This window comes from Lactuca sativa, chromosome 3 (genome assembly GCF_002870075.4).
Source record: "Lactuca sativa cultivar Salinas chromosome 3, Lsat_Salinas_v11, whole genome shotgun sequence".
NCBI classification, from domain to species: Eukaryota; Viridiplantae; Streptophyta; class Magnoliopsida; order Asterales; family Asteraceae; genus Lactuca; species Lactuca sativa.
This window is the reverse complement of record NC_056625.2, coordinates 57,651,975-57,708,669: the sequence shown is the minus strand read 5'-3', so window position 1 is coordinate 57,708,669 and position 56,695 is coordinate 57,651,975. Positions and strand designations below refer to the sequence as shown.

The 56,695-nt window shown below is 38.0% G+C and overlaps 4 protein-coding genes across 5 annotated transcripts; 3 read left to right on the top strand and 1 right to left on the bottom strand.

Moving 5' to 3' along the window:
• Positions 1 to 16,739: 16,739 nt before the first annotated feature.
• Positions 16,740 to 18,991, bottom strand: LOC111890103 (frataxin, mitochondrial). The gene is made up of 6 exons (XM_023886254.3): positions 18,765 to 18,991; positions 18,015 to 18,325; positions 17,635 to 17,707; positions 17,475 to 17,522; positions 17,285 to 17,379; positions 16,740 to 17,046 (listed from the first exon to the last, which is right to left on the bottom strand). Exons 2-6 carry the CDS (start codon positions 18,263 to 18,265, stop codon positions 16,917 to 16,919), a joined length of 597 nt encoding a protein of 198 aa, XP_023742022.1. The 5' UTR covers positions 18,266 to 18,325; positions 18,765 to 18,991; the 3' UTR covers positions 16,740 to 16,916.
• A 3,001-nt stretch (positions 18,992 to 21,992) lies between these two features.
• LOC111890062 (uncharacterized) lies at positions 21,993 to 26,141 on the top strand. The gene is made up of 5 exons (XM_023886222.1): positions 21,993 to 22,311; positions 22,883 to 23,368; positions 23,936 to 25,043; positions 25,122 to 25,268; positions 25,361 to 26,141. Exons 2-5 carry the CDS (start codon positions 23,318 to 23,320, stop codon positions 25,924 to 25,926), a joined length of 1,872 nt encoding a protein of 623 aa, XP_023741990.1. The 5' UTR covers positions 21,993 to 22,311; positions 22,883 to 23,317; the 3' UTR covers positions 25,927 to 26,141.
• Positions 26,142 to 53,260: 27,119 nt separating this feature from the next.
• On the top strand, positions 53,261 to 55,606 carry LOC111890096 (uncharacterized). 2 transcript variants are annotated; one of them, XM_023886250.3, is made up of 4 exons: positions 53,261 to 53,743; positions 54,275 to 54,483; positions 54,673 to 54,780; positions 54,872 to 55,606. In XM_023886250.3, the coding sequence occupies exons 1-4, from the start codon at positions 53,452 to 53,454 to the stop codon at positions 55,484 to 55,486; spliced, it is 1,224 nt and encodes a 407-aa protein (XP_023742018.1). In that variant the 5' UTR covers positions 53,261 to 53,451; the 3' UTR covers positions 55,487 to 55,606. The 2 variants fall into 2 exon arrangements, with proteins under 2 accessions (XP_023742018.1, XP_023742017.1); XM_023886249.3 differs by having other exon boundaries at positions 53,262 to 53,743; positions 54,863 to 55,606.
• Positions 55,607 to 55,693: 87 nt separating this feature from the next.
• On the top strand, positions 55,694 to 56,398 carry LOC111890085 (G-type lectin S-receptor-like serine/threonine-protein kinase At2g19130). Its single transcript, XM_023886241.1, has one exon. It carries the CDS (start codon positions 55,694 to 55,696, stop codon positions 56,396 to 56,398), a length of 705 nt encoding a protein of 234 aa, XP_023742009.1.
• The last annotated feature ends 297 nt before the right edge of the window (positions 56,399 to 56,695 follow it).

Genomic DNA, 56,695 nt, shown 5'->3' with positions numbered 1-56,695 from the left:
AGCTCTCGTTTGAGTCTAACCATTTTAGGGATGAGACTTTTACTTGAAGGATTATCCGAGCCTCATTGCATGTGATGGTATTCAGGTGGTGGCTAATTGGAATTACGAGGAGGCCTTCAGCAGCTGAGGATTGGTTTGGGTGGACTCAGAGGTTCCCTAGGGCAAGCCTAGGATGAGAGTAGCAGAGATCAATAGTAGAGAAAAGGGGACTTGGTGGAGTTGAGGTAACTCTTGAGGAAAGTACGGATAGATGTGGAAGGTAGTATGGGCCCGTACTACTGAAAGAAGAGGATCCGTACTCGATTCAAGAGGGGCCAAGGAAAAACCATGGAACTAGTAGAGTGTGTGTGAGATCCCTCAGCAGTAGTGTGTAAATTGATCAGGAATTGTTATATTTTCAGCATGGTGACGTTGTGCGAGATATCAGTTGGCAGTTCAGGTGCCAGGGAGGGATCTGGCTCAGGCTCTAGAGTCGGGCAGCTTGAGGATCAGATGAGGGATTTCATTTCCGCAGAGATCATGCGCAACATCATTGATCAGAATCCAGTGATTTTCGGTTCGGTTAGAGAGGCCATTGTGGAGCTCATGGACAGTCATCTTGAGGCCTTTAAGGCCGGGATAGTTTCAGGACAGATTGGGGCTCGTCTAGACCCCGATTCTTATGGAGTTCAGGGATCCATCGGGAGAGGAGATCCCATTTCTAGTTTTTGCCATCAGGGAACAGGAGTGAGTGGGGCACCCTGTCTCCAAGAGAGACCTTTGCATGATTGGATAGTTGAAGAGGTTACGCGAGCCATTCGCGAGGATCTGCCCGACATGGTTGTGAGGATCACTGATAGGTTGATTGCGAAGCTTCAGGATCAGACAGCTGTTGTTCAGTCGACGGGCGGTGTCGACAAGGGAACGCAGGAACGAGAGGCGGGCAGGGAATCGGAAAGGAAGAGGAAAACGGATGAGACTCAGGAAGCCGCAGGTTCGGGCAAGAGGCCCAAGGGGTCGGATTTAAGGACGAGGAACTATCAGAGCCGCAGTCGATGCGGGAAGTGTGGTAGGACCCACATGGGTACTGTTGGATTAGTGTCTAAGCCCGTAACCATATTTGGTAAGTACTTGACCCGGTTGTGCATGGTCCTTTTGGGTTGCCTTCACCAAAGCAACTTGACTGGAGAAATTAAATAGAGAGAGAGGTTATTGTGATTTATTAATATGTTATAAGAATAATATATTAAAGGAAAAATCATATTTGTTTAATTAATATTGGTCAATAATTAATTAGGAATTAATTTTGTGATCAAGTGTAATTAATTAAACTAGAGGGGCTGAATTGTAATTATAAGATAGTTGCAAGATAGGGCAATATTTATCCTTGTTAAAGGATGGACGAATTCAAGGATAAGGATATCCTTAAAACCGTCCAAGGATAAGAGGATAAGGGTTTTTCAAGGCTTATCTTATGGTTGCTTGGTGGGCAAGCAACTGGATAAGGATAAGGACTGAAACCCTAATCTAAACCCTATATAAAGACCCCTAGTCCTTTAGAATTCGTGTACATGCTCCTAAGAAGTCCCAAGGACGAATTTCATCTCCTCCCTCCTCTATCTTAAGCCTCTCCAATTGCTTGTGGTGTTTGTGAGCCATTAGAGGCACTACACTTGTGGTGCTTGCTTTCAAGACTTAGGATTTGAAGATTTAAGTTGTTATTGCAATATAACAACAAGAGGTATGTAATCTAACCTTGTATGTTAATTTTGAAAATATCAATGCACATTAGGGTTTTATTCTTGTGTTCATAATGTTGTGTATCTAATAGTGAAAACATAGATCCAAACTAGGGTTGCATGCACACTTAGGATTGTTTGTACAAAAACCCATCAGTAGTATCAGAGCCTTTGGTTAACTTGTTTTCAATTAGTTTTATTCAATTGTATGAACTTGACAAATTAGGGTTTATATCCAATAAACCCTAGGAGGCCATAGATTTTGAGATTAGGATTTCCTAACCCTAATTTGCGAAAATCTTGAAAGGGTTTTTGAATCCTTTCCTTTCAATCCAAGATTTCGAAATCTAGGGTTTGCAAACCCTTAGATTTCGAGATTTGCCTCCTTCCCCAAGATAAGATCCTAAATTTTATGGTTTTGGATAATCCCATATCTTGTAATTATCCTTTAATAGTTAAATATGGTAATTAAAGATCATGAATTATCCCATCCCTATTTTCGAAATTTATAGAGGGATTTAAGGGATTACGATAACTTAAATGTTTAAATGGTAATTATCTTTTAGATTTAGATAATCCCTTATGATTTGATAATTTAAATTAATAGTTTAATTTAAGATAATTATTAAATCAAGAGTTTTAATAATTAAAATTTTAATTTAAGTGACATTAAATTTCGAAAATTTTAATTGAAGATTAAAACCCTAGTATTTTTGAAATGTTTAAAATACACCCTATACTATTATATTATTACAAGCTTAATAAATATATATATATATATATATATATATATATATATATATATATATATATATATATGTATGTATGTATAATTAAAATGTTAGTCTTACCATTAGTAGGCCTCATTCACGAAGCCGGTCTATAAGGTGGGTATAAGGTTGCGGCCTATAAAATGGCGCTTAATGGGTGTACACTCACACCCACCGCTTGCTTGATCGGTGGAGGGTCGTTAGCCGAACGGGTAGGATAAGGCAACCTCATTCTCTCATTAAAAGTATAATAAGAAATACAAAGTAACTACATGTTTTCTAAAATTTCCCAATCTTAGTTACTTTAGGAAAAGTGAATTTGATGCAGTCCCATGAAATTACACTTTGCACCTTGCTAAGAAGTTAGTGGAGCGTGCGTGGTTTACCGGCACACTAATTGGTTTTAAGCGAAGGTGGCAAAGGGTGATTCGTTGTTTATCATAGTTCGATGGAGCGTGTGTGGTTTACCGGCACATCGAATAGGTGATCGTTACAACGAAGGCACCATGTGAATTTGCATGGTAATTCACACCCACTTTGTGATCCTCGGTATCCCAGTCACAAACGAGAGGGGCATATCGAGATTTAAACATGCCATTGAAAAGTTTCAATGAATCTCATCCGAACCTAGGAATTCTCAATACATTTAGAACTTAGAGTTAGGTTTTTCATGATGGAGAATTAGTGAATCGTCATTCACTTACCTTCAAATTATTTGCATTTAGATTACGGCATCCCTTTTCTAAGATGTAAATATTGTTGTTGGATCCTAGCCCTAATTTTTTCTAATTGGGTGATAACTAGGGATTCATATTCTAATCTATCTTTGTCCTTTCTATTTGTAGATGTCGAAGACAAACAACGCTGCTGATAGTTCTTTCACATTGATGAGCCTTTGTCAAAAGGTCACTTTCGATGGGACGAACTTTAGCGAATGGATAAGATACATTCGCACGATCGCTCGCTACAAGGACAAGGAGTATGTCCTTGATGAAAAGCTCGAGAAGATCAATCCAGAAATCGCTACTCCGGCTGAAATGAGTGCTTTTGAGACTCATGAACGTGATGCAATAAAGGTTCACTACATCATGATAGCCACAATGAATTCCGAATTCCAAAAGTCCTATGAGGACATGTATCCATACGAGATGCACCAAGACTTATTGGACAGATACCACCAAAACGCAAGACAGGAGCATTATGAGATTTTCACTAACATGATTTCCGCTAAGATGGGTCATGGAGAGTCTCTTACCGTGCACCTGCAAAAGATGCAAAGGTATGTCGATCGTCTTCGCAAGTTGAATGTTGACTTTGGGGAAGACTTGGCAATCGACATGGTGCTTCACTCTTTGCCTCCAAGCTACAATCAATTTAGGATGACCTACCACATGAACAAAGAGGAGGTCACACTAAGCAAACTCTAAGGTCTTTTGAGGGTCGATGAGAGCAACTTCAAAGACAAGTCTGTTGCAACAACTCCCAATCCACCCACTGCTCCTGTCTTGGCTATTGGTCAAGGGAAGGGAAAGAAGAGGAAGGCTTCATCCAAGAACCAACGCAAGGTGAAAGCCCGAGATGGTTCCTCTTCTAGTGGGACCAAAGTTGATCCCGCTAAGCCCTGCTCTAACCCTAAGGAGGCTGAATGTCACCACTGCCACAAGATAGGACATTAGAAGAGAAGCTGCCCAGAGTACCTGCAAGCCATCAAGGAAGGAAAGATCAAGCCATCTTTCGCAGGTATATACACAATTAAATCTAACGATTCTAATCATGCTATTTCTTGGGTTCTTGATACCGGTTGTGGTTACCACATTTGTTCTAATGTGCAGGGACTAAAAGGAAGTAGGGATGTGGAGCAAGGAAGGATAAATCTAATCATGGGGAACAGAAGATCGTCGCCTGTAACCAAGATTGGAGTATATTCTTTAGTGCTTAGGAATAGTTTATGTTTAGATTTAGAAAATTGTTGTTATTCGCCAGAAATGGCTAGAAACATCATTTCATTTCATGGTTTGTTTAGACAAGGTTTTAGATTTTCTTTTAATAATGATAATGGTTCTATTTTAGCTTATCTAAATGGTGTCTTTTACTTTGAAGCTATACCATGTAATGGAATTTATGAAACTGTTATGATTGTTGATAACTTAGGAAATGATGTTTTGAATATAGATTCTTCCAATAGTTTGGATAAAGCATCCTTGTGGCATAGTCATCTTGGACATGTCAACAAGAAACGCATAGCCCAACTCCAAAAGGATGGAGTGTTGGAGTCATTCGACCTTAGGGAAGATGACACGTGCGAGTCTTGTTTGCTTGGAAAGATGACTAAGTCACCCTTCGCCGGTACGTGCGAAAGGGGTGAAGGTTTATTGGACCTAATACATACCGATGTATGTGGACCGTTTAGATCAACCACGAAGGATGGGAACCGCTTCTACGTGACTTTTACCGATGAATATAGTAGATATGGGTATATCTATTTAATCAAGCAAAAGTCAGAAACTTTTGAAAAGTTCAAAGAGTTTAAGAATGAAGTGGAGAATCAATTGGGCAGGAAGATCAAGATGCTTCGATCCGATCGAGGAGGAGAGTACCTAAGTCTTGAATTCCACGAATATCTCAAGGAGTGTGGAATAGTTTCGCAATTGACGCCACCTAGGACACCACAATTGAATGGTGTGGCAGAAAGGCGTAATCGAACCTTATTGGATATGGTTCGCTCTATGATGAGTCGTGCTTCACTATCAATCTTTTTTTGGGGGTATGCCTTAGAGACTGCCGCCCATATCCTTAACCGAGTCCCTACTAAGAAGGTTGCCAAAACACCTCACGAGATGTGGACGGGGAAAGCTCCTTCATTGGCACATATCAAGGTTTGGGGTTGCGAGGCTTTCGTAAGACGAGACACTCACGACAAACTTGAACCTCGAAGTGAGCGATGTGTTTTCATCGGCTACCCACAGAAATCCTTTGGATATCTCTTCTATAGACCGAAGGACAATGTTGTCTTTGTTGCGAGGAGAGGAGTTTTCCGAGAGCGAGAACTCATAGGCCAAGAGGACAGTGGAAGGCAAATCGAGCTTGAAGAGATTCAAGAGTCGATAGATGAAGGAACCTCTACCGCTGACACTCAACCCGAGGAGGAAACTCCGGTTGAACCAATTGACGAGTCCTTACCTCTTAGACGTTCCGATAGAGTTAGAGTTCAACCCCAATTTTATGGTTTTCATATTACTACCGAAGGGGACACGTATATCAGTGATGGTACACTAGTAAATCTTAATGAACCTAATAGCTATAAGGAAGCCATGGCAGGCCCGGAGTCTGCGAAATGGAAAGAGGCGATGGATAGCGAGATCCAATCCGTGTATGATAACCAAGTTTGGAATTTGGTTGATCATGTACACGGACGTAAGACCGTTGGGTGTAAGTGGATCTTCAAGATGAAGATCGACGTGGATGGAAAGGTACACACATATAAAGCGCGATTGGTTGCGAAGGGCTTTACTCAAACTCCCGGAGTTGACTATGAAGAGACCTTCTCACCAGTTGCGAAGATAAAATCTATTAGAGTGATGCTAGCTATTGCCGCATTTCATGATTATGAGATTTGGCAAATGGATGTCAAGACCGCTTTCCTTAACGGAAAGTTGGCTGAGGATGTTTACATGGCTCTGTCAGAAGGGTTTGTGGATCTGAAGCGTCCGAATAGAGTGTGTAAGCTTGAGAAGTCCATTTATGGACTTAAGCAAGCATCTCGCAGATGGAATCTCTGCTTCGATGAGAAAGTCAAAGAGTTTGGATTTGTACGAAGCGAAGATGAGTCGTGTGTATATGTCAAAGCCAGTGGGAGTATAGTAAGCTTTCTAGTTTTATATGTCGATGACATATTACTCATAGGAAACGATATCCCGACTTTGCAGGAGGTTAAGTCCTGGCTCGGGAAGTGCTTCGCTATGAAGGACCTCGGAGAAGCTTCTTACATTTTGGGAATAAGGATAGTAAGAGAAATAAGTAAGAGACTAATTGGACTTAGTCAGAACACTTACTTAGAGAAAGTACAAAAACGTTTTAGTATGGAAAACTCGAAGAAGGGAGAATTACCGATACAAAGCAATGCCAAATTGAGTAAGACTCAAAGTCCGAGTACCGAAGCTGAGATAGTTGAAATGAGCCGAGTTCCATACGCTTCCGCAGTTGGCTCAATCATGTACGCTATGACTTGTACTCGCCCTGATGTAGCCTTTGCTTTGAGCATGGCTAGTAGATATCAAGGGAACCCTGGCAGAGCACATTGGATTGTTGTGAAGAATATCCTTAAGTAACTTCGGAGGACGAAGGAATGGTTTTTAGTCCTCGGAGGGAGTGATGACTTGAAGGTGCGAGGGTACAGTGACGCCAGCTTCCAAACCGATAGGGATAACTATCGTTCGCAATCGGGCTGGGTCTTTACCCTAAATGGAGGAGCAGTGACTTGGAAGAGTTCCAAACAGGAAACAATAGTTGATTCAACGTGTGAATCAGAGTACATAGCAGCGAGCGAAGCGTCGAAGGAGGCAATATGGCTGAAGAACTTCATTGGTGACCTTGGAGTTGTACCCGCCATAAAGGAGCTCATGGAGATTTTCTGTGATAATGAAGGAGCGGTTTCCTTGACCAAGGAACCGAGGGATCATGGTAGATCTCGACATATCGACAGAAAATATCACTTCATCAGACATCGTGTAGAAGAAGGACAACTCGTAGTGAAGAGGATATCAACAGAAGATAACCCATCAGATCCGCTTACGAAGGGACTAAGTAGGGTTAAGCACTTGCAGCATACTAGGAGTATTGGGCTGAAGGATGGTATTAGCATAGATTAGATAGTTTTAGAAACGTGTAATAGATAAATGTAATTGACATTTGATGATTAAATAAAGGAGTTTTATTTATAAGTAAAGCTACTGTCATATGTTAATTGTTTAACTATTGTTTCAGTTTTTGCATGTTTTGACTTCCAGAATAATTGAGTTTATTAGGAATAATCGAATTATTCAAATTGTCCACAATCGTTCATGTGTTGGAAGTAGATATGAATGAAGATTGTCATGAAATGGTGCGTAGATTGTCTAAATGGTATTAGACATAGCAAAGGGTTGCTGCGACGTTCATGAGTGCTTATGAACTGGTTTTGAGGGTTGGAATAAACCCACGCTTGCTGGAATCATCATATGGAATATGATATATAAGAGGTGATCGCAAGACGATAATATCATATAGTCTTAAAACCTAGATATATGGTTTATTATTTGCTAATTGATTGTACATTGGTAATGCGAAAACGCATTGGTAACTCATTGTTATAAAACGCATTGTTGTGTATAGTTGATTATTGAATAAGTAAATGCATATAAGTCGAAGTTTATCTGTAAATTTTATCCTAAGAGGGTAGAAGAGATATCTCGGCCGCTCGATGATTTGATTTGACTTATGTACCGGGCCCGGTCAGAACTAAATTGATGTGTTCGATTAAGTTCTATGTCAAATAAATCGGAGATCGAGAAACCTAAATGCTTTACTAATCATTCCATAGAATTGTCAACATGGTATCTAACAGAGGACTGTACGATCCCTTATCTAGAGGACAGGTTACTGATAAGATCAGAGTTTGACAGCATCTTTGAGAGCTACGATTGCTAATCGGGTTGCACGTTACATTTGTGGTTATTAGACTTATCCAAGTGGGAGACTGTTGGATTAGTGTCTAAGCCCGTAACCATATTTGGTAAGTAGTTGACCTGGTTGTGCATGGTCCTTTTGGGTTGCCTTCACCAAAGCAACTTGACTGGAGAAATTAAATAGAGAGAGAGGTTATTGTGATTTATTAATATGTTATAAGAATAATATATTAAAGGAAAAATAATATTTGTTTAATTAATATTGGTCAATAATTAATTAGGAATTAATTTTGTGATCAAGTGTAATTAATTAAACTAGAGGGGCTGAATTGTAATTATAAGATAGTTGCAAGATAGGGCAATATTTATCCTTGTTAAAGGATGGAAGAATTCAAGGATAAGGATATCCTTAAAATCGTCCAAGGATAAGAGGATAAGGGTTTTTCAAGGCTTATCTTATGGTTGCTTGGTGGGCAAGCAACTGGATAAGGATAAGGACTGAAAACCTAATCTAAACCCTATATAAAGACCCCTAGTCCTTTAGAATTCGTGTACATGCTCCTAAGAAGTCCCAAGGACGAATTTCATCTCCTCCCTCCTCTATCTTAAGCCTCTCCAATTGCTTGTGGTGTTTGTGAGCCATTAGAGGCACTACACTTGTGGTGCTTGCTTTCAAGACTTAGGATTTGAAGATTTAAGTTGTTATTGCAATATAACAACAAGAGGTATGTAATCTAACCTTGTATGTTAATTTCGAAAATAGCAATGCACATTAGGGTTTTATTCTTGTGTTCATAATGTTGTGTATGTAATAGTGAAAACATAGATCCAAACTAGGGTTGCATGCACACTTAGGATTGTTTGTACAAAACCCATCAGGTACATGCAGGCGTAGAAGTGGTGGTGATGCTGGATGTTTCAAGTGCGGCCAGATTGGCCATTTTAGCAGAGATTGTACTGTTACCATCGCCCATGGACTTGATCCGATATGTTTCCATTGCAGTTAGAGGGGCCACAAGAAGGCCCATTGTCCGAGTTTGTATACAGCAGGGCATATGCCAGCTCCTGCCCTTGGGACTTCAAGTACCGTCAGTGGTTGCCGAGGCCGGGCAAGGGCGCCCACGGCTCGGAGCCGAGTTTTCCGGTTGATTTCAGCAAGGATTCTAGTAGCGCTGAGTGATGGAGGTATGTATCTTTTACCTCCCTGTCAATTATTATTCATGTTATTATTTGTTATGTTGTTGCATTGATATCAATAAGTATATGTGTTGGGGGTATTATATTACCTACTTGTGACGGAGTGTTATGCCATCTGCATACCATGGGATTAGAATGGTGAATTGGAGGTCGTTCCCTCTAGATCAGGTTACTTCAGATGCGGTGACTGTAACATGTATGTGTAAGATTCAGTAGTGCCTTACTACTTGCGGAAGACATTAGTCGGGTAATGATCAGTTATATTCTCAGTAGTGATAATCCAGAGTTTTTAGTGGAGTAGCTAGCGGTCAGTAAGGAAGTGGGTTGGGGATGTGCACCCCAAACGCAGGTTCTCGGGATGTAGTCCCTAAAGCAAATATAGTTAATGATCGAAGGGTGCTCAGTCAGAAAGCAAGAAGGGTGCGGATCTGATAAGAGTTAGTTGGAGCGCTGGCAAGGGTAAACGTTGGCGGACAGCATATCGCCCTTTTAATGGAAGGAAGGTTGGGAATCCTTTCGACCAGTGAGCAGTAAGGAATTAACCGAATCCAAGTAGGGGAGAACCCTCCGGGTATACAAGGATAAGAGCCACGTAGACCCAGAATGAGTGCGCGGCCTCTGAGAAGAACAGATAGTAGCATAGTGATTGATGGATTGAGAAGTTCAGAATTGGGAGTTCGAGGACCTTCCCAACAGTTAGTTCATGTAATCGAGAGGGTTAGAAGCTGGTTGGGAATCCAGGATTGGAGGACCACCTGTAGGGCTCAAGTGAGTCGGAATGAGGATCCTGAGAACGGTTAGCAAGAGATGCTTTCGTATTAGTAGCCAGTGACAGAGTCAACATGCAGAATTGTATAGATTCAGGAGTTGGGAGCTTGGAAACTTCCCAACAATAGCTTCTTGTATCCGGATTAGTAGACGGTTGGTTTGGGAACCAAGCCGAAGAATTCCTCGACGAAGCGCTAAGTATATCAAGGATATAAGATGTCGAGGTTGATGCAGTATTCAAAGACTGAGGGCTGGTTTTGAGAAATCAGGATGAGGAATCCCTAATAGGACTAGGGATAGTCAGGATGTCATCAGATAGTAGTAGTAGTGTTGTAAGTCTGCGGGGGTAGCCGTAGCATTCACTAGCAGTCAGAAAGTAGTAGAGCGTTGTAAGTCTGCGGGGGTAGCCATAGCATTCACTAGCAGTCAGAAAGTAGTAGAGTGTTGTATGTCTGCGGGGGTAGCCGTAGCATTCACTAGCAGTCAGATAGTAGTAGTGGTGTTGTAAGTCTACGGGGGTAGCCGTAGCATTCACTAGCAGTCAGATAGTAGTAGTAGTGTTGCAAGCCTATGGGGGTAGCCGTAGCATTCACTAGCAGTCAGATAGTAGTGGAGTGTTGTAAGTCTACGGGGGTAGCCGTAGCATTCATTAGCAGCCATATAGTATTAGAGAGTTGTAAGTCTGCGGGTGTAGCCGTGGCCTTTATCAGATTGGTAGGCAGCATGAGCGCGTTGTTGGACGCGGGAAAGCAGTAGTTCCCACCCGTTTGGGTGCAGTAGTGAGGATATGGGAATCCACGGGTTAGATTTCGGATTTCCCAAATGGTTCAGTTATGGCTAAGTCAGCAATTTGGCTATAGATCGTCACATCAGTTATGAGATCAAAGTAGCAGTGGACCGTTGGGGTTTGGGTATGTTAAGGGCTACCGTCAGTCTGGGAGCCATCATGTTGTTAGTCGTGGAATTGATGATGTCAGGATGTGACGTATGGACCCAATCGGTTGGATCGGAAGGTTGTTAGAGCCACAGTGACAGGATAACTAGTGGAAACTAGTTCCAGAGAAAGATTTCGTTCAGAAGTCGTGGGAGCGACTAAGTGAGGAGTCCTTTGACTCCACAGTTGAGTTGGAACTTAGTGTTGCAAATAACTGACGAATGACTGGAGACCAGGAGGGTCTCGAGATATTTGGGAAGCAGCCATATGTCAGTTCAGTGTTTCAGGCAGTTTAGAGTTTCAAGCATGTTCAGTATTGCAGGCAGTTCAGTGTTTGGATAGTTTCATAGTTTTGGACAGTATTAGTATTTGTGTTGGAATGCAAGTGCTGACGGTATAGTTGGTTGATTTGGAAATGGCAAGTCCCTCTCAGCAGGATCAGTTGAGCCTTCTGCCAAGTATAAGTGATCTGTAAGGATAGCTAGGCAGGTAGCTTTTCTTTCAGGATGGAAGGCTCGAGTTAGTAGGAATTGAGTAGTCAAATGAGAGGTAAGTAGGCTGGTTCCAGCAGCATCGATTCAGTATGGATGGCAGAATGGATAGAACAGTTATAGATAGTCGAAGTATCTTCAGGAGTCGCTGGGAGCGACTAGGAGATTGCGATGGAGTGTAGTGACCAGTGGGAGTCCGGTAACTCAGATATCGGCAGTTTAGTTAGACCTGGGTAGTCTCAGTGCATCTGGTAGGCAGATGAGGGGCAACAAGATTTTCAGTCGGAGGAAGTCACGCTGAGGAAATTATGGAAAAGAGAAGGATTCAGTATGTACCAACAGTAGTGACCAGCACTATGAGTGGCTAGAGTGATGGACAAAAGGGTGTTAGTTTTCCCAGACAGAGAGTTGGTGGCAGTTCGCAGGACAGTTGGCCATAGCAAACTTCGAGGACGAAGTTTAGTTTAAGTGGGGGAGAGTTGTAACACCCGAAATTAGAAAGGTCAAGAAAGGAACAGAAAAACCCTAAGTTAAAGAGGGTTGACTCGTCGAGTCCAGGGAGGAACTCGGCGAGTCGGAGCGGGATCCGGGTGTAAAGCAAGTGACCGACTCGGCGAGTCGGCAAGTGGACTCGGCGAGTCAGGTCTGGGTTGGGAAACCCTAATTTTGGGACTTGGTACCCTATTTAAGCATCTTAATCTCTTCCCTAGGGCTCATTTGCGGCCCTATAGTCCAGAACCAGAAACCCTAAGCCTCCATTGTTGCTCAATCAAGCTTTCTTGCCAATTTGGGTGATTTGAAGGAAGAAGGAGGAAGGCACACATTGGGGATTCAAGAATTGGCAGTAGATCCAGAGTTTGTGAGGTCTTCCAGAGCTTTTGAAGGTAATGAGTCGCTACCTTTCCTCTTTTGCATATAGATCAACCTTTATCATGGGATTTGGGGCTTTTAGGACAAGTTTATGAACCATTTCGAGTTAGAAGCCCAGATCTGAAGTTGCTACTTCAGATCTATGTGTATCTTGGCCTAGAGAATCATAAAGCATCAGTCTATGGGTTGATTGTTGAGCCCCTTTGTCTCAAACCCTAGTTTATAGTGATTTGAGCCTAGATCTCGTTAGCTATACGTAAAGTTTGCCACTTTACGTAAGGAATAGACTTTAGAAGAGTGGATCTACAGTTTGGAGTTCATGCATGACTCAAAAGTCCTCTGCATGTATGGAGATCTGTATGGACTCGGCGAGTCCTTCGAGTGGACTCGGCGAGTAGCATGAAGATGAGGAGGAACTCGACGAGTGGGATGAACAACTCGTCGAGTCGGATGAAGTTAAGCATGAACTCGGCGAGTTGGAAGAACAACTCGACGAGTTGGTTGAAGATTGCCTTGGACTCGGCGAGTCTATTAGTGGACTCGGCGAGTCAGGTCGCGAAACCCCAATCCCTTCGAGTTGAGATTCGAATCAGTGAGTCGGGTGGAGATTCAGCGAGTTGGACAGGTCAGGACTCAGAAATAGTTGGACTCGGCGAGTCATGGACTGACTCGGCGAGTCGAGTCGCGAATAGAAAGACCCTGAGCATATGAACTCGGCGAGTCATTAGGTGGACTCGGCGAGTAGGGTTGACCTGGAATGTTGACTTTGACCAGGACTTTGACTTTGACCAGAGTTGACCTTGTTGACTTTTAGAGGACTGTCAGACTAAGTGTCATATTGTTATTGGTAGCTCGGAGAGCTGGAGGAGCAGCGGCTCAGGGGATTGTCGATCAGCAGCCAGAGGATTATCGGCGGAGCTCAGCAGTTCAGGTGAGTTTCCTTCCAGTAGGAACGGGTCTAAGGCCACAATGCCGGCCCGTTTAGCTAGCAGTAGTTTTCGGATTTTGATCTGATGCAGTAGTTAGCATGTTTGATGCCTTCGTGGCTCAGACAAGATTTATGTGTTATGTGTTCCGGGCTACGGCCCGATGCAGTATGCAGTATATGTGTGTTCATGCTAGTTGATATGTTTATGTTATGTGATGTTCAGTTAGTTCCGGACTTCGGCCCGATGCAGGGGGCAAGGCCCCAGTTAGTCCGGACTTCGGTCTGATGCAGGGGACAAGGTCCCAGTCAGTTAGTCCGGACTTCGGTCCGATGCAGGGGACAAGGTCCCAGTCAGTTTCGGGACTTCGGTCCGATGCAGGGGGCAAGGCCCCAGTTAGTCCAGACCTCGGTCCGATGCAGTGGGCAAGGCCCATTATGTTCTTTATATGTTATTGCATGGTATGTGGTAGATTGGGGGAGCTCACTAAGCTTCGTGCTTACGGTTTTCAGTTTTGGTTTCAGGTACTCATTTTTCAAAAGAGGAGCTTGGGAAGATTGCAGTGCACACACCATAGTCAGTTAGCCTGGGAATGTTTGACTCTGATAATGAGATTATGTTTTGAATTAATACTCTAAAAATTATGTTATGACTTATGATACAGTTTTGTAAATATGGTTTTAGTAATGTTTTAAAAGAAATTTTTAGTCGTGATTTTTGGGTCGTTACACAACAAGGATATGAACATGGATGAAAATATAAAAGATATGAGGATATTTTATCTCTTTGACATTTACATGTCATGTCATCATCGATATGTATTTTTTTACTACATTTATTTTCTAGCATTAACATCGAACAAGTTATCTCTTGGTTGCCGATTTTTGTCAAATGATGTTGGTGATTTGTTTCACTAATTGTTTTTAGTTGTAATTAATCGACTTGTTGACCAAAATAAATCTTGAAGAACATTGGAGTACACAACAGTTTAAGTTTATACAAGATTCAAAGTAAGGACAAAATAATTTCGGAATTGAAAATAATTTCAGAGCTGAATATGATTTCGTAATGGAGATAACTTCCAATTTTCAGAATGGATATGGATTCTGATTTTCGGAATAGAAATAACTCTGATGAGCTCTGATGAATCAGAAGTAGTTTGAACGGTAATGTTCACTTTCGATGAATCGAAACACATCAGAATACCACTGTTCATTTCCAACGAGTTGCGATGAACGAAACGTGTTGGAATAAGCTTGTATCGGAATGCGTACAGTTCGCTGTTTTACACGTCGGTTTGGTGTTTTATCCGGTAGTTAAAACGACTGTGTTTGTGTCAGGTTTGACTGTTGGTGACAATTTTGGGACACCCTTCGTTTATGCTTTTATCCGGTGATTAAATGCCCGATTTTTTTTGTGTCATTTATGAATGTAGCAACTGTCTTGTGACAGTTTTAGACATGAGGCATATTTAAGCTTTCTTTGGTAGAAATAAGGATACGAACGAAAAACATACTTCTCATTCACTTTTCTTGTTTTCAAATTTCAAAGTATTATCGAATTGAGTATTTAGGAGTATCATCCAAATACTTCGATTTAAAAATGTATAACACGATTCTCAAAGTTTTAAAGTGCTTTTAACCCCAAATACCTAAAAGATGATTGTCAAACCTACATCGTGGTAGGACATTTTGGATGCTACACATCTTGTAGCCATTCTTTTGTTTCGTCAGATGAGATACGTTGAGATTGACACATCTTTAATATGTTTCTATATATTGAGATTGACATGTCTTCTAGCGTGTCCTAACCAAGGAACTTCCTATTCTCAGGTTCGAATATATTCATGTAAAGTTGTGTGTCTATATCGTGTTCAACTTTAACGAAAAACGACAAGCTTGGTTTCTTCGATGGGGTTTTGGCTCACTCAGTCAGTTAGGATTCGCTTAATGTGAGTTGACATGATCCAATATTAATTACAAGATATTACCATAGACTAAATCATATATGTTCTTATTTGGTTACTAAAGTTATTAAAAAAAACATTGACATGAAAGGACTTGGGACTTTTTTGTAAAGAAGGAGAAGTAGAAAAGAAAAAGAAGAATGAGTGGAGAAAGATTGGTTAGATGTTTGTGTGGCCATAAAATCAACAGATTCTCTCACCTCTCAACAACTTCTATAAAGAAACAAAAAGAATTTAAGACTTTATTAATTGAAATTTTCCTTTCCTACATATAACGACAACTTGTGTTCAAACCCATCTACATCTTCCTCTTGATCCACAAATATATATTTTTTTAAAAAAACATGCAATATAATATTTTAATATTAACAGAATATATATTATTAAATTCTATATCAAAATCAAAGCTTGTCATTCTAAAATATATTTTATTTTTTTAGATAACCAATATTTTGCCAAAAAATGAATAATTAGCGATGACATATTAAAAAAAAAAGATAATTGGTTAAGGCGGATGGAGTCGTTCATTTTCCGTAGCAGATAAGGATGCTATCGTTGGTGCAACAACTCTGTGTCTCAGGAATTTACAGAGTTACATATCAACTTATCAACTTATCATTTTTTTAGTGATGTTTTTATTATTATTTTATAGGTATAATTAAAATTTATAAAACATAAGAAAACCAATTTATAAGTTTATTGAATTTTGATATTAAATAAGTTAATTCAAATATTTTTCTTTTAGTTTTTTGTGATGTTGCATAAGTTAAGAGCATAACTAATGATAATTTCTTTAAAATATTTGTACTATTTGAAAATCATTTTGTAGTTCTTGCCCATTCTGATTTTTATATTTCATAACAATTTATTTTACACCATAGTTATAATTATATATTATTTTAATCTATTTGACTAAATATACAAACTAGTTTGAATATTTTGTAGAAATTTTATCATAAAATCTAATTGTTATTTTTTTTTCAAAATGATAAAAAAAATAAAGATTAAAAAACATTATTACACATACTATTTAATCGTTTTCTTATATGTTATAATATTAATATTAGTACGACCTAACATTATTTTCAAAAAAAGTATGTCGTAGACTAAAAAATTAGAAAATCATACAAGGATAATTTAAATAACATATGAAAATGATAAAGATACGTTAATAAGCACCTTAATTTTTACCATTGGCACAAATTTACAACAAAAAGTTTTTGATTAGTAAAAGGTTGGTGCAAATCTGATGTGACAAAAATAAAGTTTTTGAAATGTTAACCATTGAAAATAACAAATTGTTTTAAATATGAAATTAAATTATTTAAACTATGTAACTATTTTGACATTTTTCAAATCTAAAACCAAATTTATTTTCTCTTCTTTGAATTGTCCACTCACTTCCAATTTTCAAAAAAATCCTTCTCGACCTAATGTCTCTTCAATGGTAGTAATACATTTCTTTCAAAGTATTTAACTTTAAGTATAAGTCAACAAATCCACAGCAATGTACAACTTTTATTGCATGCGATACAAATAGATACTAGGAACAATAGCAGAAGAAGATTGACTTCAAAACTGTAAACCTATAACATTAACATGCCACGTGGCATTCAAGAAAGTCTTATGGGCTCACCACATAATTGATGTATTTCATTTTCAAGTGTTTCTAGAAGTTTAGCCTTTGTCCTCCTGTATATCCAACCTTCACCATTTTGATCCCAGTCAAACCTGGAAGGACCACTGCATGCATATTAAGTCAACACATGTTAAAAGACAAAAAAGACCCTGCCCAAAAGTAACCCTCATCTTCACTACTAGATATTCAATTATAGTTATAGGAGAAACTCAAACATATATAATCTATGTAGTAGTATATGTTCCAACTTCCAACTAAATATTCAATTGTATACCGTTTTTTAAACCAAGGGTATTTTGGTCTTTTAATAAAACACAGAAGAATATGGGAGTTGGTAGGTACCTGACAGGTGAAGACATCCAAATCTGTCTATTTGGCGACTGTTTGTTCAGCACATATGTTCCCAAATCACCAAACTTTACAGTTAAAACTTGGTTCTGTAAATTAAAATTCAAAACAATTTTTTTTTTATCATAAATAATTGATCAACATATTAAAGAAAATTAACTTATTATCATAAGTCATAACTAACCCCATAGTCTATGTCAAAACCATCAATGTCAACAGAATCACCATACTCCTGTTATGTTAAATAAGGTTGAAAAACAGTCGATTATCAAAATGCATGATTTTTAATTCTTGCAAATTTGAACATGGGAATTTTTTTAATGACTTTACACCAAAAATATTACCTCTATCTTCTCTAATAAATCATGAATTGTTGCATCGGCTAGTTTGTGAAATTCATCCTCCTGTAGCAAAGAACTGCATGCATATAGGTATTATTATTAGCCTAATACTAATTTTTTAAAAGTATCAGGTTGCAAAATGCAAGTCATTTGATTGATTTGTTTATTATACCTTCCCTATTAATTAGATGCATATAAAAAAAGTAAATTTTAAATAAATGGTTTAAGATGTAGCAGTTTCATGAACTAAATATCACTTTTTTTTCTAGTATTACTCCATCCACACTAGGATTATATTAAGCAAGAAGTAGGATTACAATTACATTAAGAAGTTCAAATATATAGCTGATCACCCATATGTAAAATGAGCTAAAATTACGAACCTGTAATCAATGGCAGCAGGTCCTTGAGAAAGAACTTGGTTCAAATTAGAAGTCTGAGAGCAGAAATCTCTACTACCAATACGACTATGGTTATCATTATATGAAAGGGAAGAAGAAGGATGAAGAGCAAAACTCAAATGTTCAAGAACTATTCTAGAATTTGAAGAAGACGATAAGAAACGTGAGTGGTTCTGTATGGAATTGAGAGATGTGGATAACCTTCTCAGGAACTTTGAAGAAGAAGAAGCCATTTTTGCTTTTTGGTGGTTTTGAATTCAAGCCTCAAGGTGTATATGCACCAACACCTGATTCTGATAATGGAAGAAGATTAAACATATCAGAAGAGATGCATGTCTCATTAGAAAGAGGATTAAATTTGAGACACTATTGCGATAATGGGAACAGCTTAAGTCTATTAAACATAACAGAAGACTTTTCGGTTGTCTCCAGGGAGAAATTTGATGATATGAGAGTCACCTACAACAATAATTTTGAAAATCTAGATATTCTTTTCATAATCCAATCTACTCAACAGTGCAATATTGCTTAATAGAATCGAATGGCTTATCCAACTAATCGAAAGGAGAGAGTAACATAAGCCATGAGGAAATACCAAGTAATTTTTCTGAACCTAAAGTTACTCAATGATCTAATGTTATGAGCCTCAAGTTTGTAATAAATTTGTTAGATTGAGATTCCGATGGATTTGCAAAGATAAAATAGTAACTGCTGGGGTTGGAATGTGCATACCTTAAAAGTTAAACCGGTGAATCCAACGCCTCTCCAGTCGCTAGCGCCTTCCTGCCGACGCCTAATAACGGAGCTGGTTCGCCGGAGAGTGGAGAAGGGAGACAAGAGCTACAGAAAGGTATTCGATTGTTGACAGTAAAGATTAAAGAATTAGGGCTGAACAATTTAGTTTTGGGGATTTTACTCATTTTAGATATAAAATAGAAAATGAAATTAAAAGCTCCATAAGTTGGGCTTCTATTATGTAAAACTAAAGACAAAACAATCCGTTTTTATTTTATGTATTTTCACAACATTTTTCTTACATATTAATTCATTATTATTCTTTTATATCTCTTTATTAAGCAATACTGAAACGTATTCTTTTTTCTTTATTTCTTCTCTCTAGTTTCTGCACACTACTTTTTTAACTTTTGTTTTCTCTCCAAGAACTTTGTGTCGACGGATTACAATTTTAAAATTAAAAAAATAACATTTTTTAATTTTATTTTAGGTATTCATTAAAATGATCAAATTGAGTTAGTGTTAGTATACCAATATGACCAATTGATCTAATCCAATTAGTTATTACCAAATAATTATTACCGATTGTCTAACACATATTTAATTGGATTCATCCAACTACATCCATATATAAATCTAATTATAACTAACAAACATACCGTAAATATTTTAAAAACATACAAATTTCAAAATTTACTATTTAAAGATTCAAAATAAGCAAAAAGAAAAAAAATGCTAGAAAAAATAAATAAATTTGTTTGGCAATAAGAGTTTTTAACTTTTAGTTTAAACAAAAGGGTGTTAAATTCAAAAACTACTTGAGTGTTTAACAAACACATTTTTTATTGTTTTTGCAAATTGAATTGATTAACTTTTTTTTTTTTTAAATTATGTTTCTTTTTATATTTTACAAATATATTTTTGATAAAACTTCAAAAATGGTCCCTGTGGTTTCCGAAAATATCAAGTTTAGTCTCTAAGCTCAAAAAACCTCACAGATGGTCCCTGTGGTTTCAAAACTTTTAACAAATGGTCATTTTCGCTAACTTCGTTAGCTTTTGATCGTTAAGTGAAGGACATTTCTGTCTTTTCACTATTACAGGGACCATTTTTGAAGTTTTGCCCTTATTTAAAAAAAAGGAAAAAAATTATTATTTAATATAGAAAATCTCTCTCTCTCTCTCTCTCTCTCTCACTCACTCTCACTCTCATAAAACACACCTCCTCTGGTTCCTCTTTATTTGATCGTAACAAAGAAAATAAAATACTCTTTTGAAGAAAAGCCCTAAACCAATCTAGAACACCATTGTTGGACAGCTTCCAAAAACCATCGAATCGCCACCTCATCTCCAGCCTTCGCCACCAGAGAGCACGTTTTGACTCCCACCCCACATATTGATTCATCACAGGTTCATCATCAACAAATTCATTACCATTGTGATTAGAATCAACTGTTGTACAAGTGAAATTGATGCTTTTAAAAATAAAGAGTGATTGAATTGATGCTTTAAAGATAGAGAAGACAAGTTCTTAAGCTAGGTTAACTGATTTCAGGGACCAAAACTTCATGGATTTCGAGCTCCAAAGGTTGGTTGAATCCAAGACGAGTGAAATTGATGTATGTAAACAAGTTGAAGATCTACATGTATGCTTTTCTTTTCCCTGCAACAATATGTGATTTCTATTGGTTTAGAGTAAAACAATACAAAAATACCCCCTTTCCCCCTTTGATTTTGGGTTTCGGGTATAAATGAGAATAAAATTTGAACAAAATAGAACTTGAACAAGAAAAATGTGAGATTATAATAAGGAAGACGATCTGGTGGTGGATGTCACAGTGATTGTGGAAGCTTCGATGTTATGGAGTAGAGGAATAAGTGTGGTATGTGGTGGATGGATGGTGGGAATAGTGATGTAGAAAAACGATGAACGTGATAGGGGTCGGAGATGAGGAGATGCGATATGAGCATTTTTTTTCTAATCTCACCAAAACCAAAATCTCTGTGATTTGAGTTGTAGTTGTGTGATGTTGATTATCAGTTTGGGGTTTGATTTTGGTGGTAAAAGTGTGAGTTGAAGAATATGGGATGGTGTAGGTTCTGTGTTTGTTTTTATCCAAAACAGGTGATGATAATCAAGCGTTCTCCTTCTTTTTGTTGTAAACATTTGATAAGCTCCATTGTTCAACTTTCAAATGGTGAAGCTTCATCTGGATTATTTTATCATTATATGGAATTTTTTTGATTTATTGGTCTGTAATAAGATAAAATTTCATATGACAAAATTTAAAATGAACTTTCAGATGATGTTAATTGTGAGTGAGAGAGAGAGAGAGGAGAGAGAGAGAGAGAGGGAGAGAGAGAGAGACCTTTTCTATATTAAATAATAGTTTTTTTTCTTTTTTTTTAAATAAGGGCAAAACTTCAAAAATGGTCCCTGTAATAGTGAAAATACAGAAATGCCCTTCACTTAACGGTCAAAAGCTAACGGAGTTAGCGAAAAATGACCATTTGTTAAAAGTTTTGAAACCACAGGGACCATCTGTGAGGTTTTTTGAACTTAGAGACAAAACTTGATATTTTTGAAAACCACAGGGACCATTTTTGAAATTTTGTCTATATTTTTTTTACATGTTTTAAAAGTTTACAGTTATTTTTGTCCATCTATCAACTCCTTTTATCTTATATCCTTATTCATAGCATTTTTTTGGGATAAATATGGGTATGCAAAAATCAAATCCAAACTAAGGAAAGTATTATATGACCGAAAAAACAATCTAGAAAATATACATATAGAAAACAAATTAATGATTAAATGTATATAAAGAAAAAAAATTAGTAACTCAATATATACATAAAAACTTTCACTAGCTGATTATAATAATGTTTTTTGAACGAAGTCCAATGATAATTTTATCGATTATATTTTTATTTTCATTTTAAAATCTCAAACAAATTTTATTTTATCATTCATTTATTTAATTGTAAAAAGTAATAACATTCTTCAGTTATTTATAAATAATGAAATAAATATTTTATGAGATACACGAAGACCTTTAGATAAAAGTTATTCCAAAGTTTTTATTAATATGAAAAATAATAAACATGTTTTAAATATATTTAATCAACGATCTACAAGAAAATCGGCATGGAAGCATCCTAGATTTTTGACTTTGGTAACAAATTTAATGAATTTCTATCGTAATCACATTGCGTCGAATCTGATGCTCTTATTCTAACAAACTCACTCATCGCCGTACATCTTCCCTGCAAATCTCAGCCAACCATTGCCAAACCCTTTTTCCTCTCATAATCAAAACTCTATCTTTCCTTCAGCCTTCACCGCTGCTATTTATTTTTTCATATTCGTATTCCATTCTTTATCTGCAAAAAGCTTAATCACATATCTTCAAAATCATCGATCTAACACCCTTCTCCCATAATCTTTCACCTTTTTCTATCACCCAGCCTTTTTATAAGAACACCAGACCAACTTTAGAGGAAAAAAGAACTTGAGCTTTTACGACAAATCTGGCTATAAAGAGGTTAGATCTTCAAATATTATTTCTCGGTTTTCTTCAAATTCTAGATTGCTACATGCTTTTTTATTACGTTTATAATTGTATTCGAATTCGACGCGGTTTCCCCAAATTCTGGATTGTTCATGGATTTATTTCAATTGATTCAATTTCAAAATTGTGTGTTTAGGTCATGTTGTTATTGTATATATCCTGTGTTTTCTTTCATATCGTAGATTGTTTTTAAGTTTCCTTCAAATTTTGTAATCCAAAACTGTGTGCTCTGGTTACGTTGTTATCTTATATAAACATCATCTCCAAAATTCTATCTTTCTTTATTCCGATTATCAGGGTTTCTTACTTTTTAATCATACATGTGGATAACATATCCAAATTGTGTTTTTAATTACCAAAAAAAGATCGATAACATGTTGATGAATCATGTACCTAACATGATTTTGCTTGCATAGGGAGATTCTCTAATTTTTACGAAATGCATGTTTTGTTTCTATATGGTATGTTTCACATTTTGATTACATGGTTCATGTAATTAGATGGTTATGGTTCATATATCGGTATTAACCATCGTTTTTGTCAGGCATTTTTTGTCTCTTACGCATGTCAAAAAGTGGGATCCAATAGGACCCAAAGGAGTCGTTTCAGTCTGGCAGCTACAACAACTTCAAACAGTTCTCGCACCACTAAACAGGTGTGGGTTGAAAATAACAATGAAGGAGGAGTGATTCCACTTTGCGTTTTGAGAAGATCAAGATCATCACACATCTGGAGATTGAGGCGTGTTTCAGTTGGCTTATCACTTGACTACGGCTAACACCACTCACTACTTCTCAATCTCAACTCAACTACTTATATAAACCATCTTACCTTTGTTTCAATCTTTTCATTCCATCTTCATCTTCTAGATGTAGTTGATCACTGAGTTCGTTGTCTGTGGCTATACATTTGACATATAACTCAGTATAATCCAAATCAACCCAACCCAACCCAACCTTACCTAACCAGTTCCAACAAGATGTTTCGGTTTTCATGCTTTCATTCTCCCACTCATGCTCAGAAACCCAAGGTGAGCTTCCCAATCTTTTTGTAACTCTAATTACTTCAATTAGAGGCCCCATGACATAACATAACAAATTGTACTGGGTTGTGTTTGGCGTGCATTGGACTGGGACTGAAACTGACGTAGTAGGACAAAATTTGCAGACTTTTGTCCTACCCAAAAAAGTGGGACATGGACTTGCTTTCCATCTCTCGTCTATGCAAAAGACGAAAACACCCTCATCATCCTCATTATCAAAAATAGCCTTAGAAAGTTTGTCCAGTCCAGTAGCATCCTGTCTGGTCCTGTGTAACAAACGCAGCTTTCGGCTGCGTTTGTTACAATAGACAGGACCAGACAGTATGGGATAGGACATGACTTGACAAGCTTTTCAAGACTATTTTTGATAATGAGGACAATGAGGGCGTTTTCGTCTTTTGCACAGACGAGAGATGGAGAGCAGGTCCATGTCCCACCTTTTTGGGTAGGACAAAAAGCTGCAAATTTTTTCCTATTGACATCAGTCTCAATCTAATGCACGCCAAACATAGTATAGTCTGTACTGACCATTGTATCTTTCTATATATTATGTAGAAAACGGTTCAATTGCCTACGGAAGCAATGCAAAAAACATTGGAAGATTACCATGTAAAGCAACCGAAGAAAGATCCTGTCTCTTTAAAAGAATCTCCTGAAGGCAAAAATGCTACTTCATCTCCCTCTTCCATGGTTCAAGATTGGAAATCTGAAGGACTTAAAAGCACAAATGACAACTACAGTGAAGATGGACACCAAATAAAAACAATGAGGAAGAGTGTGTCTCTAGGAACCGGCCTAGCACACTATCAAGACATGCCACCTGGCGATGAGTCATCATCTTCTCATAACAATCATAGTGATTCCGGAGGTCAAAATGACGAAAAAGAAGAGTATCATAATGCTCAGTCTTCAATTTCTCCTCAGATAAGTTCAAATTTGGTTAACCACACATCGGAACTTTCGCCGGAAAATTCCGAGATTCGATTTTCTGGCGAAGGTACCGCCGGTTCTGGCAGCCAGACACCACCGTGTACTACTCCACATGCTATTGTGAAATCAAATTCATTGCCATATTTGCATTCGGATCACTCAAATGTTGTTCATCAATCTCGATCTTCTGAGGACTTGAAGGCATTCGATTCAAGACCAGACAATTCCGATAACAATTCCGGCGAAATCTCGCCGGAAAATGACAGTGAAGGTCATGATGATAAAATTGATGGTGATGATGGTTATGACTATGTGGGTTCTGCAAAAGACTGGATTGTCCCTGCGGTGGATGAACTAGGGAAGGGTAAAAGCGTCCAAGAAGATTATTCAGATTGTCGGTGGGAGGAATTGCCTAATGAGGATTTCAAGATTAAACGTATTGAGAAATGGGTTTTGGATCTTCAACATTGTTCTTCATTGGAAGAAACAAATGTTGTTTCGGACATTATTGATCAACATGGGCAAAATGGTAAAAGTGTTGTCTTGGATCCCATGGCAGCTTCGAAAAATGACGCAAAAGCCCTTTTGGGTATGGATGCTGCTAAGAGATATATTTCTAGTTTGGGTGCTTCGGCCACATCAGCACAGCTTTCAAACCATGGATTAGTTGTTATCCCTTTTCTCAGTGCTTTCACAAGCCTTCGTGCACTTAATTTGTCAGGAAATTCAATAGGTTTGAATCCCAATCATTTACATTTTGATAACATGTCGTCTAATTTCATTTATTAATGATATTATTTGTTTTTTTTAGTGAGGATAACTTCAGGTGCACTTCCTCGTGGACTCCATATTTTAAATATTTCAAAGAACAGTATTTCCACCATTGAAGGTCTTCGAGAACTCACTAGGCTACGTGTACTTGATCTTAGCTACAATCGTATTCTCAGAATTGGACATGGTATGTAATATTGTAATTTCAAATTATTTCTTATTAGAATATTGTACTTTATAGGACAATGTCCTAATTGTGCAAGTCTGTGTGTTTAAAAGGTCTTGCATCGTGTTCTTCATTAAAAGAACTGTACTTGGCTGGAAACAAGATAAGTGAGGTGGAGGGTCTACATCGTCTCCTAAAACTGAATGTATTGGATCTTCGTTTCAACAAGCTGTCCACCACAAAAAGCCTGGGCCAGCTTGCAGCTAATTACAACTCCTTACAAGCAATCAGTCTAGAAGGCAACCCTGCTCAGAAAAACATAGGAGATGAACAGCTGAAGAAGTTTCTACTTGGTCTTCTTCCTCATCTTGCTTACTTCAACAGACAATCAATTAAATCTGGTACCATGAAAGACTCGGCTGACCGAGCTGCCCGGCTTGGGATTTCTGCTCATCAGATTGAACGTGGGGTAAGGGCGGAATCGAAAAAGTCAACACATGGAAGGAAAAGTCAACCGGCGGTGGGTCGTGGGCGGCATGGGCGGTTGCCGCCTAGTGGGGTGAAGGTGACGGGTGATAGGCAGCAGCAGTTTCATGATGCGAGTACGAGTCTTTTGAGCTTTATGCCGGATCTCGCGATGAGAAGAGCTCATAGTGAAGGGTTGTTGAGAGCTGTTTGAGATTGGAGAATAATGGAAGTTTGATGATTTGTATGTGTTTTTTTGTTTTGGATTTGGAGTTTGGAGTTTGCATTTGTGGTTGTTTATTGTGATATGATTGTTTTCATTTCTGTTGGTTTGGGACAACATTGTTTTGTTTTATTTGGATTGGATGATTGTTTATTTATTTGATACTTCTGATTGGAAATCAAGCATTGAAAATTGAAAATTCTAAATATATTTGTTTAGAGATACACTGACTAATTAGGGATATTTAAAAAAAATGAATATATTATGTTGTGAAATTAAAGTGTTTGATCCACTTTTCATGTGTTCATTGAAATGACCGTTGGGTCCAGATTAGATTACTGTGTTCTGGACTACAATTTAATCATGTTGGAGGCGACAGATTATATGACAAGATGCGACAAAATGATTTTGGAGTTCTGGACTGAGAAGTGTATTTCAGGACAGTTGCTATTGTAGTCCAATTTGTGTCCGCATAAATGTTGGTTAAGGTTTACACATACTTATATTTACCACCATGAATAGAAATGATCTAAAACTAAAAATGAAAAATCCACGAAGAAAGTTTTGTTAACTTCCTTTTCTAGTGTTGTAATCTTGAAAAAACCAATCCTGAAACATGTACATGTATCTAGTGTAGTTCAAGTTACATTAATATTGTTATGATTGATTGACAAATAATTTGTAGATTCACACATTTCTAAATTGCATGCGACCATTGAATTTTATAGTGAGTCCCCTGTCCTCTTAAAGGGAACTACTTAGGCAATATCTCTTTAGCAGTTTCCATGAAGGAAAACAATTAAATTCTGCCCCTAGAGCCTAGACTAAAACAGGCTCGGCATAACATAGTATATGAAAACATGATTCTAGATTTTAATGAGGCCAGAGGAATGTATTGGTCAACGTGCTGGAATGAAAATAGTGTTCTCAATCTACAATATTTTATGTGAAAAACGGCAACATTCTGGTATACTATGTGGTCATACAATAAAAACAGTGCGTTCATTAAATTTTAAACAGTCACCATTTCGTTTATATATATATATATATATATATATATATATATATATATATATATATATATATATATATATATATATATATATATATATATATATATATATATATATATATATATATATATATATATATTTGTTTCACGTATACTGAATAGAAATAATGCATCATATACCAACTCCCTCTATATGGGAAACATCAAATGAAGCGAAGGTCGTTAAACCCCCTCCGATGGAGTGTGAGAACATAAGAACCATTATTAGCGATTGGATTAAGGATTTAGATGGCCAAGATTATTCCATCTAATTTTGGTAATTAAAGAGGATAAAGGATATTTAAGGAGAGAATGAACCTCAGAGCTTTACTTCAATAAACCAACACCTTAACTAGTAGCTCTCCTATTTGTTTTGTGTTATAACTGAAGGGATGCATATATATACATTTTATAAAAAAAAAATTAAAAAGATTCGTAAACAAAACTTACACTACCGAAATTTTTTTGAGGGGTATCCTGGGCTACCCCGGGATCCTCTTGGATCCGCCTATGTATACAAAAGGGTATATTCTTCTTATTGGGTTGTATAAACTGAAAATAATGATATGTCTAACCCGTAAGCCAGATTCTTCATCGTTGTCATCTCAAACTACCATACAAGTGGTTAACGAAAAAATTTAGAAAGATTTCAAGAATCTTCAAGCATTATCACCGCATGATATTTATTTCAAAATACATGTTATACTATTACTCAATTATATTGAAGAACTTGAATACATATAATATAAATAAAAAAACATAATTATACATTTATATCAAATATATTAAGTTAAAAAAACATTTTATCAACAGCTAATAATAAAAAACTTATCAGTCTCATGCTCGATGAAAAAAAAAACGCATTGTGAAAAATAACTCGTGTCATAACGCCCATGACACGTCTTTACCAACTTTTGCACCCACCACTCCTAACATCATCACCATAGTTGTTTTCGAGATTTCAGATTTGAATCTTGCCTCAATGGCACGCTTGATGCGCTTTTTTTTTTTTTCTAGCTGTGATTATATGCCATGTATGTTTAATCTTAATTAAGTTTTCTTATATTAACATCTAGTTCACGAGTTTTAGCAAAGAAAAGAGAAGAAGAAGAAAGAAAGTAAAGAAAGAAAAGAAGAGAAAGAAAAAACAAAAAGAATTATATTTTATGTTTCCGAGTTAAAAAGAAATAAAAAGAAACTTAAAATTTTTGTTCATTTTCGTCAAATACTTCCAAATTATAAAGAAAATTAGGAGATAATTTTTTCTTTCAATTTCTTTCAACTTCCATCTTTTAATAAAACTCCATCAATTTTTTTTTTTTATTTTTTCTTACTTCCATCTATTCTTTTATTTCATATGGTTAAATTGAACTCGGAAACAAGATACATGAGATTTGATTAAAACGAAATAAAATGTTTATAATTATAAGACTTACGAGTATTAATTACAACATTCAAGGATAATTTTGTTTTACTTTTATTAAGCAACCAGTTGTAAGACTCATGTATTATATGAGTTAGTTTTAAAAAATTAAATATAAATGTCAAATATTTGAGACTTTGAATATATAAGAAAATAAGAAAAATAATGAATTACTATAATGTAAATGTTTTTTTATCTTTTAAATTTAAACAGATAAATTAAGTAAAAAAAAAACTAATGAACTTTAATTTTGAGAATTTGAAATAAATAGGTAAGTTGATTAATATTGTAACTATTACATTAAAATATTATATGGAATTTAATAAAATAGAAAACTCATAAAATGCCATATGGAAAAAAAAAATTAATTCAAAACAATCACAAATGATATTTAACAAATTGAATAAGAATGTGATATAGGAAAAAAAAAAAAACCTTTCATTTCATTTATTAGACTACTTCCATTGGGGGGTTTAGGCAATCAGCTCACCAATTTTTTAAATAAAGAAAATATAAATTAAATGATTAATGGTGAACTAGGTCATCACCACAACCCCAACTCACACTTGCTCGCTCCATTTTTTTATATGTCATATTCTATTTTTTATTGATTCGTAATTTATACATTAAATATTATCTCAATAAAATTAGCAAAACATACTAAATTTTATAAAAAATAGTTCTTTTTTAAATAGAGTATAATATCGATATATTTTATATTTAATTTTAATTTTTTATTTATAATAAATAGTTGGTTTGAGTTGGGTTGTTAATGGGGTGAAATTTTATTGGATTGGGTTGCATAAATAAAGGAAGAACAATTAATTTTTTAATAGAAAATTTGGGTTGGGTTGGATTGCTGATGAGAATAGTCTTACAGTAAAGATTGTGGAGTAAAGACAACATTGCAAAAAATGGTCCCCGTGGTTTGCAAATTTCTTTGGATAAGGTCCAAAAAAAGTTTATTAGCAAAAAATATTCTTATTTAATAGTTTAGTTGTGGTTTTAGTCCTTATTTTGTTAACTTTAACATTTGGTTGTTATTTTTTTTAAAACAATAATTTTACCATCAGGAACCATTTTTACAGTTATCTCTTTTTACCAAATTACAAGGACCATTTTCTTCAATTCTTCTTTTTAAATTTATTGAATTATTAAATATTAATTCTTCTTTCTTTTTAATTTTATTGAACTATTATACATTAATATTTTTTTTATTTTATTTTTATTGGATTAATTTTTTTATCGTATTATAGTTAATTCTATTTTTAATATATAATTTTTTATATATTAATAAATATTATATTATTATATTATTAATTTATTTTAACTATTTTTAAAATTTTTTTATTGGATTATTTAAAAAAAATGTTATTAGATTTTTTTATTGGATTATTGCATTTAATTTATTATAATCTATATATGATAAAAAAATATTTTAGTGGATCATTAATTTTTTTAAATGTATATTATTAATTTTTTTTAATTTATTGGTTCTACCAGAAAGTCTTCGAAATACGCAAAAGCACTGTATCCCATTATCGAAAATTGTAACGCCTGTGTTTTCGGGCTTGCCATTTTTAGCAATGTAATAGTCTAGGTTAACCTTTATAACCCGTTTTGAAATAATAAGAGTGTATTATTTGAGTATTATGTGTTTTGTGCTTAATTGCTTAATTATGTGGTTTGATTAATTAAGAATAAAAATAAGCGTCAAAATTTAAGTGTAAAATAAACTTGATATCTTTGGATAATGTTGTAGTGGTTGAAACGAGGTTTCCAAATATATATAGAACGCCCAAATCTGACTTCGTATGAGGAAGTTATGATTTATCGAAGTTTTGGCTTAGCGGTATGCAACCTGAAATACTCGATTTGAGATCGAGCGGTTTTTAGCCGAAGCAATCTAAACGAGAATTGAAGATCTCGTTGTTGGTATCAAAGCGATAAAAAAGTTAAGCGAGAACGGACGTCAAACGAAGAAGTTATGAATTTATAACGAAGTTTTTCTGTCCCGGCCTATTAAAACTAAATAATAAAAATAAAGTTAAAATTAGCCAACGGAGTCTAAACGAAAATTGTAGAGCGTAGTCTCACCTTCGCGTGGATATAAAGAACGTCGAAAACGGAGTTCGTATGAAGAAGATATGAATTTCCGAAGTTTATTAAATAATTAATAATTAAATTTAATTATTAAATCCTGGTATTATCCGAAGACGAGTCATCGGACTCATCCGAAGTACGCCCCGCGTACACCGAGGTATGTCGACATTCGCACTCGAGTCTTCGGATACGTAAACAATGACGATTTCGGACCAGTACGCCCCGCGTACTCCGAGGCTCCAGCCTCCTATAAATAGGATGCGAGGGCAGCCGACTCCTTTTCTATTTTTCTCTCTTCTCTCTCCCGTTTTGCATCGATTTGCGTGCCAGAAATACCCCGAAGCCCCAGTATTATTCTCGAGCCCCGAAGCAAGTCTCGAGATCCCGAAGATCCCGAGAAGTGCGATTCCCGAGCCGAAGCTCTGCCCGCGAGAAGTTCGATTTTTGTAGAGATCTTCCAGATCTGCTGAAGAATACTACTTCTGCAAGTCGTAGTGCTGTCCGATCATCTTCTGATCAAGTGAGTGTATACTACCTTTCATAAACACGATAATAATACAAGTATGGTTTGAGTGTATTAAGTATATTGTTCTTTATATGTGTGAGTGTGTAGTTACTTTCTTCTAACGCATAATTATGAAGTATTTTATATGGAATACGTATTATGTGTATAATTTTGTGGTTATGTGTGTGAATGTGTATTCACTTTCTTCTATCTCATAGAGATGATTTATTCTCTATAAAATACGTGTTATGTGTGTGTGTCTCATCTGTTATGTGGAATATGTATTGATTAAAGCATGATATACAGTTTTTTTTAAACTATGTATAAAATGTATATTTTTATCTACTAATATGTTGGGTAGAACATGGGTAGATAGTTGATGTGTAATAAACATATGAGAGGCCTCGTTGTTGTTTGATTAGTCATCAAGCGGAGTTTAGATGACGACCACAAACTTTTCTAAATAGTCTTGTGGAACATTAGCAGGTTCGCCACCTGTAGGTGTTAATGAACTTGGGTGTTCATTCGTTGTATGTTAGGGGTGTCAGACCCAACAAATAAAGGGGTACGATAAACTCCTAAGTAACACTACTCTATTGCACTCAAAAGTAGTACAAGGCAAGTAGGGTCGATCCACAGAGACACGGGACAATCAGTCTATACCCTTTTTGCGTAAGGTATTTGTTCATGAAAGATGAAAGAAAAAGGGGGATTTGATTTGCAACGATTAGACAAATAAAGTAAAATCACAAGTAATTGGCTAATGAGAAAATTAAATTCAGATATTATAAAGACTCCAACTTCATGTATGACACTTCAACAATGTGAATCCAAGATGACAAGACTTTTGTTTCATTCTATCTAAGTTGGTACTTGAAAGTGTTAACAAGCTCTAACACTTTCCATTCACCACAATAATTAACCAAAACAAGCTCTTTGATTAATCCTAACCTTACTAACCTAATCTAAACAAGCTCTTAGAATTAGATTGAAAGATTGCATGAAGCTTTATGTGAATGTTCCCAACAACACCCAATACTCCTCACAAGCTTGGGAGTGTAAAAGTGTATGAATAAGATTTACACTAAATTCATTCAATAGATGTCAATTTAATGCTTGTTATCTGTTCAATTTCACAAAACAATTACGGATTTTGTAAAAGATATAACCGGAATGAACTAACCCTAATTCAAATGGCCAATAAGAATCACAGTTAGAATCAAACATTCGATTGAAGCAAAATCAAATTCATTAGATAGAAATTAAGAACAAACATCAAGTCATATGATTAGATTCACAACTAGAAAGTCAAAACATGAGTTGGAGAAATTAGAGTTCTAGCCACACATGACTAGAACAAAACCAGAAATCTAGAAGATGAATTCAAGAATTAAAATGCTTACAAATACGAAATCAAAATGTTTCCAAATGTTTAATGGACAATCCTTGCTAAAAACTTCAACTCCTTCTCCTCCAAAATGCCTTTTTTTTTCTGCCCTTCCCCCAAAATGACCTCATTTCCCGAAATAAGAAAGGAGGAAAAACTGCCAAAAAGACAGTTTTTTTAAGTCGAACACGCCCCGTGTCGATATAGAGTAAATAAACACGAGCCGTGTTGAGTGTAAGTAAGATGCTCAAAAATGCCCAGATAGCCCAACACGCCCCGTGTCCATATAGGCTAAATGAACATGGGTCGTGTTCATCGAAGTCAGAAGATAAATGCTTGATAGCAAGACACGCCCCGTGTTGGTTTCTAGGGCAAACCCAACACGCCCCGTGTTGCCCTCTGAATGCTCGGCCAAACTTGATATTTCTAATTCTTCCGATTCTCGTCCCATCGTCCCTCCATCTTCATCAACGCTCCCTAGCACCTCCAAAAGCGCGCTCCAACCCCCGGTTCACCTGAAATTGACATAAAAATGTGCAAATAAGGTTGTTCAAGAAATTAACCTAGATATGCTAAAATGCAATAAAAACAACGAAATTACTTTAAGGATATACATAGAAAATGGGCTAAAAGTTGTGCAAAAAGGGTGCACAAAATGCACCCAACAGATCTCCCCAAGCTTAGACCTTTCTTGTCCTCAAGAAAGATCAAGAAACAGACGTAACGGGACGATTTCTGGATGACAAAAAGAACTTAGAATGAAAAGCGTGTGAAGGGTCCTAAAGGCTAACAATAAATGCATGCAATGTAATGCAATGAAAATTTTAGGTATATACAAAATGCATTTGAGAAACAAAATGAAACAAAAGAAAGAAAGATTAAGAACAAACACAAAATATGTACTTTTGTAACTAAATAAAGGTACGATCAGACTTTACATCAATGAGGCTTCGATCACTGATACATTGGCAATCATCCTATTTCCTTCCACATATCACAGACTCTCAGAGTGAGGAAGACCTGAAACGGTGTAACACACTAGTCCAACCAAAGTTTTATTTAGACTTTATACCTTACTAAGCTTTATGGGCGAAAATAACATAGTTCGGATTTCATGTCCTTAAGACTAGATGGCCAAGAATCAGAATCGACGCATCCTTAAGAACCCGTTACGGCGAATCAGCTTTCGCTGAAACAGCGAGCCCACCCGAAGGGGCCCAGCTCCTATGCTTTCTCTTTTTTCGAGAGCCACAAGTATCATATCACATAGTTCTTCATTTGCCAGATTTGACTTGAATTGGCTTTTGATTTGATTGAACTTTGATTTGTACTTCGTTTTGAATTTGGATTCTTCAATATTCATTTTTGGAATTTCTTTAGATTTCTTCGTTTTCGCATTTGAGAATCTGCTTAGGGTACTGGATATGACAGTTGTACCCTTCCTTCTTTCTTGACTGTGTGGGTCTGATACTTAAGCTCTCTGTTACCGCGGGGGTAACGCATGTCAACAAATAGGTTCGTGTTCTGTGGGTTCAGAGTTGCCGATAAAGATTCTTTTTAAACATTCATAAGCAAATCGTCCTAAAGCTGTTATTACCGCCCAAAAGCGTTTCAATATAAATTCTTTTTATTATCTGAGGCTAGGGTCTCGAATTACGGTGTTTGGGTCCCCTAGTTATGACAGCTGATTCTATGCTTCCGGTAACAATCCGGTTGCTTCGGTATTTTTCATTTCATGGAGCAATTGTATGTAAAGAGTGTCATCATCTCGTACTTTTTTTTTTGAAAAGATGCATGCATGAATATGAAATGAACCTAGTGTACAACTCTACCCCTCCCCAAGCTTGAATATAAGCATCATCCTCGATGCTCGGAAAGGGGGGAAACAACCTAAAATGGAGGTGGAGGAGGGGGATAGTAGCTGGGGTCGCGGGTCCAAGCCCAGAAGTCCGCCTCCTGTTTGCGCTGACGTTCCTGATCCTGAGCGTACTGAGTGGTGAAGGTGGAAAAATTCTGGGTCAGGCTTGCAATATCTTGCTGGTAGGCGTCGAGGCGGGTATGGATTGACTGGAATGCATCCATATACTGCTGATGATAAGGTGGGGTTGCAGCAAAATGGGATGAGCTGGCACCTCCGGTGGGAGAAGCATGGCGGGGCTCCTCCTCCTCATCATCATCATCATCATCCGCGTTGTCTTCACTTTGCTCATCTATCTCGGTAGAGTACGAGTGGGGGAAGATGTATGGAATGATTTGCCAGTCGGTCATGTGAATGGGATCTCGGAAAGCAAGAATGTCTTTATTGTCTGGTGTGATGAGGAGCTTTGGATCATGATTTTGACCCACGGTCCAATCGTGTGTGCCATCGCTTTCCGAACGGAAGAGTCGCATGGACTCAAGGACAGTAGTGGTGAGATAGGGCTCACCCGGCAGTGGCTGATGGGGACCGGGGTATGGGGCTCGGACTTGGGCGCTCTTGGCGAGCATACTGACAATACCCCCGCAAACAAGTTTTCCCGATCGGGATGCGCTTAGGCGGAGGAGCTTGTGGCACACAAATCGACCATAATGAGGAATGAGATATTTCTCGGGATGGGTCATTGCATAGAGGATTTTGAGTTCTAACGCGCTGATGGTGCTTCGCTCCTCTCTAGGGGCGACGAGCGAAGCAATGATTCTGTGGGCCACCTTTATCACGGGATGGATAAGTGATGAGGCTTTGGCAGCGCTAGAGACATAGGGGTGTTGTCGGGTAAGTTGAGTCCACCATGTGGCGTCATAGAATCCTTGAATTGGATCGGTAGGGCCAAATGTGTTTTCCGTTGGGGCCCCCACAATGGCATTGATTTGATCCAAAGAGATCTCATAGTCTTGATTCATTAGACGGAAGTATAGGATCCCATGGTCCAAAAAAACGGAGGATAGAAACTCAGCTGTTGGGACTTTATAGCTGAATTCATGGACCCTCAACAAGCCTTGCCACCCTATATTGCGGAACATGGTTTTGACTTGGTTGTAAACATGCAACTCTTTTAGGGTTGAAGCATGCGCAAATTTTTGAATGGCATGACCCCGTTTAAGGAATGACTCAAGTTTGCCCTGTTGAATTGGGCCAAGACATAAGACGCCGTAATGAGACGGGTCGATTGGGGGTGTTGGGGACCTAGGTGGAGGCGATAGAGATCTAGATGAAGGTGATGGAGATCTAGGCTTCCGACGGCGGGCAGATGATTTGGTCTGTCTTGGTCTTTTGGAAGATGTAGCTTCCATAGTCAAGTTTGGGACAAATTTAAAAGTCAATGGATCAAAATGTCAAAAAGTCAACTATTGACGGGTCCAGTCAACTTTGAACTTGGCCACTAAAAATTTCGCGGGAAATTTAGTTTTCAAAGATTTCCAACTAAGAATCAAGTCCAAATAGATCACAATTTCAAGTATTTGACTCAAGAACACAAAATTCAAAAGTTAGGAGTTGGAAAGAATTTACCGAATCGTGTGTTGGAATGTGTTGTTCTTGATGGAGAAAATCTTCCTTAACCTCCCCAAGCTTGCCCCTTTCAAGATTGAGACACTAAAACACCAAAATCAAGTGAGAATTTTTAGATCTAGGGTTTGTCAAAACCCCCAAATCCACCATTAAAATGCAAGAAAATGGTGTTTAAGATGGAGAAGATGAAGTGTAGATGATGAAAATCAAACCTTTTTGTAGATGAAAGCCAAAATCTTGAAGAGATTGAAAGGTTTTTTATGAAAATCGGACCTAGGGTTTTTTGTTGGGAGAGAGGGGCTGTTAGAAAGTGAAAATGGGGGTAAATGAGGTTCAATCCCGATTTTTTTCTTTAAAAAGGAGTGTAACTGACGCGCGGACACGCCCCGTGTTGCCCTAGCCCAATTCGACACGCCCCGTGTTGGGGGTTCTATGCTGGGTTACAGACGAACACGACCCGTGTTGGGTCAAGGCTAAAAGCAAACACGACCCATGTTACTCTCTGAAAGAATTTGGGACTTTTTTGCATGGACACGACCCGTGTCATTTTCAGGCCAAAATGGGACACGACCCGTGTTGGTCTCTGTAAGAATTTGAGACTTTTTTGCATGGACACGACCCGTGTCATTTTCAGGCCAAAATGGGACACGACCCGTGTTGGTCTCTGTAAGAATTTGGGACTTTTTTTCATTAACACGGCCCGTGTTCCATTAAGGCTAAAATGGGACACGACCCGTGTTGGTCTCTGGATGCTAATCCCCACTTTTTGAATTTTGAAAATTTCCCTCTCTTGGAAATGAAATAATTTTCCACCCCAAGGTCCGTTCTTTTGGTTTGAAAACAATGACAAAACACATTTGGAACACTAAAAAAAAACATAAGAATGCAAAGAACGAAATGTTTTAACGAAAAATGACGAAAATACCCCCGGGTTGCCTCCCGGTTAGCTGCCCTTGTTTTAGGTCGTTGGCTCGACTTTGTCCCCCAGGTGTGCTTCATTCATGGTATGTGGGGTTCTCCAACTCGTCTACCTCTTCATTATTCACCTCAAATCCTTCATAAAACGGCTTCAACCTGTGACCATTAACTTTGAATGTTTTACCCGTTTGCTTGCTCGTGACTTCCACTGCACCATGGTCAAACACCCTTGTGACCACGAAAGGACCGACCCATCTTGATCTTAACTTTCCTGAAATTAGCTTGAATCTTGAGTGATAAAGTAACACCTTTTGTCCTTGTATAAAAGTCTTTCGGGAGATTGCTCTATCATGATATGCTTTTGTTTTCTCCTTATAGATCATGTTACTTTCGTATGCATCATTCCGAATCTCCTGTAGCTCTTGGATATCCAGTTTCCTTTTATTTCCTGCCTCATCTTCACTCAAGTTGAATTTCTTTACCGCCCAAAAAGCTTTATGCTCAAGCTCAACTGGGAGATGGCATGCTTTACCAAACACAAGCCTATATGGGGACATACCAATGGGAGTTTTAAAAGCAATGCGGTATGCCTATAAGGCATCATCTAGCCTCATGCTCCAATCTTTGCGGTTTGGGTTGACCGTTTTCTCCAAGATACTTTTGATTTGTCTGTTTGAGACTTCTGCTTGTCCATTGGTTTGGGGATGATAAGCTGTTGAGACTTTGTGTGTCACTCCATATCTCTTCAAAACAACTTCTAGCATCCGATTGCAGAAATGGGTCCCGCGGTCACTTATGAGCGCCTTTGGTGTGCCAAACCGTGAGAAAATTTGTACCTTAAGGAAATCAACCACAACTTTGGAATCATTAGTACGGGTGGCCTTAGCCTCCACCCATTTGGACACATAGTCCACTGCTAACAAAATATAAGAACAACCAAAAGAGGGCGGAAATGGTCCCATAAAGTCAATGCCCCATACATCAAAAATTTCACATACTAGAATAGGGGTAAGGGGCATTTGATTTCTAGAGCTTAAGGATCCGGATTTTTGGCACTTTTCATAATGTGCGCAAAGTACATAGGAATCATGGAAAATAGAAGGCCAAAAGAATCCGCTATCTAAAACTTTCCTAGCTGTCCTTTGGGGTCCAAAGTGACCACCACAAGCATAAGAATGGCAAAAATTAAGGATAGATTGTACCTCTTTTTGCTCAACACACCTGCGAATTACTTGGTCCGCACAGTACTTCCAAAGGTAAGGCTCATCCCATATGTATCGTTTGGATTCTTTTTTGATTTTGTCTCTTTGCCAACGGGATGAATCTGGGGGAAACTGACTTGTGACCAAGTAGTTGACGATATCTGCATACCACGGTGCTTCTTTGGCTGCAAATAGATGCTCATCTGGAAATGTGTCACAGATTGGTATACCATCTTCGGGTGATACGATGCGACTTAGATGATCCGCAACCAGATTTTCCTTTCCACTCTTGTCTTTGATCTCAATATCGAACTCTTGCAAAAGCAGCATCCACCGTATTAATCTCGGCTTTGAGTCTTTCTTTGTAAGCAAGTGCTTTATGGCTGCATGGTCTGAATATATGATCACTTTAGTTCCAAGGAGGTATTATCGAAACTTCTCCAAAGCAAAGACAATAGCAATTAACTCTTTCTCTGTTGTGGTGTAGTTGCCTTGTGCCCTATCAAGGGTCTTTGATGCATAGTAGATGACATGGTGTGCTCGGTCAACCTTTTGTCCCAAAACTGCCCCAAACGCGGTATTGCTAGCATCGCACATGATTTCGAATGGGAGATCCCAATTTGGCGGTTGAATAATGGGGGCGGATGTCAACAAATCTTTCAAAAGGTCAAATGCCTTTTTGCATTCATCACCAAACTCAAAATCAGCCTCCTTTTGTAGAAGTTGACACATCGGCACCGTGATCTTGGAAAAATCCTTTATAAACCGCCGATAAAAACCTGCATGGCCAAGAAAAGAACGTACTTCCCGAACATTTGTCGGTTATGGTAAGCTCTTAATAATATCCGTTTTGGCCTTGTCAACTTCTAAACCTTTTTGGGACACCACATGTCCAAGTATCAAGCCCTTGTCAACCATAAAATGGCATTTTTCAAAATTAAGGACTAAGTTCGTGTCAATGCACCTTTGTAAGATTTTGGTGAGATTTTGCAAACATTCATTAAAAGAGTTTCCATAAACAGTAAAATCTTCCATGAAAACCTCTATGATATTTTCGACATATTCTGAAATATGCTCACCATACATCTTTGGAAGGTTGCGGGTGCATTGCACAAACCGAAAGGCATGCGTCTATACGCAAAGGTGCCGAAGGGACATGTGAATGTGGTTTTCTCTTGGTCTTCCGGGGCAACCGGAATTTGATGAAAACCAGAGAAACCATCAAGGCAGCAGTAGTGGGATTTCCCAGCCAATCGTTCTAACATCTGATCGATGAATGGCAAAGGGAAGTGGTCTTTGCAGGTGGAAGCATTCAACTTCCTATAATCGATACAAACTCTCCACCCGTTTTGCACACGGGTGGGTACCAATTCCCCTTCGGAGTTTTTGACAACGGTAACTCCAGCTTTTTTCGGGACTACTTGCACATGACTCACCCACTTACTATCAGAAATAGGATAGATTGCACCTGCATCCAAGAGCTTCATGATCTCCTTTTTGACCACCTCCATCATAGGTGGATTCAACCTCCTCTGTGCTTCACGGGTTGGCTTGAAGTCCTCTTCCATCAGTATTTTGTGCATGCATAATGATGGGCTCAACCCTTTTATATCCGCAATAGTCCAACCAATAGCCTCCTTGTATTTCTTCAAAATTCCAACTAACTCTTTTTCTTCTTCTCGTGCCAGCTTGGTCGAAATTATCACCGGTAGTGTCTCTTCCTCTCCAAGATACCCGTACTTGAGATGGTCGGGAAGAGCCTTCAACTCAAGAGTCGGCGGTTGTACTATGGATGGGAGAAGTTTCAGATTAGAACTTTTTAGCTTCATGCGGGGTGGTTCAACTCTCATGGGTTGTGCTTTCTCCAAGGAATCAATTACTTCGATCAATTCGTCTTCCAATATGTACTTGTCAGCCAACTCTTTAATCCCTGTCTCATCAAAGTGTTTGCTCAAGATGGTGGTTAGTACATCTTGGCTTGACATCTCAAAGCAATCATTAGTACATGAATCAATAACATCTATGAAGTTTAAAAAATGAATATCGCTAGGATAACGCATGGCTTCAAAGATATTAAAGTTAATTACCTCACCATCGAACTCCATTGACAAAGTACCATTGGCTACATCTATTTTAGTTTTTTGCGGTACTCATAAAGGGTCTCCCCAAAAGGATGGAGCTCGATTGTGGGGTGTTTTCATCACCCATGTCCAAAACATAAAAGTCAGCGGGAAAAACGAGCTCATTAACTTGCACTAACACGTCCTCTAATACACCTTTCGGATGTACCAAAGACCGATCAGCAAGTTGAATGATAACTCCGGTTTTTGATAAAGGTCCAATTCCATTGTCTTATAACTTGAATAGGGTAAAACATTAATTGATGCTCCAAGATCAAGCATGGCACGTGGTACAAAAAGGTTACCCATTTTGCAAGGAACCGTGAAAACACCCGGGTCGTTGCATTTTTTTGGGAGCCGCTTTTGTAACATGGCTGAGACATTTTCACCAACCTTCACAGTTTGATTTCCTTTAAGCTTTTTCTTAGATGTGCAAAGTTCCTTAAGGAACTTAGCATATCTAGGAATCTGTGTAATGGCATCTAAAAGAGGGATATTGATTTCAACCTTTCTAAACATGGCCATGATTTCGTCATCTTCCCTTTCCTTTTTGGTGCTTGCCAGCCTTGAAGGAAATGGAGCTGGTGTGACTTTCACTTCAGATTCTATTAGCTTCTTGGACTTTGGAGTACTCTTATTTTCCTCTTCTTTGACAACTTCTTCCACCTCAATCTCTTTCTCTTCTTCTTCTTCTTCATCCGGCATCCTTGGACTTTCATAGTTGTTCCCACCTCTTAGTGTAATTGCACACGCATTGTGTTTTGGGTTCTTCTCTGTTTGAGAGGGTAGCTTGCCTTGCGACTCCATCTTACTCACGGACTGAGCAAGTTGTGATACTTGTTGCTCCAGGCTTTTTATGCTCGCCTTGGTTTCTTGTTGAAAGCTTTGAGTACTTGTGGCAAGGATTTTTACTATGTCTTCTAAGGACATACTTGAAGAACTTGCTTGTGGAGGGGGTTGTTGTGGATGCCTTGGTTGGAAATTTTGAGGTTGGAATGGTGGTCATGGTTGATTTTGAGGAAATGGTGGTCTTGGTTGATATTGATGCGATTGATTGTGCTGGTAATTCCCTTGTTGATTGCCTCCCCACCCTTGATTATTGTTCCATCGCTGATCACCTCTTGGTTGCTCATAACCTCTCAGATTTGCCCCCGAATAGCCTCCCATGACTTTCGCTTCTTCATAATCTTCCTCTTGAAGTTGTGGGCACATATCGGTTGGATGCCCCACTTGGGTGCAAATACCGCACGGGCGGGGTGTGGGCTGCACACCTTTGTCTTTGGCCAACATCATGACTACTTTCGTGAGCTAGGACAATTGAGCTTCAATCTGAGGAGTTTGTACTACTTTTACACCCTAGGGTGCATCCGTGTACCATTCTTCATCATGGCTTGAATGTTTGGAATCTTCAGCCATGTTCTTGATTAGATTTCGGATCTCAGTTGGGGTTTTATCGGGCAAAGATCCACCACTAGAGGCATTAAGAAGCCTTCTTTCCATTGGAGTCATTCCTTCAATGAAATATTGGAGGAGCTGGTACTTAGTGATCCCGTGCTTTGGACAACGAGCACAAAGTTTCTTGACTCTTTCCCAATATGTGTGGAAAGCTTCTCTTTTGTGTTGCTTGATTCCGATAATTTCCCGTCGTAGGGCTGAAGCTTTCATTTCGGGAAAATATTTGTCCAAAAACAACCTCGCAAGGTCCACCCAAGTAGTCACCGTCCCTGGTGGAAGGTCATAGAGCCAGTCTTTGGCGGCATCTTGCACTGCAAAGGGGAATGCCCTAAGCTTAATCTGATCCTCCGTGACATTGTGTGGTTTCATACCCACACATACTACATGGAACTCGGTGAGGAACTTGTGGGGATCTTCGTTCTCCAATCCTATAAAAGTTGGGAGTAAGTGGATAAGCCCAGATTTTAGTTCCAAGTTGGTGGCGGCTGGGTATGTGATGCAAAGAGGTTGTTGAGTCACCTCTTGTCTTGACCATTGACGAAGAGTTTGTTCGGGTGGTGGGTTTGGAGGACCTTGATTCCCTCTAGGGTTATGTGCCATGGCTTGAGAATTGGTTGTGGTTTTTGTAGGTGAACTGTTTAGGATATTATGAATAGGTGAAGAGGGTGGAGTGCTATTTATGGGTGAGGCTGTTTGTGGTGAGAGTGATGGGCTGTCTGTTTCTGATGCGGATACACTTGAGAGGGGTATGTCCTCCCAAATGTTGATGACCGGGGGATTGGATGATGAAGAAGTACCGGAAACCGGTTGCCTCTTACGAAGCTTGGCTTGCTTCCTTAACTTCTTTGCAGTCTTCTCTATCTCCGAATCAATTGGCAATGGTGTACCTGTACGAAAAGATCTAGGCATAAACAATTAGTAACACCATGTCCCCGGCAACGGCGCCAATTTGTTAGGGGTGTCAGACCCAACAAATAAAGGGGTACGATAAACTCCTAAGTAACACTACTCTATTGCACTCAAAAGTAGTACAAGGCAAGTAGGGTCGATCCACAGAGACACGGGACAATCAGTCTATACCCTTTTTGCGTAAGGTATTTGTTCACGAAAGATGAAAGAAAAAGGGGGATTTGATTTGCAACGATTAGACAAATAAAGTAAAATCACAAGTAATTGGCTGAATGAGAAAATTAAATTCAGATATTATAAAGACTCCAACTTCATGTATGACACTTCAACAATGTGAATCCAAGATGACAAGACTTTTGTTTCATTCTATCTAAGTTGGTACTTGAAAGTGTTAACAAGCTCTAACACTTTCCATTCACCACAATAATTAACCAAAACAAGCTCTTTGATTAATCCTAACCTTACTAACCTAATCTAAACAAGCTCTTAGAATTAGATTGAAAGATTGCATGAAGCTTTATGTGAATGTTCCCAACAACACCCAATACTCCTCACAAGCTTGGGAGTGTAAAAGTGTATGAATAAGATTTACACTAAATTCATTCAATAGATTTCAATTTAATGCTTGTTACCTGTTCAATTTCACAAAACAATTACGGATTTTGTAAAAGATATAACCGGAATGAACTAACCCTAATTCAAATGGCCAATAAGAATCACAATTAGAATCAAACATTCGATTGAAGCAAAATCAAATTTATTAGATAGAAATTAAGAACAAACATCAAGTCATATGATTAGATTCACAACTAGAAAGTCAAAACATGAGTTGGAGAAATTAGAGTTCTAGCCACACATGACTAGAACAAAACTAGAAATCTAGAAGATGAATTCAAGAATTAAAATGCTTACAAATACGAAATCAAAATGTTTCCAAATGTTTAATGGACAATCCTTGCTAAAAACTTCAACTCCTTCTCCTCCAAAATGCCTTTTTTTTTCTGCCCTTCCCCCAAAATGACCTCATTTCCCGAAATAAGAAAGGAGGAAAAACTGCCAAAAAGACAGTTTTTTTAAGTCGAACACGCCCCGTGTCGATATAGAGTAAATAAACACGGGCCGTGTTGAGTGTAAGTAAGATGCTCAAAAATGCCCAGATAGCCCAACACGCCCCGTGTCCATATAGGCTAAATGAACATGGGTCGTGTTCATCGAAGTCAGAAGATAAATGCTTGATAGCAAGACACGCCCCGTGTTGGTTTCTAGGGCAAACCCAACACGCCCCGTGTTGCCCTCTGAATGCTCGGCCAAACTTGATATTTCTAATTCTTCCGATTCTCGTCCCATCGTCCCTCCATCTTCATCAACGCTCCCTAGCACCTCCAAAAGCGCGCTCCAACCCCCGGTTCACCTGAAATTGACATAAAAATGTGCAAATAAGGTTGTTCAAGAAATTAACCTAGATATGCTAAAATGCAATAAAAACAACGAAATTACTTTAAGGATATACATAGAAAATGGGCTAAAAGTTGTGCAAAAAGGGTGCACAAAATGCACCCAACACTGTACTCCATCCCCCTCATAGTTGCCTTATTTGACTTATATTGCTGAGGAACCCCCGAAGCATGTGTAGTCGCCCCGATAAAATATTCTTAGACTAGGTCCTTTATGTTAGTTGTCTTAGGGACACAAAGTGAGAATAACGGGAATGGGTAATTGGGTTATTGTTGGTTGGTGGAAATTAAATATAATTATTTATTGTGGGTTGAAAACCCTATATTCTCACCAGGCTCCCAAGCCTGACCCACTCAGTTTTATTTGTATTACAGGAAGTGGCGCAAGGGCATAAGATGGATGAACCATCAAGTTGTTTTGTTTACAAGTCTGTATATGTATATATTTGTTGAATGACTTGTAATGTTATCGTTTATGCTTATTGGTCTGTATCGGAACATGACACCCCGAGTTTTGATTATATAATGAAAATACATTTCTTTTTATGAAATGCTTTGGTAAACATTGTTTTATCATGTTTTGTTTTTGGGAACAAATTCCGCAACTCTTTCAAATCAAAAGGATTTACTCTGAAATTATTTTAAAAGCATAAATGAAAATCGGTCTTTTCTGGCCGAGATTTTGGGGATGTCACAGTTGGTATCAGAGCATTAGTTTAAGTGAACTAGGAATTTATAGGATTTCTAGACTTAAACATAGAATGCTAAGTGAAATTTTGAGATGTGTGTCTGCTATGTTTTAGACACGAGCACTAGTTTATTTTAGGAAAGTTGCCTAAAATGCTTTTATGTGCTAAATGTTATATGTTGCCATATATGATATTATTTGTTCGGATCTATGGTCTGTTGCCGACCGGATCTAGAAACCTTATGTGTGTAGGATTCTAAGCGTACGTCTACGATATTAGAACTAGCATGTAAATGTTTCGGAGTGATAAGGATGATTTGAATATCTATCGTGATTGAGGATCTAATTTCACCTTATTTGGTGTGTAGATCAAAATGGTGAGAACAAGTAGTGGAGTTGGAAATGCTGGTGAAAACAGGAATCAACCACCAGTGATTGAGCAAATACCTGTCGTAGCAGCATCACTTGAGCCAATAACCATGGCTGGTGTGCAAATGATGATTCAGACGATGTTGGATCGTCAGATGGATGAAACTAGACGGTTGCTTCAACAGAATCGTGAAGGACTGTCAATTCGTGTGGAAGAGCCTGAATTAAATGAAGGACACTCGGAAGGTGGAAACTTCAGTGGGTCTGTTGGTCAAGCCAACCCACTGATAGTTAGGCAAGAGAACCATGATGGAAGGAATGATGGAATGAGATGCAAGTACAAGCACTTTCTAACTTGCAAACCATCGACCTTCAATGGGAAGGAGGATCCGATTGGAGTTATGGATTGGATCTCCGAAATGGAGTTAGCCTTCATGACTTGTGGCTGCAGAGGTAAGTTGCAGACTATCTATGCAGTGCGTCAGTTCCGAGGTGGAGCCGTTCGTTGGTGGAACACTCTAGGGAAGACTTTAAGCCCTAATGAGTCACTGCAATTGTCATGGGCAGAATTCTTGGTGCAGTTCAAGCGCAAGTTCTGCTCGGCTCAAAATCTATTGGAACTAGAGAACAAGTTTCTGACATTGACGAAAGGCAGCATGTCAGTTGATGAATACACTAATAACTTCACAGATAAGATGGAGTTTGCCTTGCGTATCATCCCAGACGAGCTGACAAAGGTGGACCGGTATGCAAAAGGACTCCCATGGGAGTACGAGGTGCCAGCACGTCAGGCACATACTCTAGAGGCAGCTATCTGGGCTGCCAAGTCTGTTGAGAACATGATTAAGGGGAGAACCACCAACAAGGTTGAGGTTGGTGAGAAGAGAAAGTTTGAGGGAACATCTGGTTCCGGTAAGAAAGGCAAATTTTCGAAATCTGATTCGAAAAAGTTTGGAGGAAAAGGAGGCGAAGCGAAGTGGTGTGATAAGTGTAAGAAAAAGCACTTTGGGAAATGTAGTGAGGATGTAACCTGCTACAAGTGTGGAAAGGTTGGACATTTTGCCAATGAATGTCCGAACAACAAAAGGATGTGTTTTGGTTGTAATGAAGAGGGGCATATTTTGAAAGACTGTCCGAAGAAGAAGGAGGCAGCTAGGCCTAACATTCCACCAAAGCCAAAGGAGAGAGCCTTCCAAATGACACTTGAGGCTGCTAAAGATGAAGCTGATGTCGCTTCAGGTACCTTTCTCATAAAAAAATTACCTGCTCAAATTTTGTTTGATTCTGGAGCCAACTACTCCTTTATTTCGCATGAGTTTGGTAGAAAGCTAGCTTTGCCTGTTGATAGACTAGATAATGCTTTATTAGTCGAAGTTGCTAGTGGCAAGTTTGTACCTGTTAGCCATCATATGAAAAACATCTTAATCGACCTTAATGGGAATAAGTTTCACGAGGAATTATTGCCTATCGAACTAAATGGTTTCGACATCGTTTTGGGAATGGATTGGCTTAGCGCCAATGATGCTGAAATTTTATACAAGAAGAAGATAGTTAAAGTAAACCCGCCTGGGAAAGATTCGTTTATGGTGTATGGGGACAAACGGCGAGTAAATTCTGGAATCATTTCCCTAATGAAATCCAGAAAGTGTTTGACCAAGGGATGTACATCATATTTAGCATTCGTGATTGATGCTAAGAAGGAAAAGAAGGTGATGTAGAGCATTCCAGAGGTGTGTGATTATCCGGAAGTATTTCCCGAAGATCTTCCTGGATTACCACCTGATAGACAAGTGGAGTTCAGAATTGACTTGTTACCAAGAACCACGCCAATAGCAAAAGCACCTTATCGATTAGCACCGACGGAGATGAAGGGGCTGATGATGCAACTTCAGGAGTTATTGGACAAAGGTTTCATTAGACCTAGTTCATCGCCCTGGGGAGCTCCGGTGTTATTCGTAAAGAAGAAAGATGGAAGTATGAGAATGTGCATCGATTACAGAGAGCTGAACAAGGCAACAATAAAGAATAGATATCCGTTGCCAAGGATTGATGACTTGTTTGATCAATTGCAAGGTTCGAGCTATTTCTCAAAGATCGATCTAAGGTCGGGATATCATCAGCTAAAAGTAAGAGAACAAGATATTGAGAAGACTGCATTCAGAACTAGATATGGACACTACGAGTTCTTGGTTATGTCGTTTGGACTAACCAATGCTCCAACAGCATTCATGGATTTAATGAATAGGGTTTGTAATCCGTTCCTTGATAAATCCGTGATAGTGTTCATAGACGACATTCTGATTTACTCGAAAATCCAGGATGAGCATGGCATACACTTGCAAGAAGTGTTAGAAGTTTTGAAGCAGGAGAAGTTGTATGCGAAGTTCTCCAAATGTGATTTTTGGATTTGTGAAGTCCAATTTTTGGGTCACGTGGTCAACCAAGAAGGGATAATGGTTGATCCAGCGAAGATCGAAGCTGTGATGAAGTGGTAACAACCGAAAAGTCCCACGGAGATTCGAAGCTTTTTAGGATTAGCCGGATATTACCAAAGGTTTATCCAAGGTTTTTCTTCGATCGCTACTCCATTGACAGCTTTGACCCACAAAGGAGCTACTTATGCTTGGAGTGATAAGCATAAAGAAGCATTCGAGAAGCTAAAGAAGAAGCTATGCGAGGCACCGATACTTTCTCTACCCAATGGAGTTGAAGACTTCGCTGTTTATAGCGATGCGTCTGGTGTTGGATTGGGTTGTGTTTTAACCCAAAGAGAAAAGGTGATAGCATATGCGTCTCGACAGCTGAAAGAGCATGAAAAGAATTACCCGACTCATGATTTGGAGTTGGCAGTGGTAGTTTTCGCTCTGAAAATATGGAGGCATTACCTCTATAGCACGAAGTGCAAACTTTTTACTGATCATAAGAGTCTCCAATATATCTTTAATCAGAAGGAATTGAATATGAGACAACGATGCTGGCTAGAATTACTTAAATACTACGACTACGAGATACTTTACCACCCCGGTAAAGCTAATGTTGTTGCTGATGCTCTCAGTCGGAAAGTCAATTTTGAAAGGAAGAGGCCAAGAGCGTTGAGAATAGAAGTTGTCTCGACAATTGTGGAGAGTATAAAGAAAGCTCAAGAGGAAGCTTCTGAGAAAAATGACCGAAAGGAGGAACATTTGGGTAAAACGTTAGTGTTTGGTACAAACGGTCATGGACTGAAGGTATTCCAAGATCGTATTTGGGTACCTAAGTCAGGAGGAATTAGGGATCTTCTGATGGAAGAAGCTCACAAAACCATGTACTCAATTCATCCTGGTAGCATTAAAATGTATAGGGACCTGAAACCCTACTACTGGTGGCCGACGATGAAGCTTGATGTTGCAAAGTATGTGGCTGAGTGTGTGACTTGTGCGAGAGTAAAGACACAACATCAGAAACCGTACGGGAGTTTAGAACCTTTGCCTGTGCCTATGGGTAAGTGGGAAGACATTGCTATGGATTTTGTCACTAAACTGCCCAGAACAAAGAATGGTCACGACATGATTTGGGTGGTCGTTGATCGATTCACTAAGAGTGCGCATTTCATAGCGGCCAAGGAGAAATGGTATATGGAAAAGCTTGCGAATTCTTACGTGAAGGAAATTGTGAGGCTTCACGGTCTTCTGTTAACGATTGTATCAGATCGTGATAGCCGTTTCACCTCGAGGTTTTGGAAAAGTCTACAAGAGGAAATGGGTACCAAGTTTTGTTTAAGTACAACTTACCATCCGCAGACTGATGGTCAGAGTGAAAGAACGATACAAACACTTGAAGATATGCTGAGAGCATGTACCTTGGAATTCCTAGGTAATTGGGATGAACATTTACCATTGGTAGAATTTTCCTATAATAATAGTTTTCACTCGAGCATAAAGATGGCACCTTATCAAGCTTTCTACGGACAGAAGTGTCGTATGCCGTCTTGTTGGCTTGAGGCTGGGGAAAAGCAGTTTATGGGACCGGAGATGGTTCATCAAATTGCTGAAAAGTTGAAAATAATTAGGGAAAGAATGTTAGCAGCTCAGGATCGTCAAAAGAGCTATGCTGACAAGAAGCGAAGACCGATGACTTTTGAGGTTGGAGATTCGGTTTTGCTTAAAGTCTCGCCGTGGAAGGGACTTATAAGATTTGGTAAAAGGGGAAAGTTAAGTCCAAGGTTTATTGGACTGTTTAAAGTTCTTCAGAGGATTGATAACCAAGCTTACAAGCTCGAACTACCCGAAGAACTGAATGGAATTCACAACACTTTTCATGTGTGTTATTTGAGAAAATTCACGGGAGAAGTTCCTGACATAATTCCAATTTCTGAATTGAGAATTGATGAGAACAAAAGGTTGATTGAAGAACCAGAGGCAATTGTTGACCGAAAGACTAAGAAGTTGCGACACAAAATGGTTGGGTTAGTGCTTGTCCGATGGAAACACACGAATGGGCCGAATCTCACCTGGGAGACGGAGAGTGACATGTTGAGTCGCTATCCGCATTTGTTTGTTGATGTGTGATTCCGGGGATAGAATCATTCTAAGGTGGAGAGAATTGTAACACCTGTGTTTCCGGGCTTGCCATTTTTAGCAATGTAATAGTCTAGGTTAACCTTGGTAACCCGTTTTGAAATAATAAGAGTGTATTATTTGAGTATTATGTGTTTTGTGCTTAATTGCTTAATTACGTGGTTTGATTAATTAAGAATAAAAATAAGCATCAAAATTTAAGTGTAAAATAAACTTGATATCTTTGGATAATGTTGTAGTGGTTGAAACGAGGTTTCCGGATATATATAGAACGCCCAAATTTGACTTTGTATGAGGAAGTTATGATTTATCGAAGTTTCGGCTTAGTAGTATGCAACCTGAAATACTCGATTTGAGATCGAGCGGTTTTTAGCCGAAGCAATCTAAACGAGAATCGAAGATCTCGTTGTTGGTATCAAAGCGATAAAAAGTTAGGCGAGAACGGACGTCAAACAAAGAAGTTATGAATTTATAACGAAGTTTTTCTGTCCCGGCCTATTAAAAATAATTAATAAAAACAAAGTTAAAATTAGCCGACGGAGTCTAAACGAAAGTTGTAGAGCGTAGTCTCACCTTCGCGTGGATATAAAGAACGTCGAAAACGGAGTTCGTATGAAGAAGATATGAATTTCCGAAGTTTATTAAATAATTAATAATTAAATTTAATTATTAAATCCCGGTATTATCCGAAGACGAGTCATCGGACTCATCCGAAGTACGCCCCGCGTACACCGAGGTATGTCGACATTCGCACTCGAGTCTTCGGATACGTAAACAATGACGATTTCGGACCAGTACGCCCCGCGTACTCCGAGGCTCCAGCCTCCTATAAATAGGATGCGAGGGCAGCCGACTCCTTTGCTATTTTTCTCTCTTCTCTCTCCTGTTTTGCATAGATTTGCATGCCAGAAATACCCCGAAGCCCCAATATTATTCTCGAGCCCCGAAGCAAGTCTCGAGATCCCGAAGATCCCGAGAAGTACGATTCTCGAGCCGAAGCTCTGCCCGGGAGAAGTTCGATTTTTGTAGAGATCTTCCAGATCTGCTGAAGAATACTACTTCTGCAAGTCGTAGTGCTGTCCTATCATCTTCTGATCAAGTGAGTGTATACTACCTTTCATAAACACGATAATAATACAAGTATGGTTTGAGTGTATTAAGTATATTGTTGTTTATATGTGTGAGTGTGTAGTTACTTTCTTCTAACGCATAATTATGAAGTATTTTATATGGAATACGTATTATGTGTATAATTTTGTGGTTATGTGTGTGAATGTGTATTCACTTTCTTCTATCTCATAGAGATGATTTATTCTCTATAAAATACGTGTTATGTGTGTGTGCCTCATCTGTTATGTGGAATATGTATTGATTAAAGCATGATATACAGTTTTTTTTAAACTATGTATAAAATGTATATTTTTATCTACTAATATGTTGGGTAGAACATGGGTAGATAGTTGGTGTGTAATAAACATATGAGAGGCCTCGTTGTTGTTTGATTAGTCATCTAGCGGAGTTTAGATGATGACCACAGACTTTTCTAGATAGTCTTGTGGAACATTAGCAGGTTCGCCACCTGTAGGTGTTAATGAACTTGGGTGTTCATTCGCTGTACTCCATCCCCCTCATGGTTGCCTTATTTGACTTATATTGCTGAGGAACCCCCGAAGCATGTGTAGTCGCCCCGATGAAATATTCTTAGACTAGGTCCCTTATGTTAGTTGTCTTAGGGACATAAAGTGAGAATAACGGGAATGAGTAATTGGGTTATTGTTGGTTGGTGGAAATTAAATATAATTATTTATTGTGGGTTGAAAATCCTATATGCTCACCAGGCTCCCAAGCCTGACCCACTCAATTTTATTTGTATTACAGGAAGTAGCGCAAGAGCATAAGATGGATGAACCATCAAGTTGTTTTGTTTACAAGTCTATATATGTATATATTTGTTGAATGACTTGTAATGTTATCGTTTATGCTTATTGGTCTGTATCGGAACATGACACCCCGAGTTTTGATTATATAATGAAAATACATTTCTTTTATGAAATGCTTTGGTAAACATTGTTTTATCATGTTTTGTTTTTGGGAACAAATTCCGCAACTCTTTCAAATCAAAAGGATTTACTCTGAAATTATTTTAAAAGCATAAATGAAAATCGGTCTTTTCTGACCGAGATTTTGGGGATGTCACAAAAATCATCAGGACCACCGCTAATCACCTTTATCGGAGGTCCGACGGAAACACTACCAACCTGTTTCACCCAACGCCGCTATCCACAAACCCATGCACAACCTTATAACATCAAAGCTTCAAGCCTTCACTACCTGAAAAGATTTAGCGGTGGATTTGGTGGTTTGAAAAACCCAATATCGAACATTGTCCCCATTGACGACAACGTGGGTAGTCAATTGGTGTAGTTTTGGTTGAGAATGATGGATTGTAGGCAACGCTCGACGATTTCTGACAAGATGATGTGGCGACGCAAGGTAGTAGAAAGCAATGAATTGAGGATTGACCAGGGGTGTTTGGATCAGACCTCCTTAACACAGTATTGATTGTAACAGAAAAACGACCGACTTAGTGGCAACCAATAATGTGTTAAGTCGAACGTTTTTTTTGTTACAACTAATACTGTGTCAGTTCCTCCATTCGTTGCTTTCTACCACCTTGCGCCATCACATCATCTTGTCGGAAATCGTCCATTGTTGTCTGCAATCCGTCATTCTCAACCAAAACTACACCAATTAACTACCCACACTGCCATCAATGACAACAATGTTAGATATATGGTTTTCAAACCACCAGATCTATCGCTAGATCTTTTCAGGTAGTGCAGGCTTGAAGCTTCGATGTTATAAGGTTGTGCATGGGTTGTGGAAGGAAATGAATGGAGGAACTAACCAGGTAATTGCGGCGTAAGCTGGTAAAAGGCAACAAATGGAGGAACTGACAGGGGTGTTTGGGTTGGACTTCTTGGTGGTTCAAATAGTAATGGTTCTAGTGGAAAATGATCCGCTTAGTGACAAATATAAAGGATTTTGACGGATTGTGAAGAGGTTTTCACAGATGGCTACTGTATAGCGACGTTGGGTGAAACAGGTTGGTATTGTTTCCATTGGACCTCTGATGAAGGTGATTAGTGGTGGTCCCGACGATTTTCGATAATGGGATGTGATGCTTTTGCCTATTCGGAAAACTTTGCGATAAAACCAATAAATTAAAAAGAATTAATATAGCATATAATAAATTAAATGTAATAATCCAATAAAAAATCTAATAATTAAAAAAAGACTCCCATAAATTTTTTTAAAAAAGTAGTTAAAAAAATTAATGATATACTAATATAATATTTATTAATATATATATATATATATATATATTATATGTTAAAAATAAAATTAACTGATATATAATAATCAGATAAAAAAATTAATCCAATAAAAATTTAAAAAAAGAATTAACATATAATAGTTCAATAAAATTAAAAAGAAAGAAGAATTAATATATAATAATTTAATAAATTTAAAAAGAAAGAATTACATAAATGGTCTTGTAATTTAGTAAAAAGATATAACTGCAAAAATAATCCCTTAGATAAAATTGTTATTTAAAAAAAAAAAGTTAACAATAAAATGTTAAAAGTTAACGAAATAGGAAAATCACAGCTACAGCTACACCACCAACTAGGCAACCACCAAGTAAGGACATTTTTGCAATTTTGTCCGGAGTAAAACTGGGTGGAGAATGGAGGTGCCAACTCGGAAACACAATTCCTTCGAAATTTGGAAGTTCAAAACCCGCCAAAGTGAACTTTAAGCATCTCAACGACTCAACCCTTGAACCCTAGTTTTCGCAGAAATAATTAATTCTAAACATTCTTGAATGGAGAGGGGAATGATATCAGTCGATCGTTGGGCTGAAGGCAGTCAGGTTTATTTCTTAACTCATCTTCACGCCGATCATACCGCTGGCTTGTCGTCTCGTTGGAAGAAAGGTCCACTATTCTGTTCTTCCATCACTGCTAAGCTTTTCTCTCCCAAATTCCCCGGTTTCGACCTCTCATTGCTTCGAGTTCTCGAAATTGGACAATGGTACTCGTTATCTTTGGTTTCATTGTGGTCTGGCTTGGAAACTAGGGTTGAAGTTATAGCCATTGATGCCAATCATTGCCCCGGTTAGTCTGCTTTGGATCTGATTCAATTCATTGCTCGTCAATTGTTTGATTTCATTTTCTGAATACATTATGTTCGTTATCGAGTGAGTGCTTGATTTATACTTTGCCTTCCAATTAAAACTTATCAGCTGTGAACTACGCAACTGAATAACATGGTAATGTATTCTGGAGTCTGGACCATTTAGTTTGGGCAGGATGATTTACTAGTTGAGTAGGTATACTTGATTTTGATTTTGTTTTTTTCGTCTCAAAGCTCTTGTTTAATATGATTGAACTTTGTACTGTTTTCATTTGGAGGTTTCTTTGACAGATAAGTTGAAAAGTTCTGCTAGGTGATAGATTGAAGTTTTATTTGGATAAACTGTAACTGGAACTGCTTCAATCACTACTTGAATCCAAAAATTTAGCCACTTTATCCTTTTATGTAACTGATGCAAGTTCTTGAGTTTCTTGTATAGCTTGATTTGGAAAATTTGTATCCAAAACTTCTGTTGTTTCTTTGATTCTAGTTATTCTTTTTGTATGTGGCAGGTGCAGTTATGTATCTATTCCGTGGTGATTTTGGGAACATGCTTTACACTGGTGATTTTCGTTGGGAAGTAGCAAGTAAAATTACAGAGATGGGAAAGAACATGCTTCTTAGTGCTCTCAACAATCATAAAGTGGATACCCTCTACATAGATAACACTTACTGCAACCCATCATATTCATTTCCTTCTAGGGATGTTGCTGCCCAGCAGGTGATGTTCTGTTGTTGTTATCAGAGTAAATTACGAAAATGGTCCCTGAGTTTATCTGATTTTTGCAAAGTTTTCTCTTGCAATTTTGATCCTTATTTGAGTTAATATATGTTATTGTATTTAATTTCAAATTATAATATAGGATGCTTTTTAGGACCATAATCTGATTGAAAAATCTTATATCTGCAGGTGGTGAATATCATCAACTCTTATCCTGAGCATGACATCATCATTGGCATAGACTCATTAGGGAAAGAGGAATTATTACTCTACATCTCAAACACACTGAAAGTAAAGGTAATATTCACTATTAATCATATAGTTTCCTTATCATGTCAACAACATATGTTAGGATAAGGATCAAAAGGAGTGCATGCAGCTTATGCAGATTTGGGTGTGGCCAGAGAGATTACAGACAATGCATATTCTAGGATTACATGACAACTTCACAACCAAAACCACTTTAACAAGAATACGAGCTGTCCCTCGTTACAGTTTTAGCATTGAAACCCTACAAGGACTGAATACCATGCGCCCCACCATTGGCATCATGCCATCTGGCCTTCCATGGGCACTAAACAAAAACAAATCTTCTTGTGGTCTTCCCTCTATGAAGACAGAGACAATTGATTTAGATACAGGAAATAGATATAGAAATAAAGTTGAAAAACAGCATGAGTACATCTACACAGTTGCGTATTCTGATCACTCATGTTTCACAGATATTGTGGATTTTGTTAAGTTCATATGCCCAACTCACATGAAAGGTATTGTGTCTTCATCATCTTCTTATGTTGATCCTTGTTACCATCTTCGCCACATCTATGGAACATCAAGTTTATATGGAAAATATATGGCTGAGGAAGATAGGGAAAGTGGTAAAGGCAAATGTAAGTCTGATGAAAGGTTAAAGAGAAAAAGGATCAAACAGTATCATTCAAGCTTGCATAAAAGTAGGGTCAGTTTGTTAAGAAGGTTTAAATGTGGTGTGAAGTTAGATTAGTATTTATGTTGACTAGAAACCAATTAAGAACTTCAGCTCAGGGCTTGAATGTGAGTTGTATAAAATCCAATACTGGTGATATGTTTCTGCATATGATAAAATACCTCCCATCTCTGTTTCTCTCTCTCTCTCTCTCTCTCTCTATATATATATATATATATATATATATATATATATATATCTCACTTTCCAAATTTGTTACAAGTCATGTGCTTCTTCAAAGAAATAAGTATAGAGAGGTTTGTGGTCCTCCTGTATTTCACTTTATCCATCACTATCTCATCTGGAGCCGACACCATATTTGCAAACCAGTCTCTGTCTGGAGACCATACAATCATATCCAAAGGTGGACAGTTTGAACTTGGTTTCTTCAAAGCAGGTGACTCTTCCAACTATTACATAGGCATCTGGTATTATAAGAAGCTCTATTCGAATCCTTCTATTATAGTTTGGGTGGCAAACAGAGAAACATCCATCTCTGATAGATTTCGTTCAGAACTAAAAATCATTGATGGTAGTTTGGTGCTCTTGAATGACTCCATGTCCCAGATTTGGTTGACAAATGTCACATTCACCACCACCATTTTGAACTCTGCAACAACACTTATTCATGATGATGGAAACTTAGTTTTGAGAGACTCTGGTTCAAATTCAGTTGAACCTTTTTGGCAAAGTTTTGAAAACCCAACTCATACTTGGTTGCCTGGTGCTAAACTTGGGTATACTAATATAACAAAAAAGCGCCAGTTTCTTACATCACAAAGAACCAATGAAGATCCTATAGCCTCCTACATCCTCCTTACATTTGAAGATGGCTACCAACATAGTAAACCCAAGTGGGTTTATGATTTTCATGATGATGAAGATTGTTGGTGTCTATCAGCGTATCGTATTTTCTTGTATAGTTATTGATGGCGGTAATCAATCTTGAACATTGTCTCGTATATCAAATTATGCTTACATAGCAAGGTATGAGTCATAAACATCCTATGTTTGATATTCTTGGTTGGTTATTTGAATGTCTAATTGAATATGGCTTTTGTGGATGTAAAATTTTGAAGTGTCATATTTCCGTTGTGCAATGATTCTTAAATGTTTTTGAATCATTTAAACCCCAACAGAGATGGTGGAAGAGGAAGAGGAGGAATTATGGTGTTGCAACTTCTGTTGGTGATTTTACTGTCACCAAGACATTTTGTGTGATTGGAA

Coding starts and splice junctions, on each gene's coding strand:
- LOC111890103 (XM_023886254.3), bottom strand. CDS start 18,265: ATGGCTTCTTCTTCTTCAAAGTTCCTGAGAAGGTTATCCACATCTCTC. Junction 17,523..17,634: donor ATTTATTAGAGAAGATAGAG/GTAATATTTTTG, acceptor TTAACATAACAG/GAGTATGGTGATTCTGTTGA. Junction 17,047..17,284: donor TGGATGTCTTCACCTGTCAG/GTACCTACCAAC, acceptor ATATGCATGCAG/TGGTCCTTCCAGGTTTGACT.
- LOC111890062 (XM_023886222.1), top strand. CDS start 23,318: ATGTTTCGGTTTTCATGCTTTCATTCTCCCACTCATGCTCAGAAACCC. Junction 23,369..23,935: donor CTCATGCTCAGAAACCCAAG/GTGAGCTTCCCA, acceptor TATATTATGTAG/AAAACGGTTCAATTGCCTAC. Junction 25,044..25,121: donor TTTGTCAGGAAATTCAATAG/GTTTGAATCCCA, acceptor TGTTTTTTTTAG/TGAGGATAACTTCAGGTGCA.
- LOC111890096 (XM_023886249.3), top strand. CDS start 53,452: ATGGAGAGGGGAATGATATCAGTCGATCGTTGGGCTGAAGGCAGTCAG. Junction 53,744..54,274: donor TGATGCCAATCATTGCCCCG/GTTAGTCTGCTT, acceptor TGTATGTGGCAG/GTGCAGTTATGTATCTATTC. Junction 54,484..54,672: donor GGGATGTTGCTGCCCAGCAG/GTGATGTTCTGT, acceptor TTATATCTGCAG/GTGGTGAATATCATCAACTC.
- LOC111890085 (XM_023886241.1), top strand. CDS start 55,694: ATGTGCTTCTTCAAAGAAATAAGTATAGAGAGGTTTGTGGTCCTCCTG.